At 45.1% G+C, this 72089-nt stretch overlaps 1 protein-coding gene, 1 long non-coding RNA gene and 2 pseudogenes across 2 annotated transcripts; 3 read left to right on the top strand and 1 right to left on the bottom strand.

The window, feature by feature from the left end:
- The first annotated feature begins 24920 nt into the window (after window positions 1-24920).
- Window positions 24921-25823, top strand: LOC109744695 (uncharacterized; annotated as a pseudogene).
- Window positions 25824-31483: 5660 nt separating this feature from the next.
- On the top strand, window positions 31484-32290 carry LOC109744703 (uncharacterized; annotated as a pseudogene).
- A 1823-nt stretch (window positions 32291-34113) lies between these two features.
- LOC109744696 (primase homolog protein) lies at window positions 34114-38772 on the bottom strand. The gene is given in 17 exon segments (XM_040394802.3): window positions 34114-34531; window positions 34951-35011; window positions 35122-35207; window positions 35302-35349; window positions 35504-35617; window positions 35727-35792; window positions 35882-35962; window positions 36039-36122; window positions 36274-36420; window positions 36502-36559; window positions 36671-36726; window positions 37127-37354; window positions 37436-37493; window positions 37605-37660; window positions 38062-38189; window positions 38335-38508; window positions 38511-38772. Coding segments are annotated over 17 exon segments (1590 nt in total). The 5' UTR covers window positions 38587-38772; the 3' UTR covers window positions 34114-34462.
- A 26716-nt stretch (window positions 38773-65488) lies between these two features.
- Window positions 65489-66578, top strand: LOC120969628 (uncharacterized). Its single transcript, XR_005763957.2, has 3 exons — window positions 65489-65631; window positions 65728-65804; window positions 66127-66578. It is a non-coding gene; the product is annotated as an uncharacterized lncRNA (long non-coding RNA).
- Window positions 66579-72089: the final 5511 nt, after the last annotated feature.

Raw genomic sequence — 72089 nt, forward strand, 5'->3', positions numbered from 1 at the left:
ATTTCCAGTCCCATGGATGTTCGGTCCATACGATTTGTCACGACCTTTGGACTGTCCTGCTTGTGGGAGTAGGCCGGGCCCCTGCATGCCACGCGTAGTTGGACGATCAATCTTCTGTTTAGTACTTCAACATAGTGATTTCCTGGTAAGGATTCACTCGTGTCACATCAAGTAAATCTTATTGATTTACTGTCTAAACCTTATTGATTTAATGTCATGTTTTCTTTCTTTTCCTGCAATTTTACGATGCAGGTTTTGCCATGTGACATTCATCACAGAATAAACCGTTTGGTTTTCTCTACGATGGCTATTTTTGCAGGTTTCACTTCTTATGTCATGTCAGTAACGAAGGCACTGTCCATCACTTATATTACTTGAAAAAATTGGATCAGTCTGTTGTCTGAGTACAAGCTGAATCCCTATGATGAACTGCAGTTTGGTTTAACAAAAACGCCACAATTAGTCCTTCTCGCGTTTAAAAGAAATGAAGAAAAAAACTAGATCACGGTCACGGATCCTAGTCAAGTTAGAAAGCTGATCATAGCAGACCAGACACGATCGCCGCTGTCTCGCACAGATCAAGCACCGGCAGTTGATCTAGCACTGACAGCAGCAGCAGCTCAGTCTGATCCAGCTGAGGATTGGGCACCTACCGCGTCAGCGGATCAGTCTGATCTACTGGAGGATCGGGCATCAACACCGGCACCTGCTCTGACACTGGCACCAGCTCTACAAGGAGCACCATCTCCGGCAGCAGCAGCGGCTTCGGCACCTGCACCAACACTTGCATCTGCTCCGGCCCGTGCAGTTGCACCGGCAACAGACTGAGCTGCAGCTCGCACTTCATATACCAAAGTCCTTACAAAAACCGACATGTCCACCTTCTTGGTAAGCATTGGCCGCCCAAGTGCTTCGTTCTTTTTTCTTTCCATGTCGTTTCACATGATTCACTGTGTTGATCTAACTGTTTGGGTATGTCTTCTTGTTTGCAAACAGAGAATTCCTAGAGCAACGAGGGAGTCGTTCAACAATCCGGGCGACCGCGGCCAAGTTTCTCTTACCATGCGCAGCCTTGGTGTGAATGAACCTGCTCAATATACCGTAAGTACAAAGGATGGTCGCATGATGATTGATGCTAAAGGATGGTCAAGGTTCAAATCTAAATCATATCTTGCGGTAGGGGATGATGTCAAAATCAAACTTTCTCGGCAAGGAGAGCTGGTTCAAATCAACTTTGAAATTCTTCAGTAGCAGCACGCAACTGCCGAACTGATCTATCCTCCGAGAGATTTTGATGTAATAATCTGGCATGGTGAAACAAGTGTCCTGTGTGTATAAGTAGTACGACAGTATTATTTATCACATGGTATATCATTGATAGAATTGCAACTCTGATTGCTGGTTAGGAACTGTCGTTCGATTTCATTCCAACAGCTGCTGTGCTTTATTCAATTTTGTGTATTCGCCTTGCGACAGCATCTAAAACCAGCGTCGTACCGATCGCTTGCAATATGAAAAGCGCTGAGGTAGAACACATGGGCCCCCAAACATGCAGGGTCGGCCTGCGGCCCAAAGTCCAGAACCGTGAGCCTATCTAAGTATTATATTCTCAGCTGAACCCCCATAAAAAAAGCTGAACCCCCATAATGCCCGTGCGTTGCAGAGGGAGTATATTTCTCGGCAAGGTGAGCCTGTGATATAAAAGATTTGTATATTTCTTTACAAAGGGAGTATCTCTCTGTCAAAAAATATATTTATCTGTAACTAGTTACTCCTATCTTTCTACTTCCTTTCGCTGATATGTGGGGCAACCGGCAACGGGGTCCACGTGCCATATGCACAAATTAGAGTGCACAACTTCACGGTAGACACACCCCGGTCGTAGCGCCGCAGTAATGCCCAATGAGCCGTCAAATCACAACCCCCCTTTCCAGCTTTAGCAGTAAGCTGGACGGACGAAGCGACAATATTTCACTGGGCCTGATTCCCCTTCTCCCTCGTCTGCTTGTTCAGAGAAAACCCCCTCTCGGCGATTGCATAGGGTTTTCTCATGGAGAACCAGGTACTAATTCTTCATCCATCCCCGATAAATCCAAGTCCCTTGGTCGCAGGTAATCCTAGGATGGCAGCCGCCGCTGTTGATGCATTTTTCTTCCTACTGAATCTAGTGTGTTTCATTTGCAGTGCCCAAAGTGCGAGTACCCTACAGGTTTCTGCGCCCTCGGCGAGACGCCACACTTGTTCCTTCTCATCCTAACACAGCATTTTGAAACGCGCAGAGTATGTTCCTAGAATCCTCTTTACTATCCGGGAAGGTGGGGGTTTTTTGAACATGTTGTGTTCTCATATTATTTTTCCTGCAGTGTATTATTTGCTCTGCCAGAACACATGTACTCAAGATGCTCGGCCTTGCCATAACTGAATACACTAGTTTAATGGTCACAGTGAAGACAAGCCATGGATATAAGTTCCGAGTTGGGTTCATGAACCAAGAAGATCGCTGCTTTTTTATGGCCGAACTTGGATAAACTTTCTCAAGTGTTACGCACTGAAAGTTGGCGCACGAATGTTGATGGAAATAGCAGAACCTGGTCTCATCTTCACTGCGATCTTCCACCCGACGTCGTTCCAATTGTTCATCCATGTTAGTTTTGTATCTGGTTCTTGCTTGTTGCCTCGATTACTTCTTAATCCACCTATTCTGTCTAACTAGTCACAATTTAACTTTAGAAGTAGCAACGAATCTCTCACGAAGATGCTACTTCTAACTAATATTTTATTATAATTGGTGGCACATGTAGGTTGTTTCAGAGTTAAGCAGTCTGCTCGTTTTTTACTCTGTAATAACTCGGCTGTTACTAATGGCACTGAAGTTGACTGGATCGACATCCACAAGTTCCTACACTTTATTGATCGTCTTGAGGTCCTTGTGGGGCGTTTCAATGGTGGAAGGCCACGTGGGATATGTGTGCCACTGCTGCACTCGTTGAACAGGTCCAACTGTGTCGAGAAACTTATGGTATGAGCTGTTTTCTCTTATATATGTTGTTCATAAACTATTGCTTATACACAGTTTTACAGCTGTGATCTTCTAGAAACAGGAACTGCCGAGTTCTATTGTTCCTATACAGATGCCTGACCATGGTCGGGTCAGACTTGCGCTTGGTCACAACATGATGTTTATGTCGACCTACTCAATTCCCCTTGGAGGTGAAAAGATACTTATTCATGGGTGGTCTCAAATAATGAAGGCCCGTCCATCTTGGAGAATAGGACAGAAGATTATGTTCATGCTTTTCCATGGCTCTAAAGCGAATATCCTGTTTATTGACCACGTTGCGAGATGAAGCCGCTTTCAGAAGGTTGTGGATGCGCGGGGTGGCGCCTGGGCCTTGTCCTAGGGCTTGGCGGCCTCACCCTTGGTTAACTGTAGGCAAAGTAGCACTGTTCAAGGCGTGCTTTGTACGGTTGAACCTGTATAAGTACTCATACTGCTTTCAGCTCTGGTTGTTAAGTGCCCCTGCTGGTTTCAGTTAAGGTTGTTAAGTACTCCTGCTGCTTTTACAGTCTGTCGTGTTTCTTCAGTCCTGTCTTCCTCCAGCCGCCAAAACCAAACCAGCGCCAGTGGGGCCGCCTGCTTCCGCCTCCCATGGCTGGTTGTGCCTCAGCGCACGCATCGCCGCCCCACCGTCTCCTAAATCGTTAACGCCGACGTCCTCCGCGCGCTTTGGTGCGCTCGCCGCGGCGCCGCCCTCTCGCATTGTCAACATGGTCAACAAACAACAGGAATCGGCAGAAGTACGTGGAGAGGATGACAGTAGGGGCCCACCACGTCAGTGTATGGAAAAATAAAATGCTTCCTCCTAGTGTTTTCCTGACATCTGGGACCCACGACATTGTGAGCGTATATAGTCAATAGACAAGAGAACAGCACAAGATCGGCTGACACCTGGGACGTAGCTACTCGAGCAGTATTTTTTTGTTTAGTATTGTTGAGATGGAGCAGGGTTTGAACTGGGCTGTGGCCCGTCTAGCCCAGGCTTATATTTTATGTTCACCATGTGACCAGCCCAGCTATTTTTTCTTTCTGAAAATGAGCCAAGTTTATTTTTTCTGAAGAATACCCAATCCAGGCCTACTTATTTTTCTATGCCCTGATGGGCTGCAACTCTTTCAAGACGCCTGCAAATCTTGAAAGTAATATGAAATGGGTTGTAATATTAAAAACAGATGACAAATTGGCAATTACTTTATAATTTCTGATTTTTTCACATTTTCATATTCCTATTTCACTGGGCATTAACCTAATTTAAATATATCTTCAAAGTACTTTAAATCTGGCTCGACATTTCGGTATTAAAAATAGTTTGGAACCCACAGAAATATGCGAAATTGGCCCTGGCCAACCAAAAAAACGACTGCAATAAATTGCATAAGAAGTTGCCATGAGCTATATATAAATTATTAAAAAAAGAGGGAGTGGTCTGACTTGTGGGCCTGTTTAGTTGACGCGTATGCAAGATTTTTTTAGTTATTATATACGTCAACAAACGATTCTATCAGACGTAACCATTGGATGTCAATCCAACGGCCGTCGTGTTTCTTCAATCTCTGATCTTCTTGCTCCAGCCGCCAAAGCAGCGCCGGCGGGACCGCCTACTCCCGCCTCCTGTGGCCGGCTGTGCTGCCGCGCAGGCCTCAGCGCCCCCTACTACTCCCACCGCTGGCCAGGGCATCCCTCTACTCACCCACACCCCCTGTTATTCTGCGGCGACAGCAGCCTCACACCGCAGCCGAACCGGTGAACCCTCGTACTCCTCTCCGCGCGGGCTTCCACTGCCGCGTCTTCCCCAGCTCCGCGTCGTCCCCTTCCTAGGCCTCTTCGTCGTCCACCACTGTGGTGCTCTCGGTGCGGCGTGGTCAATGTGGTCAACGACCGACTTCCATCGGAAGAGTACTGTACGTGGAGAGGCTGACAGCTAGGTCCACGGCAGCCGCAAGGAAGTGCCTCCTTATTACGTGAAAAATAATTATTCCTCCACCTGACAGCACGGACCCACTGGACGGGCCACCAGTATTTTGCGAAAAAAAATCGTTTCCCCCTGACTGCTGGGACCCACCGGACGGGCCACCGTATTTCGTGAAAAAACGTTCCCCCCGCTGTCAGCTCGGACCCACCGGAAGTGCGTCCTTATTACGCACAAAAAATGAATACTCCCCCGGCTAGCTGGGACCCACCTTGGTGGGAGGCTGACTTGTGGGCCTACTAAGTTGACGGGGACGAAAGGCTTTGTCAACTTAGTCAATATGAATGATTCTAGCTCCACTGACCGTACAATGTCCATCCAACGGCCGTAGTGCTTCTTCAACCTCTGGTCTTCTTGCTCCAGCCGCCCAAAGCAGCGCCGGTCGTGCCGCATGCTCCTGCCTCCCGTGGCCGGCTGTGCTGCCGCAGAGGCCTAACCGCCCCTACTATTCCCACCGCTGGCCAGGCCCTGGGGCAACGGCAGCCTCACACCGCAGCCGAACCAGTGAACCCTCGTACTCCTCTCCGCGCGGGCTTCCACTGTCGCGTCTTCCCCGGCTCCGCGTCGTCCCCTTCCTAGGCCTCGCCGTCGTCCACCGCCGTGGTGCTCTCCGCGCGGCGTGGTCAACGTTTTCAAGGAACAACTTCCATCGGAAGAGTACTGTACGTGGAGAGGCTGACAGCTGGGTCCACGGCCACAGCCCAGTTTTTTCTGATTTGCCAAGTAAGTCGCTTTGTCAGGCCTGTTGGGCTGCAAATCTTTCAAGACGAGGAGAGCTTTCATTCGGCTGGCCGAAAAAATGGCCCATCAGTAATGAGAAATGGGATGTACATTTTTAAAACACATCAAACCGGCAATTAGTTTCAAATATCTTTTTTTTCATTTCAAGATTTTAAATTACATTAATTTTTATGCGTGGAGAACTTGTTGGATTTTATATTGATATACATTCATTTTTAAAATCAGTTTGAATGTGAGTCGAAATTTCGGGATTAAAAACAGTTCGGACCGCACCGAAATATGCAAAATTTCGTATAATTTTTTAACCGTGGCCACAATATGGGCTGTAATGCTAACAAAAAGAATATGGGCTCCAAAAAAACCTTAAGAATTAGCAAATGGGCTGTAAATTATTAGAAATAATGGCAGATGGGTTGTATGTTGTTTTCCACAGATTTGAGGCTTTCCTAAAAAAAGGTTGACGCACAAGCACTGACTGTTGGATGTCCATCCAACGGCCGTCGTGCTTCTTCAATCTCTGCTCTTCCTGCTCCAGCCGCTCAAACAAGCGCCGGCGGGACTGCCTGCTCCCTCCTCCCCGCGGCCGGCTGTGCTGCCGCGCAGGCCTCACCACCCCACCGTACTCCCATCGCTGGCCTAGCCATCCCTCTACTCACCCACACCTGCTGTTATTCTCCCGCGACGGCAGACGAACCAGTAAACCCTCGTAGAGTCGTACTCCCCTCCGCGTGGGAAACAACTGCCGAGTCTTCCCTGCCTCCGTGTCGTCCCCTTCCTAGGCCTCGCCGTCGTCCACCACCGTGGTGCTCTCGGCGCGGCGTGGTCAATGTGGTCAATGACCGACTTCCATCGGAAGAGTACTGTGCGTGGAGATGCTGACAGCTGGGTCCACGGCCGCAGCAAGGAAGTGCCTCCTTATTACGCGCAAAATAATTATTCCTCCACCTGAGAGCGGGGACCCACAGGATGGGCCACCGTATTTCGCGAAAAAAACGTTTCCCCCTGACAGCTGGGACCCACCAGCTACACCTTCGCACGCAAGGAAGTGCGTCCGGGCAAAAAAAACAAAACGATTCGCCCCCCTGACTGCTGGGACCCACCAGCTACATCTTCGCACGCAAGGAAGTGCCTGACAGTCGGGACCCACCTGGTCGAAGCGTACGTAGCGTTGTCATTCTAGTCGTGAACGTGTACGTACATATATACTGGTGGATGTAGAGGCGCGCACGTGTCGTAGTAGAGGCGCGCACGTAGCATGTACACGTACGTACAGCGGCCAGGGTGCAAGAAAGAAAATACGGCCACGTATGTGTACATACGGGCGGGGTCTCGAACGCCTACTCGCGCATACGTACGGCGAGGGCTCATTGACATGGCTGGGTCGGAACGGAGAAACAGCGTCGTCGTCGTGTTCATGGGGAGGCAACGGAATGCATCGTGTTCATGGGGAGGCAACGGAATGCGTCGTGTTCATCGGGAGGCAACGTAACGCGTGGGAGCCAACCGGCTGGGTCGGAACGGAATGCGTGGTCGTGTTCATCGGGAGGGCTTGGACGGAACAGGCGATGGAAACGAGGCCTGGCGTACCGCAGAACAGAGGAAACGACCTTGTGTTCGACCGGCCACGTCCGAAACGGGATCCTGTTCATCGGGAGGGGTCTGGCGTACCGCAAAACGGACGAAACGGACCTCCTACGGTCGAAACGGGGGTCCTGTTGATCGGGAGGGGTGTGGTGTACCGCAAAACGGACGAAACAGACCTCCTATGGTCGAAACGGGGGTCCTGTTGATCGGGAGGGGTGTGGCGTACCGCAAAATGGACGAAACGGACCTCCTATGGTCAAAACAGGGGTCCTGTTCATCAGGAGGGGTGTGGCGTACCGCAAAACGGGACTCCACGGGATACTGTTCATCTCCACCGTCGACCTCCTCCAGCCTCCACGAGCTACCGTCGACCTCCTCCAGCCTCCACGGGCTCCTGTTCATCCAGCCTCGACCGCGCGCTACTCCACCGGCTACTGTTCAACCACCCCTCCATGGGCACCCCTCCACCGTCTACTGTTCATCCAGCCCTCCACACCACGAGGTCCTGTTCAACCACCCCTCCACGGGCACCCCTCCACCGTCTACTGTTCATCCAGCCTTCCACACCACGGGGTCTTGTTCATCCAGAGGCAACGCCACCGCTCACTGTTCATCCACCCCCCCCCCCCCCCGAGCAACGCTCACTGTTCATCCCAGAGGCAGCATCGATCGGCTTCAGTTAGCAGCAGCAGCGAAGGAATTGCTCGATCGGGTTCAGTTAATAGCCATCGATTGATCGCTCAGGTTCAGTAACGCGTAGCCTGCAGTGCAATCGCTCGGGTTCAGTTAGAGCCCAACGCCTCGCTTGGGTTCAGTTAGAGCCAACGCCTCGCACACACGCGCGTACGTGTACGAGAGAAACGCGCATCGCTCGGCCCCCGACCTCCCACCGTAACCGGGAACTCCTGAAAATTTTCCTCGCCCTCGCTTCTACCATGGTTTTTTCCGTCATGGACGGCCCAAACAATGTCATGCAGCTGCGTCTCCGGCCCGCCCAGGACGAAAAGCCCATTTTCTGTCATGATTTTTTGTCATAGAAGTAGGAGCCCACCACATCTATGATGATACCGGGTTTTGTCACAATTATCGTCATAAAAGTGTCATATGTATGATAGAAAAAAATTTCGTTCGACCCAAAATGTCACGGATGTGTCTTTTTTTACTAGTGAGTGGTGGGGGAATACCCAATGACTTGGGATAACTTACAAAGTAGCACTTGTCGGATTTGGAATAGGTTTGTAACCTTTTACACAAGCCCCATATTCCAAATGTTAAGAAAAGATATAACATGGTTGGGCACACCATACCATGCCGTCATTTCAACAGACCTGATGGAGCTCTTTTCAGTGTAAAAGCCGCAGTCTCTAAAGCATTACTCTTTAAAAGTGATAATGGCAAATTTATTTATGTCATCTTTGATTTTACCATGTCATAAATGGTTTGATTACATCTTCACAGACATTCCACTCATAGTGGTGTTCCGGGAGTTGTAAGTTATGAAACTCTTTTCACAACTCATCAGACATTCGCTAAACTTGTAACTCAAATATTCCTTTCTGCAATAAAATTGCAGAAACATAATTTCCTTGTTACAATAACTTCTACTTCATTTTTGAAAACCTTTCGAATGATTTCAAAAGATCCAGACTTACGTTTCATCAAGCAAATATCCATATATCTACTTGAGTCATTTCTGAAGATATATAAATCCACTACTTGCAACAACATTTATTGAACTACACACATCAAAATGTATGATCCCCAATAAGTTTGTTGCTCGTTCCTTATGGCCTGTGAACGGTATTTCATTCACTTCACTTTTCGGAGAAAAGTTGCAAGTGTGAGATGATTCAAAATCAAACGACTTCAAAATCCATCATAATGGAATTTTTCCATGCGGGTTTCTCCAATGTGACCAAATGCAGTGCCACAGATGTGTGGTATTCTCATAGTCTTGCGACATTTAGCATCAGTGTTATGGATGTATCATTTTACCATCAATACTCATAACATACATCCCATCTTGGATGGAAGCATGGCCCTTCATGTTATTCATAATACTGAACAACAATTGTTCTTTTATGAACAACCCTTTTGCAATAAACATTGTGCAATGGGCTAGAGTGTAAGAAACTCTAAAATGAATTATGAAAGTAAACATAGAGGTAATATATTAATATCATTATTCACAACATACATCTCATTCATAATGAAAGTATGGCCCTTATGTTTATTCATAATACTGAACATCAAAAGTTCTCTTATGAACAACCTTCTTGCAAGATACCTTATGCAAAGGGCTAGAGAAACTCTAAAATGAATTATGAAAGAAAATACATAGGTAATACACTGATGGAAGGTATAGTAACTTTTACTATGTTCCCAGCATGTATTAAAACCTCATTCCTGGCTAGTCTTTTTAGGCCATAGTAGCTCTTACATTGATTCGCAACAGAATGCAATCGAGCAGGTATCTTTGCGATTAACTCACAATACCCAAGAATTAGTGATTACCATGTTTAACCATAATTCCCAAGAACATATCTTTGACCAGCCTTCTATACATCAAAAACTTGTATGACATTCATACATGAGCTGGATATTCCAGTCATCTTTCTTTCTGCCTTTATACTTCTAACAGTTTAACTTTTAGTATTTCTCCTACTCGCAAAAGAAGCACCCAACTTAAGAGTGGCGTTAGCCCTGGACTTCCTAGGCATGTAAGTCATACTAACACCCTTTGGACACTTCCTTTCTCTTTAAGTTGTGTTTTATTCACCTTTCATCATATGACAGGCGTTCTTCTGGATCCCTCTCTTATCAGTCTAATGCATAGTAAACACTTTACTAATCATTTTCAAACAAACATTGCTTTGGATATTTCATATCTTTCAGCCTTTTTTTGTATCTGAAAATTAATTTTCAGTTCCATGAATATCACATAAATATCCCAAAACTTTTGAAGTTCGGGTTTCATGGAAGCAAACATATTGCACTTGACCGTAACGGAATTCTAGCTTTTGGATCGAAGGACGAGAGTCACATCATCCATAGCATTTGTGGGAGGATACCGAAAGCATGCGATAGGACAAAGTCCTTCTCGGCACTCTTGAGGACAATCCTCACATTACGTTACCAATCGTAAAGTTTTAACCAAATATTTAACAACTATTCAATTTTATCAAGGAAGGTGGAAACACGAGCCATTATTCTACAACTATTTTGCAAGAAACACTTAGACAGTGTTCATAATTAATTGCACTGAGAATTAAACATGTTAATTCAACAGTGCGCTCTCACTCAAATCAATATCTCTCAAAATTTATTATGAGTGACACAAGACCCGCATATCCATTCAACGCCATTGAACGAGATGAACACTGATGGCGCGAAATTCAATCGGTAGGCAAACTTGCCGATCACATCTCTATGTGACTCTTGTTCATCTTTCGATGGGCGTGTTCCGAGCTCAGGGAGATCCTTCCAGAACGTCAAGACAACCAAGTGATCTTGCTGCGAGGTCTCAACTCACCCGCCTCACACTTCCCTAATCGTTCGTACCCAGGGAGATCCTGCGATACCCCGAAAAGTTAGGTGTCGTGACGGTGCTACACTTGGGAGAACACTAACTACTTGATATTATTTTTCTTTGAGAGATCACCCTAATAAATGCGACTACCGCGCAATCAAGAAGGGTGCATCAAGAGGGATAAACATCTCAGGCAATTCATAATAGCATGATATGGTATAGCCTCTTCTGACGGAGAAGTCAAGTATTTCTTCGTCTTCGACATTCGCGTCAGTGTTCACCTTCGGGAAGATTGCCACCACCTTGTCGATGCACCAGATAATATCGCTATCTCCATAGCGGATAAAATAAATGCATTACTTAAGGTTGACACGCAGGTCATTAAAGTGCAATCATATGGCTCTAGCCATCATGCCGAATCATGACACGCAGGTCGTGTTAATTACATCATATAGTCATCTCATACATAATCAAATTGAATATGAGCATTGCTATACCACATCACATGCACATGCAAACTCTCCTACAAAACCAAGTTAGACGTTTCTAATCGGTTCATGCAAAAACATGTTTTTCGTGGCTTCTAAGGTTTCGACTTAAACTGCAGCTACCAACGTTTTATCATCAAGTATGATTATTCAAGTTGCTAGATTAACATCTCGGGGTGTATGAAACACGAGATAATTAAATCTCGAGCCCCATACTAAACTTCGTCATACGCATGACCCCCGTGCAGATCATATCTGCAATGCCCTTTCATCTGTGAATTTCATCTTTCTTTTGACTACGGCAGAACCCAAAGAACTGATAGCACTTCCATGATCAATTAGGATCACGGATTGCCAGAACTTTGTCAAATTCCACCATGCTATCTCGATATTGAGCAAACGCAAATTCTAGGGAAGCAACAAGAACGTCGGGTAACAGATTTCATCTGTCACCTGCATAAATAATTTTCAGCAATAGATCTCATCTACTCCAAAATTATATTATGCAATACCCATATATCTCCATGCATTCTAGATCGTAACATGCATCTACACATAGCACGACTCTTGATGCCACTGTTGGGTAACGCATCAGAAAACAAAAAAAATTCGACCTACGCACCAGCCCAGGACCACTATGGAGACTGCATACATGGTTTGATCTTTTTCGTTACCGACTCGTAGCGCAGCGGAAGTAGAGTCGATGACGAACGGCGGTGCAGATCCCCGCAGCTAGGATTTACAACCTCCCAACCGCGAGGATGTATACCCCCATCCGCCCCACGGACAGCCCTCCGGGAGGCGGTCGGACAGTCCCTCGGACTATGTCGCGGACAGCCCTTCGGGAGGACCCTCAAAACTAGGACGGTCACTCAGACAGCCCTTCGAGAGGTCTCACAGAACTCGTACCATCACTTGGACAGCCCTTTGGGAGGCACTCTCAAAACAGCCCCTCGGGCAAAAGGATCGAAACTACGACCTCTCTACAGGGTTGCACACATACGGTGTCATCTATCCGGCAGGGCTTCGCCGTCAAGAACTAGTTCCCACCGGAACCCAGACAGCCTTTCGGCTCTACGAAACTATTCGCTGGGAGGGAGAGAGAAGCCAGATCATGCATGGCACTTGTATGTGAGAAAGAGTGTGTCTTTAGGCAGCCCCCTCCACCCCTATTTATAGGCCAAGCCCAAGGGTGGCTTCTCCAAGAAGCCAAGGGGATAATACCAAAAGGCCCTCAAGGTGGCTTCTCCAAGAAGCCAAGCAAAAAGTACTTTCACTATTCATGACGACATTTTTCAGCGTCTGTTCGAACTGAAAATATTTAAGTCGTCTCAGAACATTTCCAGTACCCACTAAAATAATTTTCAACGCGTTCCGAAACAATTTCGGTTTAGTGATTTTCATCTGCGAAAAGCAAACAAGAATGCGTTTTCACTATTCCTGAAGACAATTTTTCGCGTCCATTAAATCCAAAAATATTTCTATGGGTCTTAGAATAATTCCAGTACCTACTAAAATGATTTTGGATTCATTCTGAAACAATTTCAGATTAGTGAATTTCATCTGCAAAAAACAACCAAAACGGTACCGGCAGCTCCGAAACATTTTCGGTTTTTATCCCCAAAAATTCCCAGAAGTTTCCAGAATAATTCTGGCACCCTCCAAGAATTATCAGGCGTGTCCCGAAACCAATTTGACTTAATGGTATATCCTGAAACAACTTTTCGGTGTTACGAAACTATTTCGCTATTCTCTCTCCGGAACTCTTCTATTGTCTCTGAAACTTTTTCGGCAAATTTCTCTCAGACTCCCTGTCTAGTATTCAGCAGATAGATGACCCTTAAGCGTGTGACCCTATAGGTTTGGTGAAGCATAGACATGACCGGAACACTTTCCGATCAATGATCAACATCGGAGCCGTGGGCACCCATATTGACCCCTATACCCACATGAATGAATATTCGAGTGAACCTCCAGTTCCCGTGTGCTATTCCCGTTGCTTCACGATATGTTACAAAGACCCGAGGTGAGATTTACTTCCATCCCCGTGGATGAACAACTTGTCCACTATGCTAGTTACCTCGTTACTGGTTTTGTTCTCTTTTCTCGTTTCCGTGTTCCGGCATCCCTGTGATCAAATCACACTGTGTCTGTCCAGACGATGATGGATACCGTAACACCGAGAGGGCCCGAGAATATCTCTCCATCGTCGAAGGAGCAAATCCCAATCTTGAGCTATCAAGTTACTTGACATACTTTTCCATGAACCCGTAAGCCGCCGTAATAGCCACCCATTTACGGATGACGTTTAACAAACCCCAAAGTTCATGAAGCAAGCATGAAGAAACTCGATACTCTCATGGTCTAAGGAATCATGCAAACGTTAACCATTTCTGTGTTATGTACCATTAACTTGTGACGAATGAATCTCATAGCATAACATCAATCCGGGTCGATTCAACACAAATGTTCTCTTAACATTGTGCCCTCAAAGTTGCTGGCATTGACATGCCCATGATCAGGAAAATAGAACCATCATGCAACACTTGAGCTAGTATTAGAGGCCAGACTAAGAATACTTCTTATCGTTTATTATTCCACACGTGCATATGAGTCTTCCTCCGAGCCTCGTGTTATTGCAGACTCGAGAACCATAGCAGTTATAGCATGGAACATAAACATAATTATGAACTTGGAGATAAATAATATCATTTATTATTGCCTCTTGGGCATATCTCCTATAGGAGTTCCGCCGCCGCAAGCCTCTGTAGCCACCAAAAACCAATCGGGACCCTGTTCCGGCACCCTGACGGAGGGGGCGATCCATCACCAGTGGCCATCTTCATCATCCCGGCGCTCTCCATGACGAGGAGGGAGGTTCACCCTCGGGGCTGAGGGTATACCTGTAGCTATGTGTTTGATCTCTCTCTCTCTCTCATGTTCTTGATTTGGCACGATCTTGATGTACCGCGAGCTTTGCTATTATAGTTGGATCTTATGATGTTTCTCCCCCTCTACCTTCTTGTAATGGATTGAGTTTTCCCTTTGAAGTTATCTTATCGGATTGAGTCTTTAAGGATTTGAGAACACTTGATGTATGTCTTGCGTGGGATACCCGTGGTGACAATGGGGTATTCTATTGATCCACTTGATGTATGTTTTGGTGATCAACTTGCGGGTTCCGTGACCTTGGAAATCTATGCATAGGGGTTGGCACACCTCTTCGTCTTTACTCTCCGGTAGAAACTTTGGGGCGCTCTTTGAATTTCTTTGTGTTGGTTTGAATAGATGAATCTGAGATTGTGTGATGCATATCGTATAATCATACCCGCGGATACTTGTGGTGACATTGGAGTATCTAGGTGAAATTAGGGTTTTGGTTGATTTGTGTCTTAAGGTGTTATTTTACTAGGAACTCTAGGGGTGTTTGTGACACTTATAGTAATAGCCCAATGGATTGATCGGAAAGAATAACTTTGAGGTGGTTTCGTACCCTACAATAATCTCTTCGTTTGTTCTCCGCTATTAGTGACTTTGGAGTGACTCTTTGTTGCATGTTGAGGGATTGTTATATGATCTAATTATGTTATTATTGTTGAGAGCACTTGCACTAGTGAAAGTATGAACCCTAGGCCTTGTTTCAACGAATTGCAATACCGTTTTCGCTCACTTTTATCATTAGTTACCTTGCTGTTTTTATAATGTCAGATTATAAAAACCTATATCTACCATCCATATTGCACTTGTATCACCATCTTTTCGCTGAACTAGTGCACCTATACAATTTACCATTGTATTGGGTGTGTCGGGGACACAAGAGACTCTTTGTTATTTTGTTGCAGGGTTGTTTGAGAGAGACCATCTTCATCCTACGCCTCCCACAGATTGATAAACCTTAGGTCATCCACTTGAGGGAAATTTTCTACTGTCCTACAAAACTCTGCACTTGGAGGACCAACAACGTCTACAAGAAGAAGGTTGTGTAGTAGACATCACACACAAAGAACAACTTCTTGCAACCCGACGTGTTAAAGGGGTTGTCAATCCCTTTCGGGGTACAGCGCCTCAAGATAGGCAAAACGGACGTGAGGAATTTGTAGTAATTTGATAGATCGAACGCCAAATAAAATAAATAAGAATAAATTGCATCAAGATATTTTTGTATTTTTTGGTTTAATAGATCTGAAAATAAACGCAAGGAAAAAGTAGATCGCAAGGCAAATATATGAGAAAGAAGACCCGGGGCCGTAGGTTTCACTAGTGGCTTCTCTCGAGAAAAATAGCAAACGGTGGGTGAACAAATTACTGTTGGGCAATTGATAGAACCTCAAATAATTATGACGATATCCAGGCAATGATCATTACATAGGCATCACGTCCAAGATTAGTAGACCGACTCCTGCCTGCATCTACTACTATTACTCCACACATCTACCGCTATCCAGCATGCATCTAGTGTATTAAGTTCATGAAAAATGGAGTAATGCAATAAGAACGATGACATGATGTAGACAAGATCCGTTTATCTATTTGGCAGTAGATATAGATCTCGTCTTTTTATCCTTAGTAGCAACGATACATACGTGTCGGTTCCCTTTCTGTCACTGGGATCAAGCACCGTAAGATCGAACCCACTACCGGGCACCTCTTCCCATTGCAAGATAAATAGATCAAGTTGGCCAACCAAAACCCAAATATCGGAGAAGAAATATGAGGCTGTAAGAGATCATGCATATAAGAGATCAAAGAAACTCAAATAACTTTCATGGATATAAAAAGATATGACTGGTCATAAACTAAAAGTTCATCGGATCCCAACAAACACACCGCAAAAAGAGTTACATCATATAGATCTCCAAGAGACCATTGTATTGAGAATTCAGCGAGAGAGAGGAAGCCATCTAGCTACTAACTATGGACCCGAAGGTCTACAAAGAACTACTCACGCATCATCGGAGAAGCACCAATGGAAGTGGTGAACCCCTCCGTGATGGTGTCTAGATTGGATCTGGTGGTTCTAGACTTTGCGGCAGCTGGATGAATATTACATCGACTCCCCTAGGGTTTCTTGAATATTGGGGTATTTATAGAGCAAAGAGGTGGTCCGGGGGGCACCCGAGGTGGGCACAACCCACCAGGGCACGCCTGGGCCTCCTGGCGCGCCCTGGTGGGTTGTCCCCTCCTCGGGACTCCCCCCAGGTGAACCAGGGCCCAACTTCTTCCTTTTGGTCCATAAAAAATCATCGTAAATTTCGTGGCATTTGGACTCCGTCTGATATTGATTTCCTGCGATGTAAAAAAACATGCAGAAAACAGCAACTGGCACTTGGCACTATGTCAATAGGTTAGTACCAAAAAATTATATAAAATGACTATAAAATGATTATAAAACATCCAAGATTGATAATAAAACAACATGGAACAATCAAAACTTATAGATACGTTGGAGACGTATCAGCACCCCCAAGCTTAACTCCTGCTCGTCCTCGAGTAGGTAAGTGATAAAAACAGGATTTTTGATGCGGAGTGCTATCTATCATGTCATATCATATTCTTTTCTTCATAGCATGGACATTTGGACTTTTATGTGATTCAAAGCAATAGTCTAGTTTTGACATAATAATTTAGATACTCAAGCATATCAACAAGCAACCATGTCTTTCAAAATATCAACGCTAAAATAAGTTATCCCTGCTCAAACATTGATCCATTCATGAAACACACTCGAATATTAGCTACACCCAATACTTAAGCACGATCATATTGCCTCCTAGTTGGTGCTTTTTATAAGAGAAGATGGAGACTCAATTTTCAAAATAAAAATTGCATAAAGTAAAAGAAAGGCCCTTCGCAGAGGGAAGTAGGCATTTGTAGAGGTGCCAGAGCTCAAAGCGAAAAAATTGAAGATAAAAACATTTTGGGAGGTGTATCCATCCCACCAATGAAAACGACTTAGAGTTCCGAACACTTTCCATGCTAGATATGCCATAGGCGGTTCCCAAACAGAAAATAAAGTTTATTCCTTTTTCAACCATACTTTCACTTTCCATGGCTAGCCGTATCCACGGTTGCCCTCCATACCAACACTTTCCAAGGAATTTATTATTTGAGAACATAAAGTAAATTCAATTTTTTTGCATTTCGGGACTGGGCATCCCTAAGACCTTTGCCTTACTCTCGTGCAATGACAAGTGAATAAACACTCATCTTGAGAATAACACATCTAGCATGGAAAATATTAAGCACCCGTTATCATTCCGCGAGCGAAACAAACACACAAAAGAGAAGTTTATTTTGAAAATTGGAGATGGCACATGCAAATTTGCTTAGAACGGCAAGAGAATACCGCATATAGGTAGATATAGTGGACTCATGTGGTAAAAACTAGTTTAAAGGATTTTGGATGCACAAGTAGTGCAAAATGAAGGCTAGCAAAAGATTGGGAAGCGACCAACCAAGAAATGAATAATCTCATAAGCAAGCATTAAGCATAACTAACACCGAATAATGCACCACAAGTAGGATATAATTTTCATTGCATGATTATTGACTTTCGTACTTGCATAGGGAATCACAAACCTTAACACAAATATTCCTACTAGAGCACAATTACTCATCAACATAATTCACATATCACATCATCATATCCTAAAACTATTACTAAGAATCAAGTTTATTTTTTCCAATGATCTTCATGACATATTTTCTTTCTTTATCCTTCTTGGATATCTATCACTTTGGGACTAATTTTCATGTGTTGCTTTTCATCAGCTCAAACGAATATAAGTGAAAATCATGAGCATAACAAATTCTCTTTCTCTCAAAATAATTTAAGTGAAGCAAGAGAGAATTTCTTCAAAATTTTACTAACTCTCAAATAAATCTAAGTGAAGCAAGAGAGCATTTCTTCAAAAATACTAAGCACACGTGCTCAAACAGAAATAAGTGAAGCACTAGAGCAAGTCCTGGCTCATAAAAGATTTAAGTGAAGCATAGAGAGCAATTCTAAAAAGTCATGACATAATTTTGGCTCTCTCAAATAGGTGTGTCCAGAAAGGATTGATGACTTAAAACACAAAATAAAACAAGAAAAGACACATATCATACAAGATGCTCCAAGCAAAACACATATCATTTGACAAGTAAAAATATAGCCTCGAGTAAAATACCAATAGTTGTTAGAAGAAAGAGGGGATGCCACTCGGGGCATCCCCAAGCTTAGTTGGTTGCTCATTCTTGGATAATAGCTTGGTATGCTGGGGCATCCCCAAGCTTAGGCTCTTCTATCCTTCTTTCATCCATTGTAAGATAACCCAAAACTTGAAAACTTCAATCACACAAAACTCAACAAAACCTTCGTGAGATCTGTTAGTGTAAGAAAAATAAACTACTACTATAAGTGCTGTGTCAAACCAATTCATATTTTGTTTTTGTATTATATCTACTGTATTCAAACTTTTCTATGGCAAAAACTCATCAAAGAAAACCATAGAGCCATCAAAATAAGCACACAACACAAAGAAAACAGAATCTGTCAAAACAGAATAGTCTGTTGCAATCTGACTTTTGCGAATACTTCTAGAACTGCAAAAATTCTACAAAATTAGGACGACCAGGGTAATTTGTATATTAATCTTCTGCAAAAATAATCAGGGCAAAATCTCTTTTCTGTGATTTATGAAAATTATTTTCGTGAGCGCAAAGTTTCTGTCTTTTTCAGCAAGATCAAACAACTATCACCCAAGAAGATCCTAAAGACTTTACTTGGCACAAACACTAATTAAAACACAAAAAACACAATCATAACAGTAGCATATTTGTGTAAACACACAAGAACAGAAAGCAAAAAGCAAAAATAAATTTTATTCATTGGGTTGCCTCCCAACAAGCGCTATAGTTTTACGCCCTTAGCTAGGCATAAAGCAAGGATCTAAGTTTTGTCATCTTTCTTCTTCTTAATTTTCTTAGAGATATTTCATCATGCGGTTTCGTAAACACAACATAGAACATATTGTTTATGGAAACTTTAGCGTTCCTTAGTTGGTTTTCATCATAACCCCTTTGATTTCCCGCAACAATCCAAGAGTAGTGTTGATTAACATCATTAAAAACTTGTTGGATTATGCCTAGAATGGGGACTTCCTTTTTAAGATTCTCATCAAAGATTTTATCATCCCCAAGCAAATGCCTTAGTGAATAGCCACTATTGTAAAGAATTTCATCTATCACTGGTTTTTCACGATTCATACCATAAAAGTCAAAAATTTCCCTAGCTTCCCGAATTATGTAGTCAAACTCGTTCATAAGAACGAGAGTGGCCAACTTGTTGGCTCTAGAATTCTTTATTTCGGGAAGCTCAAAAAACAATCTTTGCAAAGTAGGATGGGTACGAATAAATTTACTTTCAAGTTTCAGAACTAGTGCTGAAATAGCATCCGCATAAGATCTAGTAGTTTTAAGTATAGGAGCTTCATCAAGACTCAAATTTCCCACACAATTAAAAATTCTTGGATACGTTCTTTTCCCACAACGTTCCCTTGCCCCAAGATAAAAGTTTTAGCATCCAGATTGCCCGTACGTCCTATCTTAGGAGTTAGGCCATCATCTGTTGGTGCCATACCGAAATCACTCATGATTGCAAGCAAAGGATAAAGCTGACAAGAAAACGGCGAACGAAAAAAGAGAGGCGAATAAAACGACAATTTTTTGTGAAGTGGGGGAGAGAAAAACGAGATGCAAATGGCAAATAATGTAAATTGCGAGGAGATGAGATTTGTGATTAGGAACCTGGTTATGTTGAAGATCCTCCCCGGCAACGGCGCCAGAAATTCCTTTTGATGTCGCTTGAAGTTCCCCAAAAAGGAAGGGATGATGCAGCACAGCGGCGGTAGGTATTTCCCCCAGATATGAAACTAAGGTTATCGAACCAGTAGGAGAACCAAGCAACACAATGTAAACAGCACCTGCACACAAAGAACAACTTCTCGCAAGCCGACGTGTTAAAGGGGCTGCCAATCCCTTTCGGGGTACGGCGCCTCCAGATAGGCAAAACTGACGTGAGGAATTTGTATTAATTTGATAGATCGAACGCCAAATAAAATAAATAAGAATAAATTGCAGCAAGGTATTTTTGTATTTTTTGGTTTAATAGATTTGAAAATAAACGCAAGGAAAAAGTAGATCGCAAGGCAAATATATGAGAAAGAAGACCCGGGGGCAGTAGGTTTCACTAGTGGCTTCTCTCAAGAAAAATAGCAAACGGTGGGTGAACACATTACTATTGGGCAATTGATAGAACCTCAAATAATTATGACAATATCCAAGCAATGATCATTACATAGGCATCACGTCCAAGATTAGTAGACTGACTCCTGCATGCATCTACTACTATTACTCCCCACAATGACCGCTATCCAGCATGCATCTAGTGTATTAAGTTCATGAAAAAACGGAGTAATGCAACAAGAACGATGACATGATGTAGACAAGATCTGTTTATCTATATGGCGGTAGATATAGATCTCATCTTTTTATCCTTGGTAGCAACGATACATACGTGTCGGTTCCCTTTCTGTCACTGGGATCAAGCACCGTAAGATCGAACCCACTACCGGGCACCTCTTCCCATTGCAAGATAAATAGATCAAGTTGGCCAAACAAACCCAAATATCGGAGAAGAAATACGAGGCTATAAGAGATCATGCATATAAGAGATCGAAGAAACTCAAATAACTTTCATGGATATAAAAAGATATGACTGATCATAAACTCAAAGTTCATCGGATCCCAACAAACACACCGCAAAAAGAGTTACATCATATGGATCTCTAGGAGAACATTGTATTGAGAATTCAGCGAGAGAGAGTAAGCCATCTAGCTACTAACTACGGACCTGAAGGTCTACAAAGAACTACTCATGCATCATCGGAGAGGCACCAATGGAAGTGGTGAACCCCTCCGTGATGGTGTCTAGATTGGATCTCGTGGTTCTGGACTCTGCGGCGGCTGGATGAATATTTCGTCGACTCCCCTAGGGTTCCTGGAATATTGGGGTATTTATAGAGCAAAGAGGCGGTTCGGGGGGCACCCGAGGTGGGCACAACCCACCAGGGCGCGCCTGGGCCTCCTAGCGCGCCCTGGTGGGTTGTCCCCTCCTCGGGACTCCCCCCAGGTGCAACCAGGGCCCAACTTCTTCCTTTTGATCCATAAAAAATCATCATAAAGTTTTGTGGCATTTGTACTCCGTCTAATATTGATTTCTTGCGATGTAAAAAACATGCAGAAAACAGCAACTGGCACTTGGCACTATGTCAATAGGTTAGTACCAAGAAATGATATAAAATGACTATAAAATGACTATAAAACATCCAAGATTGATTATAAAACAGCATGGAACAATCAAAAATTATAGATACGTTGGAGACGTATCAACCCACTACAAAGCGTCTCTTCCCATTCCAAGATAAATAGATCAAGTTGGCCAAACAAAACCCAAATATCGGAGAAGAAATACGAGGCTATAAGCAATCATGCATATAAGAGATCAAAGAAGATTCAAATAACTTTCATGGATAAAAAGATAGATCTGATCATAAACTCAAAGTTCATCTGATCCCAACAAACACACCGCAAAAAGAGTTACATCATATGGATCTCCAAGAGACCATTGTATTGAGAATCAAACGAGAGAGAGGAATCCGTCTAGCTACAAACTACGGAGCCGAAGGTCTACAAAGAACTACTCACGCATCATCGGAGAGGCACCAATGGAAGTGGTGAACCCCTCCGTGATGGTGTCTAGATTGGATCTGGTGGTTCTGGACTCTGCGGCGGCTGGAATTGGTTTTCGTCGACTCCCCTGAGGTTTCTGGAATATTGGGGTATTTATAGAGTAAAGAGGCGGTCCATGGGGCACCCGAGGTGGGCACAACCCACCAGGGCGCGCCTGGGCCTCCAGGCACGCCCTGGTGGGTTGTGATCCCCTCGGAGCAGCCCCCAGGTGCTTCTTCGGCCCACTGGATGTTTTCTGGTCCAAAAAAATACACAAAAAGTTTCGCTGCGTTTGGACTCCGTTTGGTTTTGATTTCTTGCGATGTATAAAACATGCAAAAAACAGCAACTGGCACTTGGCACTATGTCAATAGGTTAGTATCAAAAAAGACTATAAAATGATTATAAAACATCAAAGAATGATAATATAACAGCATGGAACAATCAAAAATTATAGATACGTTGGAGACGTATCAGACATCCGTGGGATCGGTGGTGGGCCGGGCTTGTCGGGAGGACGCGCCCGGGCGTGCCCGGGCCGCCTCATATCCGCCCTACATTTGGGACGGATATGATGGGTGTCGGCCAGCCCGGGCATTTGAGGCCCGTTTGAGAGCTCCGTTTCGTCGGTATTTTGTGACCGGACGGCCTGCCCGGGCGTATGAGACGGATATAGGGCGCCCGACTGTAGATGCTCTTAGAATTTTATAGTAAACTACATCTTAATTTTGATCTATATAAATCAATAATTTCGCAAAAAAAGTGTTTTAATCATCAAGTGCTAACCAAATAAAAGGGTTGTTTTGACAAACTTTTGGATGGTACAATGGCTACAAACAAAACAACAACGACTTGCAAAAAAATTGGTCATGCCCTTGCTCTTTTTGTTTTCATAATCAAGTTCGGATTACTTACCACGAGAGTCACATGGTATGCCTCTGCTTTGGTCATACCGAATTTTTGGTGGGGCTAGTTGGGCGTAAAACAAAACAGCCCCTATGACATAAAGAGTGGAGACGATGAATTATATGAAAAGAATGCATCCTCTTTTCTTTTTTTCTTTTTTTTGTGGGTGAAAAAAAAAGAATGTATCCTCACAACAACATTAATTACAGCTTGCTTGGAATCACTTGTTTTCGTATGTTGATTCTGTTGATGGACTAGCGTGTTGAGATTTCGAAATTCAAAACTAGAGCGAGAAGGGTCGTCTTTTTGTGGTAGAGAGAGAGACAAGCGGAGCGGGAGCGGTAGCCATGGTGCGGGAGTTTTTTTTCGACAAAGGGTGGATTTTATTAACTCAAAATGAAGCATCAAGTGAATACAAACATAATGAGCACACACCCGGCCTCTGCATAACTAGGATGCACACAGCCATCAACAACATGCACACACACAAAAAAACTCACCGACAAATAGCAAAGTCATAAGACCAAAGCTATGCCTAAGCGAGGAAAAAGAAGAAACCCCAAAACGACCAAATCTTCCATCGGCAAACTATAACAAAGACCATATCCACACCAACTATCTCATGACACCACAAGGACAACGAGTTTCTTCAACATCAACGCCTTCTGGAAGGGAGCGGTGCTCGAGCACCGCCGTTACCGGATCGATCCAACCACCAAAGGCCGGAGTCTAGGTTTTCACCCTAAAGAACCAATCTGAGCATATCCGAGCAACGTCTTCAACAAGATAACGACGCAAAAACATCGCCATTGCCAGGTATAGCCAACTCAGGTCAAACCTAGGTTTTCACCCCGGAGCTCGAGACCGGGTACTTGAGAAGTACCATCATCGGAGTCAATTGCATGTTGTCGCCACCACTTTTCCACAATCCTAACAACTGCATGCGCTGGGTGAGAAACTCCGCCGCCGCCACTGCACAACCATATCCTTTGCGTCAAGCCGTCAATTATAGACTGCATCTCACCTCTGAAGGCAACCACTGGATCTGAAGAGGGTAACCCTCACAAAGAACTCTAAATGGTCATCGCAATCAACAAGAAGGTCACTGCAGTTGGCCGAAGTGGTTACCATGACCAACACGGATGCCAAAGCTCCTCACCGTAGACTGCAACCTTACTGGAGAGATCCCTTCGAAGACCTGTCGGCACAGGGCTGACATGACCAGATCTAGAGCACGAAGGGCTGATCTGTTCGCTGGTCAAGACCCAGAGCACCGCAGCCCGCGGGCCGTAGCACCCACGGCCCCAGCCTATCTCCACTGAAGCGGTCAACACCAAGCGCCATCCCTGCAGCAGCCGACCATGATCAGGGGACTAGCCCGTCGGATCTGCGACCTGAAAGGGCAAAATAAGCGCCCATGCATGACGCCCCGGACCGCTGTAGCCTTTTTGGCCTTCCCCGGTGCTGCACTGCCATGCCATAGCTCGCAGCCGAGTAAAGGAGCACACCATTGCCAACCTTTACTGGATTAGAGAGCGGACACCGATGGTTGCAGCCCGCCGCCCTTCACGGACCGAGACGCGCCGGCCAAATCCGCCGCTAGGAGGAGCCTACATCACGGATCAGGACGAACCGCATCAGGGATCTGACGCGTGCGGCACAGATCAGCAATGGTGCCTGACAGGCCAATGGAGAGATGGGGAGGGAAGGGCAATGGGGTAAGGGACGGGAACGCCCGCCGCCGCCGTCAGCCCTAACGGCCTCCTCCGGCGGCGGCGGATGGGTTGGAGCGGCGGTGGAGGTGCTTTCTGCTGGCGGCGGGGTGGCCTCCGGAGTCGCTCGACCGAGCAACCCGGGAGGCAGTTTCCTACGAATATGGCGCGGGAGTTGAGCAAGAAGAACCTGGAGCTGGTCCTCATGCAGGCCATGATGGCCGCCAAGAACGTGCGCGCGCAGCGCGGCCGCCTCCTGGAGCTCCACCGCCGCCTGGAGCGCCACCAGGCCGAGGCCGCCCCCGCCGACGCCAACGCCGAGGCCAAGCTCGGGCAGATCGCCTCGGACGTCTTCACGGTCTACTACCTCGGCCTGGATCCCGGTTCCAAGATGCTCTGGGTCTGCCTCGACACCGCCGTCAAGAACCGCGCCGTCTCCACCGTCAACATCGCCTTGCGCGCATGCCCGACGAGCAGCTCTACGACGCGCTCCTCGCGCAGAAGCTCCCCGCCCGCCCCACCACCCAGCCCCAGGCCATCGCCCGCGTCGAGTCCGCCATCCTGGCCGTCAAGATGCTCGAGGAGCAGAGCACCACCTCCCGCGCTGCGTCGAATGCCTCGTCGGCGGCCAAGCCCCCATCCCCGGCAAGCGCCGCGACCCGGTCGCCGCCGCCACCGAGAGCCTCGCCAAGGCCGATCTGTCCGACGACACCGCCAAGCCGCGTCACGTAGCCAGCGCCGCCGACGTGGACAAGGCGCTCGACTACCTGTGCCGCGCAAACAGGATCACGGCCCTCGCCATCAAGCACATCGACTTCGCCGTCGCCGTCCTCTCCCGCTTCCTCGACCCCAAGGAGCTCGCCCGCCTCGCCGAGTTGACCGACCGTGCCGCCTACCTAGGAGTTGAGGTCCGCTACCTTCCTCCTCTTGTCTTCTTTCTCCCTAGGTTCATCTCACTACGAGCATCAATCTGACAGTCCGATTCATCTCACTGCAGATTAGCCAGCCCACTGGCACTACTTCACCTGATCCATCGAGGCTGTCGAGATGGGACTGGTCCCTTTGAAGCCATGCTCCTCCTATCACTCATTCATCTATCATCTTCAATCATTATGCAGACTTGTGGTTTCAGTTCAGTTTGGTCAGATTAATTTGCTGCTATCTGTGTTTAACTAATTCCTGGACGGCCGTGGCAATCTATATTTGCTTGATCTATTAGGGGTAATAAACATAGTAGTAGTGTAATGTTGAACTGCAACTTATCTGTGGGACGATCAAATCGAATTGCAGGAGCTATCTTAATTAATTTTCAATATCGTAGCTGCTTCTCGTTCATGGATAATCGAATCGAATTGCACGACAAAATTGCGATTTCGGACGTGCTTTAATCATGGCAAAGTTGTGATCCCACTTTCTTGTTCCGGTCTTAGACTCCTAGCAAGATCTCTTAATGGAGTGCATCCCCCGTTTGTGATGATCCACATATAGTCACCAACATCTTTGTAATCATCCTACATGTTGGTTATCTGGGACTGGAAGCATTGATCAAACACAATTTTGCTTGATTTCCCTGTTAATTCAGACTGTCTGCCTTGTGTTCTTTTTATCCTTCATAATGAGGTTCAGGTAAAAACCCCGGCCTATTCTGCCTTGTGTTATAATGGGTGGTATCCGGATGTCCCTAGCTACTTATTGTATTTTGAATCACTCTGTTAGTCTCTTTGTTCATCGATGCTCTCTAGTTCATGCAACCTTTTGATATCAGTTCAGTTCGGCCAGTTTATTCTGCTGCAAATATCTGTGTTTAAATTGGGAAGAACCATGGCTATCTTAATTAGCTTCCTTAGGTGTAATGTTGATATGCATCTTATTTGTGGGACAACACAATCGAGGTGCAGTTTCAACTTTCAAGGCATGTGAAAATTGGGGTTTCAGGGCATTTGTTCAATCATTTTTCTGGGATGGCATTTCCTTTGATAATAGGATAGTAATCTGAATTAATGATTTGTATTGTGCATCCTCATTTGTTAATATTTTCTTTGAAATGTTCATTCGTTAATCTTGTTCTGCATGGCGTAGGAGTTATATATATATCTGGTATGGTTGTGAATTGTGATAATCGGTCCTACATATGCTGGTTGTTTGGGAGGATGCATCAGGCACATTATGCTGCCCCTTTTCCAGCATGTTTAGTAATCTTCTCCTCGTGTTGTTTTGTATGTAATCTTCTCCTAATGTACACTTACGGTCTGTGTACATGCGCAAGAAATTTACATTTATATTAGCTGCATCTTGTTCGTGAACAATCAAATCAAATTGAACTTGACAAAGTTGGGATTTCAAACGTGCTACTGTGTGTTTTAATCATGTTTTCTGATGCCACTTTTTTGTTCATATCATAGGATAGCAATCTATACCAGTGAAGTGCATCCCCAGTTTGCGAATCAGTTTCTTCTGCATGGCGAAACAGTATTCTAGTGTGTTTGTGATGGTTATCTTCCTACATGCTTGTTATCTGGGACTGGAACATCAATCAGGCACAGTTTGCTTGCTGCCCCTTGTTCATTCTCAGGCCGGTGTCCTCATGCATATCCCTTCTTCTGAAACACTCTACCGAAGATAGAAACTGCAGCCTACCTCGGAGTTGAGGTCCAAAGTCCTAACCTCTCTTTTGTGTTAATTCTACCGGCATGAACATCAATCTGACTGTCCGATTATTCATCATGTTCATCTCACTGCAGATTAGCCAGCCCACTACTTTGTTTGACACCAGTTTTACTTCACCTGATCCATCAACAGATTAGATAGCTTACTACTTCACCTGATAGATCGAGGCGATGCTCCTCCTGTCATTCGTTTACTTCATGCAACCTTATGATTTCAGTTCAGTTGGTTCAGTCAGATTACTCTGCTGCTATGCTACTGCTACTACCTGTCAATTAATTTGTGCACGGCCGGTGGCAACTTATCTTAGCTTCATCAGTTAGGGGTAATCAATGTAGTGTTGAACTGCATCTTATCTGTGGGATGATCAATTTATATGGTACTAGTGTGGTGTCGTAGCTACATCTTATTCGTGGACGATCGAATCGAGTTGCATGACAAAATTGGGATTTTGGACGTGCTACTACTATGTGTTTTAATAATCATATTCTGTGATGCCATTTTTTTGTTGGGATCCTAGCTTGCATCCACAGTTTGTGAATCATGTTTTCTTCTGCGTGGAGTGAGCTTGCTGTCCCTACTGGTTCATGCAGCATGTTTGGTCAACTTGTGCCTCATGTTATTATGTGCGGTGCCCTCATGTCCCTACTGATTCTTTTGAAAATAATTTGGGAGGGAAACCATCGTACGTATGTGATCTGGAACATACATACTCACAGTCCTGTAGGATTGATGTGAGGAGCGAAAAATATTTGCATTCATTTTCACATCATCGATAGAAACAAGAGCATTTCTGTTCCTTGTGGAATGTGGCACTGTACTATGCTACAAACTAGTGCAGTTTTGTGTTTTACTTATTTTGTTTCTGTGGGCCACCACCAGTTGGCTCTTCCCTAAAATGGGCACTTGTTTCAGTTATCTGTCCAATAATTTCAAAAGTAAAAAAAAATTGCATTAATGAAATTGTCTTTTATCACCAAAGAAATTGTCTTGAAAAAATGAATTCCTTTTCTGCTAGTGCTTATCTATTTGAGGCTGTCGACAAGCGACTCAAGGGGATGGAATCCCTTGCATTGTTGATCCAAGCTGGGTTCTCTTATCAGTCAATTTACTTCATCAATGATGATGCCGACTTATGATTTCAGTTCAAATCCGTCAGATTAATCTGCTGCTATGGTACCATCTGTGTTTGCTTAATCAATTCATGGACGGTCGTGGTTATTTCGACTAGCTTCATCAATCAATTAGCGGTAATGGAGCACCTAGTGCATTGTTGATCTGCATCTTATATTTTGTACTTAAAGTTTCATGCGAATCCAGCCGCCCCCGCCAGTTGTCGTGGCTAAAAGTTTGGGTTGAATATCCTCTCTCCTTAACTTTTTGAAATGCAAAGGAACACAACCAAGTACTTCAGAGGGAAAGAACCAATCTACCAGGAGAAAATCCGAGCAAAACAATTAGCAAGGTCTGCATCCACATGGATAGTTAGAAGGTCACTTTTATGAAAATTAATCTTCATCCCAGATAGTTTCTCATACCAAGACAAAATTCATTTTAAGTTCCTAGCATCATCCACAGAAGCATCCAGGAAAAAAATGTGTCATCTCCATATTGCAGACTAACTACACCTCATGTGATAACATGAGGATCAAAGCCAGAAATTAAGTTGTGTTGAACAACTTTAGAAAGCATCTTAGAGAAGACATCAGCAACCAAGTTAAAAAGCAAAGGGGGCGGAAGCCTCGATCGTTAGATTTTAAACATTTGCCCCCAACAAAGGAATGGCCATTTGTATCATTGATTCTCACACAAAGAGAACTCTGAAATAAAGTGATGTAGATCCAACCAAAAAAAATTCTTGTCCGAGTTTTTTGGAAATCGATCAAAAACCGGTGATTCCGCAACCATCGAGACAAGAAGTTACCTTTTTTTTAATTTGAACTGTTGAAAATATCATATACGGTTCCTAGACAACATGCTTTAGTGTAGTGGCAACCGACGCTATACCTCTTCGTCGGGTCACGAGATCAAGCTCTCACAATCATGCATTATATTTTTTTAGTGTGAGAATCGGTGGCTGGTCGCGGCTAAAGCCGAAAAAGATGGGTAGCCAAGAGATTCAATCCCACGACTTGTCCGAGTGTGTGGCGAACTAACCACTGCGATAGAAACTAGTTCGTGTGAAAGATAGGTTAAACAAAGTCTTGAAAAAAAGCTGGCACCACCGGAAAACTTTTTTTCGCCCAAAATATTCCGTCCACCACCAGAAAAACACCGGGTCAAAAAAAAACCCTTGGATCCAACCAACCCACTTACTACCTAAACCTCTAGAGGTGAGCATTTCCACAAGGAACTCCCATCTCACTCTACCATAGGCCTTCATATATAATCAAGTTTTAGAATCAGGCCACTAGCCCTAGTCCTATGGATCTCATGTATAACTTCAAGAGCCATAGGAACACTCTCCAAAATCTTTATGAAATCATTTTGGTTAGGAGAGATAACCCTATCACATATAGGAGAAACTATAGTGATCATAGCTTTAGTAAAATCTTAACAACACGATTACCCAGACTAATAGGACGAAACTTCTCCATATCCTTGGCATTATGCTCTTTAGGAATCAAAGTAGTATCAACAGAATTAAGACGACAAACATCTAACGATCGAGGCTCAAAGTCTCTTACAAGCCACATGGAAGTCAATTTTAATCAACTTCCATAGGTGGGAGAAGAGGAAAGAGAAACTATGAGAGCCAGGGACACCATGAGCATAAGAGCTCATGATGGCCACCCTGATTTCTTCCTCAGAAAAAGGTTTTCCCAATAGACCATTCTCTTCATCCGAGAAAAGAATGGTTTCTTCCTAGAAATCAGACCCAGATGAATATCAGGTTTAGTCTCAAAAGCAAAAAGATTCTTATAACATCTCAGAGGTAGATGGAATAGGACCGTTATCCCCAACAATAGTGGGTAGATTGTTTTTACGATGTCTATGATTAGCCAAAGATGAAAATAAGCATTATTGTGGTCTCCCTCTAGGATTATTCTATCTCTCTACCACAAGACAGTTTCTTCCATTCTCCAAATATCTAGTAGTTCACTTTTAATCACTTTCATCCTGTAAACACCTTCATCGAAAAGAAGTTACTCCCTCCGTCCCTTAGTGTCAAAAACGCTCTTATATTATGAGACGAAGGGAGTATTTCTCAGAGAAACATCTAGGATATCAACATTAATACTTTTAGCCATTTTTTTCAAAGCAATCTCATTTCAAAATTTCAATTTTCGATAGCAGAAGAAGCATGAGAATAGGTTTCCTTTCTCTTTAAGCAAAGGGGTTCAATTGGCACCTAGTTGTAATTACTGTGTAATAAGGAAAAATTTACAAGCATTATTAGTTAGCTCTTTCCTTTCCTCTCTCGCAAGGCGACTAGGGAAAGCCTCATCCCCTCGATCTTCACCGGCGAGCCTGTGGATTCGCCTTCCCTCCGCGTATTGCTTCGGCGGCCGGTGGCGGCGCTTCTTCTTCGAGTCAGTCTTCAGGGCTCCGATCCTCCTCAAGTTCGTCCGTTGGGGCGGATTAGACGGTGCTTCGGCGTAGATTCCTGCCAGCTCATCGGGGCTGCGAGGTTAGGTTTCTCGTCGTGCGTACGCAACAACGATATTCGGTGCCAGGTTCTTCAGATCGATTCAAGGATTCAACGACGACGATTGCGGCTCCATGGCGCTGGTCCTTAGGGGCACGTGCACGAAGACTTCCATACTGTCATCAAGAAGGTCAGGTCGGCTCCTGTATGAGAGCGGCGACAACGGGCGCGTCGGCGACTTGTTCTGATGGCGGCAATGGTCGTTCGGTGGTCCATGGACCTCGATGTAACTTTCATTATCTTTAAGGTGTTTTGTATTTCCGGTGAATCTTTATAAAAGGGAAAAAATACAAACATCCCCACCTTCTTTTTCAAGTGCTGCCCATCCATCGGCATTTTCAAAACTCCAACATTTCTCTCCTGTCCTCCTTCCTGCCACAACTCCGAGAGAGAGGGAGAGAGAGTGTGTCTCCACAAGCAAGCTGGGGCCATGGCGGGAGAGGTGAGCAAGAAGGAGGTAGGGACCGTGCTCATGCAGGCCATGATGGCCGCCAAGAACTTGCGCTCGCAGCCTGACCGCCTCCTGCACCTCCAGCGCTGCCTGCAGCGCCTGCAGGCCGGCCCTGCCGCTCCCGACGAGGACAAGCTCGGGGGCCTCGCCTCGGACCTCTTCAAGGTCTACTACATCGGCATGGAGGCCGGCGCGCGCATGCTGAGCACCTGCCTCGAGCTAGCCGTCCAGAACGGCGGCCGCTACTCCATGAACCCCGCCTTCGCCCGCATGCCCGACGAGCAGCTCCACGACGCGCTGCTCGCGCACCGCCTCCCGGCCCGAGGCCCTGGCCCGCGTCGAGGCCGCGCTCTTCGCCGTCAAGCTGCCCGAGGAGTACCACATCCCGCGCTGCATCGAGCACCTCGTCGGCTCCCGCCCCCCGCACCCCGGCGGAAAGCACGACGACACCTCCTCGCCGGACGGCAAGCCCAAGACAGCCATCGACCTGGACAAGGCGCTCGACTTCCTGGACCGCGGGTGCACCATCCTGAGCCTCGCCGTCAAGCACGTCGACCTCGCCGTCGCCGTGCTCTCCCGCTTCCTCGACCGGAAGGAGCTCGCCAGCCTCGCCGAGTTCACCGACAGGATCGCCTACATCTCCGAGGTCTGTCCAAAGTCCAAACCTTCTTCTTCTGTCCTTCCTTCCATCAATCTGACTGTCCAAATCATCTTGCTGCAGGACGGGCCATATCCATCAACAGATAAGGCAGCTCGCTACTTCACCTGATCGATCGAGGCTGTCCACAAGCGATTGAAGGGGGTGGAATCCCTTGAAATTTTGATCTTAGCCGTGCTCATGCTATCAGTCTTTTTTACCTATGATGATCTCTAGCTACTTTATTATTCAGGCTTATGGTTTCAGTTCAGTTTGGTCAGATTAATCTGCTGCTATGCTATGCTGCTATCTGTGCTCAATCAATTTCTGGATGACTGTGGCTATCTTTCTAGATCACTTCATCAGTTAGGTGTAATGTAATAGTGTAATTTCGGTCTCCATCTTATCTGTGGGACAATCGAATCGAATGCCAAATTTGGGGTGGCAAATTGGCAATTGATATGAACACGCACATTCCCCAGTTTGTATTTTGTTCTAGCTGTGATGGTCGATTTGTGGTCAGCAAGCAGCTCATGGACCGCATGCATTGTTGATCGTCAAAGGGGAATTCAACTAGTTCGTTATGCAGACTTATGATTTAAATCCATTTTAGTCAGATTAGTAATTTTCTAGCTGCTGCTAGCATCTGCATTTACTTAATCTCTAAACGGCTCCGACTATCTAGTTTAATGTTTGATCTGCATCTTATTAGTGAGACAACCGGATTGAATCAAATTGCTGCACGCAATGGATGTCAAATTTGCGATTTTGGGCATGCTATGTTTTATCATGTTCTGTCATGTCAATTGCTCCAATTCTAGGATTGGTAACAATGTTGCATAATGATCTGTGCATGATGCCTGGTTTGTGAATATTGGCCCTAAGGCGTAACAGCGATTCACTTCTGGTCGATTTTTATTCTTCTGAAATTATGAACTGATGATCGATAACAATCCTACATGCTGGTTGGTTATATGGGATAATGCATGAGGCACGGTGCGTTAGTTGTCCCTTCTCCAGCATGTTTGGTAATTTTCGGCCTCATTTTAGTTATTTTGTATATGTAATCTTGTCCCTACTTGCTCGATACAGATTTATAAAAAATCTTGGCGATAAAAAGACAAGGTCTCTAGTGATTCCTGCATGAGTTGTTGTTTGTTTCAAATATTTAGTTTAAGATCCAAAGTTTGCAAATATATGTCTTTTGTTTACATTCTCTAATGTGTTTTTAGATGAATTAAACCGCATGTCTTTACATGTATACTAGCTCCTTTTACTTAAGCAGGCATGTAAAGAGCGGATTACGTATGAAATTCCTAAAGCATTCTACATAAGCAGGTACATATATATGTTGGCATCCCGTTTTTTCATTTGGTCTTGCAAGAGACTATCTTGTTCACTTGTAATGGATCTGAGCTACTAAGGGCATCTCAAACGGCACCCCACAAATTTCCTCCCGCATCCTTCGATGAACAGGGGTACTAGTCCGCGGACACAGATGCGAGAGGCAGCCATCCAACACTAGCCGTATACATTTTCACAACAACTCAAACTAACCGGACAAAATTCGATCAAATTGGACAAATTTTGTTGAAACTAGAATAATTTATACATAAAACCGAACGATATCAAGTCCGGTGAACTGAAAACCTTAAAAAAAACCTAAACTAGCCTATACCTTACGATGACCTCGTAGGTCATGCCAGGCTAGCCGGCGGCTCCTCCGTCGTCGTCGTCGCCCGACCCGGCGTCAGAGTTGTCATCGTCAGGCTTGTGGCAGCGGAAGGTGAGACGTCGCGGCAGGGCTTCCCGGCGGCCACTTGACGCTCGCGGATGATGTGGCCTGGGTCGACCCCACTATCAATCATCTGGTCGAAAAGCAGTAGGATGTCATATCACGGTCCTCCATGGTGCAAAAGCAACTGTTCCTTTCCCTTGCATTCCGTATCCTGCTATCACTGAAAGTGTAGGATATCATATCACGGTCCTACATGGTATCAAAGACATGTTGGCTGCAGAGAGCTTGCCTGACTCGGATTACATGTCAATAAGAGAGTTCCACAACAAGCGATACCCTTTAAACCCATGCTTAACAATGTGGGTGTGAAGCTCAGCTCCCACCCATGTTGAAGATTTACATCACAGGCGCAGAGGGCAAGAGAGGTGATAACAGTGACATAATTAGGCTGTACGCCACTAGATACCATTTCACTAAGATACCTTGTAGAGCCCATCCATACATTTCCAGCCAGTAGGAATTCCAAGCTCATCCCCACGAATTCTTAGATAATAACTATCAAGAGTCTAAATCCCAAACAGTTCTGCACCTTGTATAACCTCTTTCAATGCTTGTGGTCCTAAGGACACAAGTACCTGTAGTCAAAAAAGGAGTTATAAGGATCAATTACAGTTCCAAGACAAAGTTGCTTAGTTTCACAAAAACAGAGCTAAAGACAATAGGAACTGAACTCAAATGTGGCTATACATTTCAGATGGTTCTTCAGAATGTACATTTATTGCACACACAAAACCTTACGGGCTTTAACTGAGAAGAACACAACTAGATTACTTTCAGAAAGCATATTAATACTTTAATACTACAATCTCGGATGAGGATGTTAGACTCTTGATTGATACAAGTTAGCATAAGTTTATCTTGAGAGTCACGTTAGGTGCAGGACATTTATATTCCTCTTAGGCCCTGATCGTGCTTGTAACATCAGAAAATCTTTCGGCATGAAATACAAACAGAAGAATGGTAGCAATATTATTTAGTAGTCATAGTAACAAACCTCGTTAGCATCTTTGTAAAATTCTGTCTCACTCTTCTTTGGCCATTTGACCCTCCAACACCTGATTACATCAAATTAAATGTAGCAAACGAGTTAAATGAGTACCTGCACAGTCATCGGTAATTAAAGTAATTGCGGAGGCTTGTGATTGCAACACAATGGAACACAAACCTTTCTTTACCAAGACGTCTAGCAAGTTCCTCAGTAAGAGCCTGCCCTGGAGGATCAGCATCCGTTGCCAGTATTATCCTAGATGCCTAATACCATATAGCGAAAGATATTCAGTACACCAAAACTTCTATCTTAGCAATAGAGTTTGCAAATAACTTCTGAAACGAGGAAAATGCGCACCGGGTCAAGATACTCTTTGCAGTTCCACAGATATAAATACTTCTTATCCTAGCTTTACAGGGAACGTAAGAAGATGTTAGCTCACAGTTAAGGTTTCCAGTACAGATCAGCTCACATCAAAGGACCTATACTAAAAAATAACAGTGGCAAACATAAACTCTAGTGACAGAAACTAGCAGCAGTATCAAAAAATAGTTCTAACATGATCTTTGTCCGGGAGTTTCTTTGATACTTTAGCTGGTGCACCATGTGGCACACTCACACAATTACGATAGCCAGCCTCCTCCATGGAAAGTTTATCAACTTCACCCTCAACCTGCAATGTCAGAAAGGACAACAAGCTAATAAATAATTTGTGAACTCAAACTCAAATTGATAGGCAGAAAAAGAACAGAAAAATGTCGCATGGCTAATGTAGAACATACAATGATAATATCGCGTGCTTGCTTTATATCGTCCAGACCATACAAAATTTTCTCGGTGTTCACCTCCTGGTAGGTAAGAAGAAAAAATGAGTATGACCAATATTCATAAAAATATAAATTAAGCATGCATCCTGAAAAGGAAGAGCACAACAAACCTGTGAAAATCTCTTAGAGACTTCCATGTATTTGCAGCCAACAAGGACTTCATCACGTCTATAGGTGAAAGCAATTACAATCTGCAAACGAAATGCCACATGTACGTATCACAATGCATGTTTCTGAATAGTAAAATGCATCAACGTACAGTTATACCTTGTCATTCCTTTTACGTTGTGATACATTGTTCCTTCGAAGTGTTTTTGCCGATATCATTCTTTCCGAGAAGTATGTCACGAGCTGCAAGAGATAACCATCTTACAGAACACCCATGTGCAAAAGTTTTTGCCAGCATACATCAAAGAATGCAAAAGAGAACTATCAAAATGGTTTCAGTATCTTTTGAAGAATATACCAATCAAAAAAGTCTACTTGATAATACTTCCATTACCTCATCACAAAGAGGCTCGAGACTCAGGTCCTCTTCACGAAGTTTTCTGACAACCTTGACTGGCTGATTTGCTTTGACTTCCTGGTCACTTCCATTTTCATTGCCTGCATCCTTATTTGCTTGGTATGCCTTCGAAACTCCATCAGGCTGCAGACGCAAGAAAGAACAATAGTGGTATCAAGATGTTATATTACTTTCAGTTTTCTTTTAAGTTGTTGGTAAACTCACCTGGGTATAGCCTTTCCATCCACAACTCGCTCTAAAACAAGTCCAGTTTCCACATGTACTGAAGAAACAGCATAGAACAGAGATGAGATGACAGATAGCCTACAGTACATATACCTTAAGAAACAACTCCAACTAACAAGCTCAAAGTGTGCTGTACATAAAAACTCACCCATTTTCCCGGATGAAGACGCTGAGGCTTCGTTCCTTATTTGGACCCCCTTTGCACTAGTTAACAGAAGGGAAATCATACTTAATCATTTGCTGTTTAATAGATCAAAATATAAAGTAAAATGGATCACCAAAATAGCATATATCTATCTATATTATACACAGATGGGTATGTTTGTAAGCTGGTCATCAAATGGATCATAATTTACATCTGCTTCATTCTTCAAGAACGCTCAGTATGTGAAAGGCTCGTTAAAACATACTACCAACGCACACGATATGTGAAACAGAAATGAGCAAATTAAATTGATCAAAACAAATTATGTCTGTTAAGTCTTGATATACTCATTCCAGAAAAGAAAAAAACTTTTAGCTTACTTTCTTATCCAGCTAAATACATCATGGAAAGAAAAGCAAATGGAAACAACAATTCTTGGTACTATCAGAAAAGGCATACCTTTGGGCAAATCATCCGTTGAAAAGCGCCAATCCTCACTTGGCTCATATCTATTCCTTCCTTTTTCATCTTCTCAACCACCTCATCACAAAGAGGCTCGAGACACAGGTCCTCTTCACAAGGTTTTCTGACAACCTTGACTGGCTGGTTTGCTTTGACTTTCTCGTCACTTTCATTTTCATTTCCTGCGTCTTTATTTGCTTGGTACGCCTTCAAAACTCCATCAGGCTGCAGACGCAAGACAGAACAATAATTGTATCAAGATGTTATATTACTTTCATTTTTCTTTTAAGTTGTTGGTAAACTCACCTGGGTAGAGCCTTTCCATCCACAACTCGCTCTAAAACAAGTCCAGTTTCCATGTGTACTGAAGAAACAGCATAGAACAGAGATGAGATGACAGATAGCCTACAGTACATATACCTTAAGAAACAGCTCCAACTAACAAGTTCAAAGTGTGCTGTACATAAAAACTCACCCATTTTCCCGGATGAAGACGCTGAGGCTTCGATCCTTAGTTGGACCCCCTTCACACTAGTTAACAGAAGGGAAATCATACTTAACCATTTGCTGTTTGATAGAATATAAAGTACAACAGATCACCAAAATAGCATATATCTATCTATATTATATACAGATGGGTATGTTTGTAAGCTGGTCATTAAATGGATCATAATTTACATCTGCTTCATTCTTCGAGAACGCTCATTCTGTGAAAGGCTCGTTAATACATTGTACTTCCAACGTGCACGATATGTGAAACAGAAATGAGCTAATTAAACTGATCAATACAAATTATGGCTGTTAAGTCTTGATATACTCATCCCCAGAAAAAAAAAACTTGTAGCTTACTTTCTTATCCAGCTAAATACATCATGAAAAGAAAAGCAAATGGAAACAACAATTCTTGGTATCTGAAAACTGAAAAGGCATACCTTTGGGCAAATCTTGCGTTGAAAAGCGCCAATCCTCCTTCGGCTCATATCTATTCCCTCCTTTTTCATCTTCTCAACCACCTGCCCTATCCGTTCTTTACAAGCCCTTATGTACTCCATCGAAAGAACTGTCATCCCAGAATGGCAACACATCAGTAAAAACAACAGCGAGCCTCCCTGTCTCACGCAGCTGTGCAATACCGAAAGAAAAAGAAACTCCTGCACCGCAGAGCAGAACCAGAGAGTCTCTCAGAGTGGCACCTGTCGCATTACCATTCCTGGAGCGCGGGGCGGCGGGGGCGGCGGGCACGGCCTCGGCGGGGGCGGTCCCAAAGCAGCAGGCGAGCTCGGCCCGCCGGGGGAGGCGGGTCCGGGAGGAGAAGGAGTGGAGCAGGCGGATGCGCGGCCCCCCCAGGGCGGCGAAGGCGGCGGCGAAGCGGCGGCGAGGAGGCCCGAGCCCCCGGCGCCCGCGGAGGTGGAGGCCGCCATGAGGAGCAGCGACTGGAGGGACGGCCGCGGTGGCATGACGAGGCGGAGTGGGGGCTAGGGTTTCGGGGCGCGGGGCATGGGCCGGGGGAAGCGAGGGTTTAGGGTTTTACACGCCGGCCGCCGGCCGCCGGATCGCGAGTTCCTCTGCTCAGGCTTGCAAGTGGGTCCCACCGTCCAGGGGCGTGGGCAAGCCTCGGGGCGAACGGTCGGATGTGAGTGCTCCTTTCTCCTCCTTTTGATTCGATGATGAAATCGAAATCAAAAGTAGCAGTACTCCGCTATTTCATACTCCTTTCGTTCTGGTTTATCGATTCCCTCACATTTTGGATCAAAGTTTGATCATATATTTAACTAGCAAAATATAATAGTTTATGTATAACAATAATGGTATTATTAGAAACTTCTTTAAATACGAATCTAACAAACATCTGTATCTCTATCTCTATATCTCTACTTGCTTAAAAAGAAAGGGCTTGGTAAATCTCAGTCGATTTAGTAAAGTCTCAGTCGACATCCCGATCGTTGGATCGTTTGTTGCTGTAAGATTCACGTAATTGATTGTCTCCTTTCATTTTGGCTTGTTAAGGTGCGACCCACCCGTTTTCCTGTTGTTTTTCGTGCCGGGGAAGGGCTGCATGCGCTGGGATGGCCACCTTTTCGTTGTTTGTTTTTTGTACGGTTGGAAACATATTGGGGCAGCCCACTCTTCTACACACGACTACACGAATACTTTTTTTTTCTATTTTAGTGTATCTATTTATCATTTTTATTTTATTCAACATTTTACATGTATTTTTACTTTTATTTTTTAAAATAAATATGTAACATCCCAAAAATTGTAGAAGAGACACTTTTGGCACGCATGAAAGATCTTTACTCTCACTTGCTGATGTCTTTTTTTCTACATGGATCTTTTATTTGTTTATTTGTATGTTTCCTATTTCTGTTTATCATTTTTCTTACTTTGTTTCATTCATGTATTACCCCAAAAAACATTTTCCAAATGTTTATATGCCCTTTTTTCTATGTCAGATTGATAAAAAGGAGTTGCTTTTTATTTTTATTTTTCACTAAAAAATCGCTGGTTTCTTACGCACAAGTGCAATTATCAAAACCCACAAGTAACTACAAGGGGTGCAACACCGTACGCAACTGCATGCATCTAAAATCACATGCAACTGTAATGGGTACAACACGTCCACAACTATGAGGAGCTGCGTGTGGCGATGAGATCGGAACATGCATGATATGGGTAATTTTATGATTTTAATTTTAATTTTAGTTTTCTATTCTCATTTTCCATCCACATGGAAGTCGAGGTCCAATGGAATATTCATTTTTGGTTGTTTGTTCCTACAATTTTGCCAGTGAGGTGTATTTTTCATTCCCCTTTTATATTATTCTTTCCAAAAAAATTTTGTAAACGACATGATTCTTGCTATCCTTTTTGTTTTAATTTTTGTATTAAACAAATTTTTATTTTCTAAAATTTGAAAATATCTTCTTTTGGTTGCACAATTGGATCCGACTAGTAGTTGCATGTCTATCACTGGGCATGCAACTGCAAACATCACCCTCAAGTACAACTGCATATTTTGAATGCAACTGCAACTCAACTATGTGATGTTTGATCAGGAGAAGGGGTAGTTGCATGTCTGACACTAGGCACGCAATTACAAGTGCATGTCCTCAATGCGAGTGCAGCTAATTTTGTGGTGTTTTGTCGAGGGATGAGTAGTTGCATGTCTATCACTATCATCATCAGACGACAAAGCAAAGTAAGTTATTAAAGGGTATTGGCACAATTATTGTTGCGCATTCCATGTTTTACCTTAGGTATCACCGTGACTTCCACCGCATGAAGGGTTGACACTACGAGAGGCTCGACATAGGTGAAAGCATGACCTCTTTGAGATGCAAAATAGGTGTAAAAGCATAGGCCCGTCATCATAGCCAGTGGCAGAGATAGACAACATCTACTGCGGGGCGAAACGTAAAATACAATTGTTTGGGGGGGGGGCAAAAGCTTAAAAAGTTCTCATCTATCCCTCACAATATTTTTTCTTCTTCACAACTTGGTTCAATGTTGGGGGGCCATAGCCCCCCCAGGAGCCTACATAGCTCTGCCACTGATCACAGCAGAAAGTTCCACCGATGATACAAGTAAAGTATCACCTTCATTCAAAGATCAATGTAAAACCATTAAACCCAGAAGGATTGGTTTATTAATAACAAGCTGAACAAGATATTACCGAACACGGTATCGTGGAATAGGGCGAGCAAATCCTGAACAATAATCTAACAAATCTTGATGCGTTTGTGTTGGCGAAAACGCATTAGGAGGATGTAAACTGCAACGAACACTCATTATGTGTGATTGGTCTTCGATTCAGGGGCAAACATATTAAGGTTTGTTGTCTTACCAGTTATGGAAGACACTCCAGTGATGCTTCCCTCCGGAGAATACACGTAGGATGCGCCAGAAAGTTCCCCACTGCATCCACCTTTCTCGCGAGAGGCACATGACGCCATTGCCTGCAAAAATAGCCCCCAAGATCTAGTAGGTCTTGAACAAGAACCCCCAGCCCTTCACCACGCTCGTTGGATATGGTATATGCCCCTGATCGCGTAGTTCTTCCGTGTCGTTGGAGATCACCGTCGGGTGGGGCTGTGGGTTAATGGTTAGATCGTACGGATCGCAAAGGTTCAGAAAGCATATCTCCTACTGCAAGATGGTGTAGGTGTTGCCGACCACATACCTTTGGGGGGCTGATGGCCTCTTCCTCAATATCGCTTCCGGTCGTTTTGGTATGCTCCATGCCGACTTCATTCTTCCTGTTGTTGGCATGTTCTTCCTTGTCATTGCGGATGAATGCTCCTTGCGCCCCCGGCCGGGGCTGTCATGGAAATATGTACTACCTCTGTCCTGGTTTATTAGTCCCACCTGCATATATTGATCCCACACGGACAAACCAGGCGACCTAGCCAACATGTTGTTTGGGAAAGGAAAAGGAAGATAATCTTTTATCTCTACTACTATTAAAAAAGCAAACTTAGTTCCCCCCTATGGCCACATCACAAAGTGTACACGGAATAACCAGACACCTCGGATCAAATCAACTTAATCAGATCCAAGTGTCCATATTACATCAATGGTCTGTCAATCCAATCAAGGATTCAAATCAAATGTTCTGCCCGTAGACTGCCTCCAGACGTACTCCCTTCGTTTCTTTTTAGTTTGCATATAAGGTTTGGTCAAAGTCAAACTTTGTAAAATTTGAGTAGCTTTGTAGAAAAAGATATCAACATCCACACAATAAAATCAATAATATTAGATGCATGACGAAATTAATTTTCATAACATATAACTTTAGTATTGGAGATGCTAATATGGGCAGGGGGAGGTGATGAACGTTTGATTGACTCCTAATTTAAAGCGGCAATCTAGGAAGGAAATTATGGCCGATGTTAGTCAGCGGCCCTATGGCTGAATAACTCCTACTCATTAAAGTTCAACGCAAAAAAAAAACGACTCCTAATTAAAGTGAGATTGGGACCCTTGATTTCATGGCACACTCATTCTATGACGCTGCATGTCATTCCTAAGGTCACTTCCAATGCATTGGTGCTTAGATAAGGTGCTAAGCATATTAAAAAAATAGCAACTAAGGTCCATAATGCATAGGTGCTTCACTTGTTGGTGCTAAGCTCCCCTTATTTAATGCTTTAGTAGCTAAACTATTTCATGCATTGGTGGATTTTTTCATTTAATTGCTTTTGCCTAGATTCACGTGCTTAGCATTGGTTCTTCCTGGGCTCACTGATACGTCTCCAACGTATCTATAATATTTGATTGTTCCATGCTATTATATTATCTGTTTTGGATGTTTAATGGGCTTTATTATACATTTTTATATTATTTTTAGGACTAACCTACTAACCGGAGGCCCAGTTCAAATTGCTGTTTTTTGCCTATTTCAGTGTTTCGCGGAAAAGGAATATCAAACAGAATCCAAACGGAATGAAACCTTCGGGAGAGTTATTTTTGGAACAAACGCAATCCAGGGGACTTGGAGTGGACGTCAAGAAAGAAGCAAGGAGGCCACGAGGCAGGGAGGTGCGCCTGCCCCCTGGGCGCGCCCCCACCCTCGTGGGCCCCTCGCACTCCACCGACCTACTTCTTCCTCCTTTATAAACCCATGTACCCCGAAAACATCCGAGAGCACCACGAAACCCTATTTCCACCGCCGCAACCTTCTGTACCCGTGAGATCCCATCTTGGGGCCTTTTCCGACGCTCCGCCGGAGGGGGAATCGATCACGGAGGGCTTCTACATCAACACCATAGCCTCTCTGATGATGTGTGAGTAGTTTACCTCAGACCTTCGGGTCCATAGTTATTAGCTAAATGGCTTCTTCTCTCTCTTTGGATCTCAATACAAAGTTCTCCTCGATCTTCTTGGAGATCTATTTGATGTAACTCTTTTTGCGGTGTGTTTGTCGAGATCCGATGAATTGTGGGTTTATGATCAAGATTATCTATGAACAATATTTGAATCTCCTCTGAATTCTTTTATCTATGATTTGTTATCTTTGCAAGTCTCTTCGAATTATCAGTTTGGTTTGGCCTACTAGATTGATCTTTCTTGCAATGGGAGAAGTGCTTAGCTTTGGGTTCAATCTTGCGGTGTTCGATCCTAGTGACAGAAGGGGAACCGATACGTATTGTATTGTTGCCATCGAGGATAAAAAGATGGGGTTTATATCATATTGCTTGAGTTTATCCCTCTACATCATGTCATCTTGCCTAATGCGTTACTCTGTTCTTATGAACTTAATACTCTAGATGCATACTGAATAGCGGTCGATGTGTGGAGTAATAGTAGTAGATGCAGAATCGTTTCGGTCTACTTGTTGCGGACGTGATACCTATATACATGATCATGCCTAGATATTCTCATAACTATGCACTTTTCTATCAATTACTCGACAGTAATTTGTTCACCCACCGTAATACTTATGCTATCTTGAGAGAAGCCACTAGTGAAACCTATGGCCCCCGGGTCTATTTTCCATCATATAAGTTTCTGATCTATTTTATTTTGCAATCTTTACTTTTCAATCTATACAACAAAAATACCAAAAATATTTATCTTATTATCTCTTTCAGATCTCACTTTTGCAAGTGGCCGTGAAGGAATTGACAACCCCTTTATCGCGTTGGTTGCAAGGTTTTTATTTGTTTGTGTAGGTACGAGGGACTTGCGTGTGGCCTCCTACTGGATTGATACCTTGGTTCTCAAAAACTGAGGAAAATACTTACGCTACTTTGTTGCATCACCCTTTCCTCTTCAAGGAAAAACCAACGCTGTGCTCAAGAGGTAGCACTCACCAAACTCACCTCTCTCCTCTTTATTACCTTGCCACATCAGATTTTTTGCCTACATGACAGCCTTAGACAAGCCACAGTGGGAGTAACTTCAGCAGTAACATCGAGTCCAACTCAGCAAATTTGCTTATGTGGCAACGAGTTAATGAAGAGAGAGGTAGTTTGAGTAACTTAGCTAGTTACTGTAACATCACATGTCTCAATGCAATATGAGTCTATGACCTAATAAATGAAACTTTGCATGACACGACATGTATGTTACTACCCACTATGAAGGTAGTAACATAGTCTAGGGATAAGTGTATGTTACTAGTGTATGTTACTCTCCATTGTGGCTAGTCATAGCACATGTACAAGGTGGAGCATTGGGGAGGGCCTAAGGCTGATCGTAATGGGAGTATCAGGCTGGTCATAGTGGCTAGTATCATACACTAGTATCATGCATATGATACTAGTGTATGATACTACATCTATAGTGCATAGTATCATAGATTAGTATCATATGTGGTCTTATTTATTGCCATGCAAGACATATAGTAGCGTAACATTAATAACATTAATTATGATACGGTATCTACCTATGTTACTATAACGCTCTCTCTCTTCTTTCATTGTTTGCCACATAAGCATGTTTGCGAGTCCCAAGTGCATGATACCACTTATGTTACCCCCACTATGGCCAGCCTCATAGCTAGTATCATGCATGCCAACTAGGCAATTTTGATGAGGTGCCATAGAATTAAATGAAGAAAGCGAGGGTTGAGTATCATATCATGATACCGTCTCATAATAAATGCTATGCTCCTATGTGTCATGCATGGCAATAAATAAAGTACTACATGATATACTAATATATGATAATACTATGAATTAAGGAGGTAGTATTATACACTAGTATCATGCATGCATGATACTAGTATAGTATACTTCTCATTACAACCAGCCTAATAGGATAAAAAATGCTACGTGCAAACGATGATTGACGATCTTTAAAAGAAGCCGGGCATGCAAATCAGCGAGAGGAGAAAGATACACATTGATCATTGAGGATGTTACTTTATTTTATTTTATTTTCAAGCTTGACAATTTATGTTATTAATCTAATTTTTAACAGACAATCAGGCACGCTAATTGGACAGTTTTGAAGTGAGGGAATTGACGAAATTTTGAAAGTGGCACAATTTTCCCTCCATTCTTCATTTTAAATATTTTTTGTTCATTTACTGAAACTCTGGTACACTTGGGAGCCAACATGGGTATCCAGATCCCGCTGTTGGTTATTGGCCGGAGAACGTCTCGGTCATGTCCGCATGGTTCCCGAACCCGTAGGGTCTACACACTTAAGGTTTGATGACGCTGGGGTTATAGGGAATAGATACGTGGTTACCAAATGTTGTTCGGAGTCCCGGATGAGATCCTGGACGTCACAAGGAGTTCCGGAATGGTCCGGAGGTAAAGATTTATATATGGGAAGTCCTGTTTTGGTCACCGGAAAAGTTTCGGGTGCTATCGGTAACGTACCGGGACCACCGGCCCCAGAGGGCTGCGTGGGCCAAGTGTGGGAAGGGACCAGCCCCTAGGTGGGCTGGTGCGCCTCCCACAAGGGGCCCAGGGCGCAGGAAGGGGGGGAAGGGGGAAACCCTAGGCTCAGATGGGCCTAAGGCCCACCTAGTGGTGCGCCCCCCTCTCTCCCCCCTTGGCCGCCCCCCAAGTCCCATCTAGGGCTGGCCACACCCCTTGGGGGGGGAACCCTAGATGGGGGCGCAGCCCCTCCCCCTCCCCTATAAATAGTGGGGGTTTTGGGGCTGCTATACACATGAGACCTCCTCTCTCTTTGGCGCAGCCCTACCCCTCTTCCTCCTCGTCTCTCGCAGTGCTTGGCGAAGCCCTGCTAGAGTACCACGCTCCTCCATCACCACCATGCCGTTGTGCTGCTGCTTGACAGAGTCTTCCCCAACCTCTCCCTCTCTCCTTGCTGGATCAAGGCGTGGGAGACGTCACCGGGCTGCACGTGTGTTGAACGCGGAGGCGCCGTGGTTCGGCGCTTAGATCGGAATCAACCGCGATCTGAATCGCTACGAGTACGACTCCTTCATCCGCGTTCTTGCAACGCTTCCGCATCGCGATCTACAATGGTATGTAGATGCACTCCCCTTCCCCTCGTTGCTAGATTACTCCATAGATTGATCTTGGTGATGCGTAGAAAATTTTGAATTTCTGCTACGTTCACCAACAGTGGCATCATGAGCTAGGTCTATGCGTAGTTTCTATGCACGAGTAGAACACAAAGTAGTTGTGGGCGTCCATTTTGTCAATTTACTTGCCGTTACTAGTCTTATCTTGATTCGGCGGCATCGTGGGATGAAGCGGCCCGGACCGACCTTACACGTACACTTACGTGAGACAGGTTCCACCGACTGACATGCACTAGTTGCATAAGGTGGCTAGCGGGTGTCTGTCTCTCCCACTTTAGTCGGATCGGATTCGATGAAAAGGGTCCTTATGAAGGGTAAATAGAAATTGGCATATCACGTTGTGGTTTTTTGCGTAGGTAAGAAACGTTCTTGCTAGAAACCCATAGCAGCCACGTAAAACATGCAACAACAATTAGAGGACGTCTAACTTGTTTTTGCAGGGTATGCTATGTGATGTGATATGGCCAAAAGGATGTGATGAATGATATATGTGATGCATGAGATTGATCATGTTCTTGTAATAGGAATCACGACTTGCATGTCGATGAGTATGACAACCGGTAGGAGCCATAGGAGTTGTCTTAATTTATTGTATGACCTGCGTGTCAATGAAAAACGCCATGTAATTACTTTACTTTATTGCTAACCGTTAGCCATAGTAGTAGAAGTAATAGTTGGCGAGACAACTTCATGAAGACACGATGATGGAGATCATGATGATGGAGATCATGGTGTCATGTCGGTGACGAAGGTGATCATGCCGCGCCTCGAAGATGGAGATCAAAAGGCGCAAGATGATATTGGCCATATCATGTCACTTTATGATTTGCATGTGATGTTTGTCATGTTTACATCTTATTTGCTTAGAACGACGGTAGCATAAATAAGATGATCCCTCACTAAAATTTCAAGAGACGTGTTCCCCCTAACTGTGCACCGTTGCGAAGGTTCGTTGTTTCGAAGCACCACGTGATGATCGGATGTGATAGATTCTAACGTTCGAATACAACGGGTGTTGACGAGCCTAGCATGTACAGACATGGCCTCAGAACACATGCGTAACACTTAGGTTGACTTGACGAGCCTAGCATGTACAGACATGGCCTCGGAACACAAGAGACCGAAAGGTCGAACATGAGTCGTATAGTAGATACGATCAACATGGAGATGTTCACCGATGATGACTAGTCCGTCTCACGTGATGATCGGACACGGCCTAGTTTGACTCGGATCATGTATCACTTAGATGACTAGAGGGATGTCTATCTGAGTGGGAGTTCATTAATCAGATGAACTTAATTATCATGAACATAGTCAAAAGGTCTTTGCAAATTATGTCATAGCTTACGATTTAGTTCTACTGTTTAAGATATGTTCCTAGAGAAAATTTAGTTGAAAGTTGATAGTAGCAATTATGCGGACTGGGTCCGTGAACTGAGGATTGTCCTCATTGCTGCACAGAAGGCTTATGTCCTTAATGCACCGCTCGGTGTGCTGAACCTCGAGCGTCGTCTGTAGATGTTACGAAACATCTGACATACACGTTTTGATGACTACATAATAGTTCAGTGTGTGATGCTAACGGTTTAAAATTGTGGCGACAAGATGGTTTTGAAACGTCGCAGAACATATGAGATGTTCCAAAGACTGAAATTGGGACTTCAGACTAATGCCCACGTCAAGAGGTATGAGACCTCTGACAAGTTTCTTAAGCCTGCAAACTAAGGGAGAAAAGCTCAATCGTTGAGCATGTGCTCAGATTGTTTGAGTACTACAATCACTTGAATTGAGTGGGAGTTAAACTTCCAGATGAAATAGTGATGGTTCTCCATAGTCACTGCCACCAAGCTATTAGAGCTTCGTGATGAACTATAACATATCAGGGATAGACATGATGATCCTTGAGCAACTCGCGATGTTTGACACCGCGAAAGGAGAAATCAAGAAGGAGCATCAATTGTTGATGGTTAGTAAAACCACTAGTTTCTAGAAGGGCAAGGGCAGAAGGGATACTTCATGAAACGGCAAATCAGTTGCTGCTCTAGTGAAGAAACCCAAGGTTGAACCCAAACCCGAGACTAAGTGCTTCTGTAATGAGGGGAACGGTCACTGAAGCAGAACTACCCTAGATACTTGGTAGATGAGTAGGCAGGCAAGGTCGACAGAACTATATTGGATATACATTATATGAATGTGTACTTTACTAGTACTCCTAGCAGCACCAGGGTATTAGATACCGGTTCGGTTGCTAAGTGTTAGTAACTCGAAATAAAAGCTGCGGAATAAACGGAGACTAGCTAAAGGTGAGATGACGATATGTGTTGGAAGTGTTTCCAAGGTTGATGTGATCAAGCATCGCATGCTCCCTCTACCATCGAGATTTGGTGTTTGCGTTGAGCATGATTGGATTATGTTTATCGCAATACGGTTATTCTTTTAAGGAGAATAATGGTTAGTTTGTTTATTTGAATAATACCTTCAATGGTCTTGCACCTAAAATGAATCTCGATCGTAGTGATACACATGTTCGTGCCAAAAAGATATAAAATAGTAATGATAGTACCACATACTTGTGGCACTGCCATTTGAGTCATATTGGTATAGAACGCATGAAGAAGCTCCATGTAGATGGATCTTTGGACTCACTCGTTTTTGAAAAGATTGAGACATGCGAATCATGTCTATTGGTATATATGCATGAAGAAACTCCATGCAGATGGATCGTTTGGACTCACTTGATTTTGAATCACTTGAGACATGCAAATCATACCACATGGGCAAGATGACTGAAAGGCCTCGTTTTCAGTAAGATGGAACAAGAGAGCAACTTGTTGGAAGTAATACATTTGATGTGTGCAGTCCAATGAGTGCTGAGGCACGCAGTGGATATCAATATGTTCTTACTTCACAGATGATTTGAGTAGATGCTGAGAATATTTACTTGATGAAACACAAGTCTGAATTATTGAAAGGTTCAAGTAATTTCAGAGTGAGGTTGAAGATCGTCGTGACAAGAGGATAAAATGTCTATGATATGATCATAGAGATATCTGAGTTACGAGTTTGGCACACAATTAAGACATTGTGGAAAGTGTTTCACAATTAATACCGCCTGGAACACCACAGTGTAATGGTGTGTCCGAACATCATAACTGCACCCTATTAAATATGGTGCATACCATGATGTCTCTTATCGAATTACCACTATCGTTTATGGGTTAGGCATTAGAGATAACCGCATTCACTTTAAAAAGGGCACCACGCAATTCCAATGAGACGACACCATTTAGAGAAACCTAAGTTGTCGTTTCTTGAAAGTTTGGGGCTGCGATGCTTATGTGAAAAAGTTTCAGGCTGATAAGCTCGAACCCAAAGCGGATAAATGCATCTTCATAGAATACCCAAAACAGTTGGGTATACCTCCTATTTCAGATCTAGAAGCAAAAGTAATTGCTTCTAGAAACGAGTCCTTTCTCGAGGAAAAGTTTCTCTCGAAAGAATTGAGTGGGAGGATGGTGGAGACTTGATAAGGTTATTGAACCGTCACTTCAACTGGTGTGTAGCAGGGCACATGAAGTTATTCCTGTGGCACCTACACCAATTGAAGTGGAAGCTTATGATAGTGATCATGAAACTTTGGATCAAGTCACTACCAAACCTCGTAGGATGACGAGGATGCATGCTACTTCAGAGTGGTACGTAATCCTGTCTTAGATATCATGTTGTTAGACAATACTGAACCTACGAGCTATGGAGAAGCGATGGTGGGCCCATATTCCGACAAATGGTTAGAAGCCATGAAATCCGAGATAGGATCCATGTATCAGAACAAAGCATGGACTTTGGTGAACTTGCCCGATGATCGGCAAGCCATTGAGATAAATGGATCTTTAAGAAGAAGACGGACATGGACGGTAATGTTACCGTCTATAAAGCTCGACTTGTGGCAAAGTGTATTTTCACAAGTTCAAGGAGTTGACTACGATGGGATTTTCTCATCTGTAGCGATGCTTAAGTCCGTCGGAATCATGTTAGCATTAGCTGCATTTATGAAATCTGGCAGATGGATGTCAAAAACAAGTTTCCTTACCAGTTTTCTAAGAAAAGGTTGTATGTGATACAATCAGAAAGGTTTTGTCGATCCTAAGGATGCTAAAAGGTATGCTAGCTCCAGCGATCCTTCCATGGACTAGAGCAAGCATCTCGGAGTTGGAATGTACGCTTTGATGGAGTGATCAAAGTTTTTGGGTTTATACAAAGTTTGTTAGAAACTTGTATTTACAATAAAGTGAGTGGGAGCGCTACAACATTTCTGATAAGTATATGTGAATGACATATTGTTGATCCGAAATGATGTAAAATTTCTGGAAAGCGTAAAGGGTTGTTTGAAAGGAGTTTTTCAAAGGAAGACCTGGATAAAGCTGCTTACATATTGGGCATCAAGATCTATAGAGATAGATCAAGACGCCTGATGATACTTTCAAAGAACACACACCTTGACATGATTTTGAAAGAGTTCAAAATAGATCAGCAAAGAAGGAGTTCTTGGCTGTGTTACAAGGTGTGAGTATTGAGTAAGACTCAAGACCTGACCACAGTAGAAGAGAGAGAAAGGACGAAGGTCGTCCCCTATGATTTAGACGTAGGCTCTACAGTATGCTATGCTGTGTACCGCACATGAAGTGTGCCTTGCCATGAGTTGGTCAAGGGGTACAATAGTGATCCGGGAATGGATCACATGACAGCGGTCGAACTTATCCTTAGTATCTAGTGGACTAAGGAATTTTCTCGATTATGGAGGTGAAAAGGAGTTCGTCGTAAAGGGTTACGTTGATGCGAACTTTGACACTAATCCGGATGACTCTGAGTAGTAAACCGGATTCGTATAGTAGAGCAGTTATTTGAAATGGCTCCAAGTAGCGGGTGGTAGCATCCACAAGATGACATAGATATTCGTAAAGCACACACGGATCTGAAAGGTTCAGACCCGTTGACTAATAACCTCTCTCACAATCATAACATGATCAAACCAGAACTCATTGAGTGTTAATCACATAGTGATGTGAACTAGATTGTTGACTCTAGTAAACTCTTTGGATGTTGGTCACATGGTGATGTGACCTGTGAGTGTTAATCACATGGTGATGTGAACTAGATTATTGACTCTAGTGCAAGTGGGAGACTGTTGGAAATATGCCCTAGAGGCAATAATAAATTGGTTATTATTATATTTCCTTGTTCATGATAATCGTTTATTATCCATGCTAGAATTGTATTGATAGGAAACTCAGATACATGTGTGGATAGATAGACAACACCATGTCCCTAGTAAGCCTCTAGTTGACTAGCTCGTTGATCAATAGATGGTTACGGTTTCCTGACCATGGACATTGGATGTCGTTGATAATGGGATCACATCATTAGGAGAATGATGTGATGGACAAGACCCAATCCTAAGCCTAGCACAAGATCGTGTAGTTCGTTTGCTAAGAGCTTTTCTAATGTCAAGTATCATTTCCTTAGACCATGAGATTGTGCAACTCCCGGATACCGTAGGAATGCTTTGGGTGTACCAAACGTCACAACGTAACTGGGTGGCTATAAAGGTGCACTACAGGTATCTCCGAAAGTGTCTGTTGGGTTGGCACGAATCGAGACTGGGATTTGTCACTCCGTGTAAACGGAGAGGTATCTCTGGGCCCACTCGGTAGGACATCATCATTATGTGCACAATGTGACCAAGGAGTTGATCACGGGATGATGTGTTATGGAATGAGTAAAGAGACTTGCCGGTAACGAGATTGAACAAGGTATCGGGATACCGACGATCGAATCTCGGGCAAGTAACATACCGATTGACAAAGGGAATTGAATATGGGATTGATTGAATCCCCGACATCGTGGTTCATCCGATGAGATCATCATGGAACATGTGGGAGCCAACATGGGTATCCAGATCCCGCTGTTGGTTATTGGCCGTAGAACGTCTCGGTCATGTCCGCATTGTTCCCGAACCCGTAGGGTCTACACACTTAAGGTTCGATGACGCTGGGGTTATAGGGAATAGATATACGTGGTTACCGAATGTTGTTCGGAGTCCCGGATGAGATCCCGGACGTCACGAGGAGTTCCGGAATGGTCCGGAGGTAAAGATTTATATATGGGAAGTCCTGTTTTGGTCACCGGAAAAGTTTCGGGTGCTATCGGTAACGTACCGGGACCACCGGCCCCAGAGGGCTGCGTGGGCCAAGTGTGGGAAGGGACCAGCCCCTAGGTGGGCTGGTGCGCCTCCCACAATGGGCCCAGGGCGCAGGAAGGGGGGGGAAGGGGGAAACCCTAGGCTCAGATGGGCCTAAGGCCCACCTAGTGGTGCGCCCCCCTCTCTCCCCCCCTTGGCCGCCCCCCAAGTCCCATCTAGGGCTGGCCGCACCCCTTGGGGGGGACCCCAGATGGGGGCGCAGCCCCTCCCCCTACCCTATAAATAGTGGGGGTTTTGGGGCTGCTATACACATGAGACCTCCTCTCTCTTTCGCGCAGCCCTACCCCTCTTCCTCCTCGTCTCTCGCAGTGCTTGGCGAAGCCCTGCTGGAGTACCACGCTCCTCCATCACCACCATGCCGTTGTGCTGCTGCTAGACGGAGTCTTCCCCAACCTCTCCCTCTCTCCTTGCTGGATCAAGGCGTGGGAGACGTCACCGGGCTGCACGTGTGTTGAACGCGGAGGCGCCGTGGTTCGGCGCTTAGATCGGAATCAACCGCGGTCTGAATCGCTACGAGTACGACTCCTTCATCCGCGTTCTTGCAACGCTTCCGCATCGCGATCTACAATGGTATGTAGATGCACTCCCCTTCCCCTCGTTGCTAGATTACTCCATAGATTGATCTTGGTGATGCGTAGAAAATTTTGAATTTCTGCTACGTTCACCAACAGTGGTGACCACAATCTCCTTCGTGGATCTCACGCAAAATTTCACGGCCTTCCTCAGGAGACACACAGCGTTGAAACGCCCCTGTCACACTGCAATGATGTAACTCTCCATTGATAATAGTCATGGACTTGGACCGCCGGATTATCTGCCTGGCCAGAGTTTCGTCCTCTGGTAACTCGCCCCGGTTCATATACGCCAGATATGGAACCGTCCAATCCGGGATAACATGAAGAGCCGCCACCAACTAAGCCTCCGGATCAGGAATAGCGAAATCCTCTTCACCAGGGAGCTTGACGGACAGATTATGCAAAACATCCAGGAAGACATTAGGTGGAACCGGTTTACGTTGGGAACCCAGGCGGCTTAAAGCGTCCGCCGCTTCATTCTTCCGTCGGTCCACATGATCCACCTGATAACCTTTAAAGTGACCTGCAACAATATCCACCTCACGACGATACGCTGCCATTAGTGGGTCCTTGGAATCCCAAGTGCCGGACACTTGTTGAGCCACCAGATCCAAGTCACCGAAGCACTTAACTCGGCTTAGGTTCCTCTCCTTAGCCATCCGAAGACCATGGAGTAAAGCCTCATATTCAGCTGCATTGTTAGTGCAAGGGAACATTAAACGGAGAACATAACAAAACTTATCACCTCATGGGGAAATTAATACGACTCCAGCCCCCGAGCCCTCCAATTGCCTGGACCCATCAAAATGAATAGTCCAATAAGTATGATCCGGCTTCTCCTCTGGCGCTTGTAATTCTGTCCAATCATTGATGAAATCCACAAGTGCCTGAGATTTGATCGTCGTCCGGGGTATGTATTTCAACCCATGAGGCGCGAGCTCTATAGCCCACTTAGCAATCCGGCCAGTTGCTTCCCTGTTCTGGATTATATCTCCCAACGGAGCAGAGCTGACCACCGTGATGGGATGACCTTGGAAATACTGCTTAAGCTTCCGGCTTGCCATAAAAATCCCATACACCAACTTTTGCCAATGCGGGTACCTCTGCTTGGACTCAATAAGTACCTCACTGATATAGTAGACCGGCCGTTGAACTGGATATTCCTTTCCAGCCTCCTTGCGCTCCACCACAATAGCCACACTAACAGCCCGGGCGTTAGCTGCCACATATAGCAACAATGGCGCTTTGTCAACCGGAGCAGCGAGAACCGGCGGATTAGCTAGCTGCCGCTTTAAGTCCTCAAATGCTTCATTAGCGGCGTCACTCCAGACGAAGTTATCCGTTTTCTTCAGCATCCGATACAAAGGAATGGCCTTCTCGCCAAGGCAACTGATAAACCGGCTCAACGCGGCAATCCGTCCTGCCAGGCGTTGAACATCATTGATACACTTCAGTTTGGCCAAGGAGGTGATGGCCTTGATCTTTTCCGGATTAGCTTCAATACCCCGGTTAGACACCAAAAAACCCAAGAGCTTGCCTGCAGGTACACCAAAGACGCACTTGGCCAGATTAAGCATCATTTTGTAAACCCGCGGGTTATCGAAGGTTTCCTTCAAGTCATCAATCAATGTCTCCTTCTTCCTTGATTTCACCACAATATCATCCACATAGGCGTGAACATTGCGGCCGATCTGTTTATGAAGACAATTTTGCACACACCGTTGATAAGTCGCCTGGGCACTCTTGAGCCCAAAGGGCATGGACACATAGCAGAAGGCTCCAAAGGGAGTTATGAAGGTTGTCTTCTCCTGGTCCTTAACTGCCATTTTGATCTGATGATAACCAGAATATGCATCCAAAAAGCTCAAACGCTCGCAACCCGCCGTATCATCAATAATTTGATCAATACGAGGGAGGGCAAAAGGATCTGCTGGACAAGCTTTGTTAAGGTCTGTGTAGTCCACACACATACGCCAAGTGCCGTTCTTTTTAAGGACCAGCACCGGATTAGCCAACCACTCAGGATGGAATACTTCAACGATAAATCCAGCCGCCAAGAGCTTGGCTACTTCTTCTTCAATAGCTTTGCGTCTTTCTTCATTGAACCGGCGGAGAAACTGCTTGACCGGTTTATACTTGGGATCAACATTGAGAGTGTGCTCAGCGAGTTCTCTCGGTACACCTGGCATGTCAGAAGGCTTCCATGCAAAGATGTCCCGATTCTCACGGATGAACTCGATGAGCACGCTTTCCTATTTCGGATCCAAGTTAGCGCTGATGCTAAACTGCTTGGACGAATCGCCAGGCACGAAGTCAACAAGCTTAGTCTCATCAGCCGATTTAAACTTCAGGGCCAGATCATGCTCTGTAGTTGGTTTCTTCAACGAAGTCATATCTGCCGGATCAACATTGTCCTTGTAAAACTTCAACTCTTCTGTCGCACAAACCGACTCAGCATAAGCCGCATCACCTTCTTCACACTCTAGAGCAATCTTGCGGCTCCCATGCACGGTTATAGTTCCCTTGTGACCCGGCATCTTGAGCTGCAGATAGACATAACAAGGCCGTGCCATAAACTTAACATAAGCTGGCCGTCCAAATAGGGCATGATACGGGCTTCTGATTTTCACCACTTCAAAGGTCAAGGTTTCTGATCTCGAGTCATGCTCATCTCCAAAAGCCACCTCTAGAGCTATCTTACCAACAGGATATGCCGACTTACCAGGCACCACACCATGGAACACCGTATTGGACGGTTTAAGATTTTTATCTGTTAACCCCATGCGACGGAAAGTTTCATAATAAAGGATATTGATACTACTCCCTCCATCCATGAGTACCTTAGTGAACTTATAACCTCCCACCTGAGGTGCCACCACCAGAGCTAGATGACCCGGATTGTCAACCCAGGGTGGATGATCTTCTCTACTCCACACAATCGGCTGCTCGGACCAGCGCAAATAACGGGGCACCGCCGGTTCAACGGCATTCACCGCCCTTTTATGAAGCTTCTGATCGCGCTTGTCCAAGCTAGTGGTGAAGACATGATACTGTCCGCTATTCAACTGCTTCGGGTTGCTCTGGTAACCCGACTGCTGCTGCTGCTCCTGATTGCCCTGATGAAATAGCCACCTTGGTTACCCTGATTACTTTGATTGTTATGTCCACCCTGATTGCCGTGGAAGCCTGAACCGGAATTTCCTCCACCATAACCCGGCCCATGAGACCCGGGGCCCGAACCGCCTCTTGGTCCATGATCATACCGGAAAGAACCAGAATTTTTGAACTCTTGCATGATGTAACAATCTTTCCAGAGGTGCGTGGACGGGATCTCCTTCGTCCCATGCTTCGGGCAGGGCTGGTTCAACAGATAAGACAAACGGTCCAGATTAGGACTTGGCCCTCCACTGCGCTGGGGCGGTTTACCCTTACGCCGCTGGCCCTTGTCATGTGTATTAGTATTAGCCACAAAGTCTAAACCGTGGTCCACCCTACGCTTGCCGTTGTTTCCATGACCCGCCGGGTTGTGGTGCTGCCCCTTGGCGTTGCCGCTCTTTTTTCCCTTCCCTGTCTTATCATCGTCAGACTCGGGATCCTTGGTACTATCAGAGTCGGCATACTTCACCAGTGCAGCCATGAGGGTTCCCATGTCATTACAATGACGTTTGAGCCGTCCCAACTTCAACTTCAAGGGTTCAAACCGGCAATTGCCCTCCAATGTTAAAATTGCGGTGTCAGCGTTGATGCGGTCCGATGAATGCAAAATCTCCGAGACCCGGCGCACCCAATGGGTTGTTGACTCTCCTTCCTCCTGGACACAGGCAGCTAAGTCCACAATTGACATGGGCTGCTTGCATGTATCCTTGAAATTCTGAATAAACTAGGCTCTCAACTCGGCCCATGGCCTGATAGAATTAGCCGGTAAGCTCTTTATCCAAGTGCGGACCATCCCTTCTAGCATCATGGTGAAGTATTTCGCACACGCCGCATCATCCACATCCAGCATCTCCATGGCCATCTCATAGCTTTCGACCCATGTTTCAGGGGATAAATCGGCGGTGTAATTCGGCACCTTGCGCGGGCCCTTGAAATCCTTGGGCAGGCGCACATTGCGCAACGTCGGGACGAGACACGGCACTCCCAAAGAACTAGAGGTAACCCCTGGTTCCACCGATGTGGTTGGACGAACCGGAGTAAGTTGACGGGCTTCATGCTGCGCCGCTAACTCGGCCTCTCTGCGTGCCCGAGCCCGGTCCACCACCTCCTGAACATCACCAGCACCACCCGCCGGGTTATTGCCACGGGGCGGATCACGGTTCCGCGCATTGCTTGACACTGCCGGTTCATCCATACGCCTGCTGTAACTCCGGCTTGGACGGGGAGTGGAATGAATCCGATCGCGACTATATGAATAAGCCTCCTGTTGAACCAAGGCTGTCTGAAGAAGCTCCTTAACCCGACGCGTCTCGACCGCCGCCGGAGAATCGCCTTCGATCGGGATGGCCGCCAGCCGTGAAGCGGCAGCGACAATGTTGTCCATCAGGTTAGAGTAATGACCCGGTGGCATGGGGACATGCGGTGTTACAATGTTGTTCTGGCGAGGCGGATCCATCAAACGTGGCTGAACCGGCGCCTCTGCTCCAGGTGCCTCCGCCCGGTTTACCACCGGCGGATTACTGGTCCCTGCTCCTGGGGTGTTAAAGAGATTTCTAGCGTCATAAACCGGCGGCAGGCGAGATCTGTACCTCCTCTTCAGGACTTCGTCCGACGCACTCTGATCCAGCATAATCCGGTAAGCTTGTGCATCCAAAGTGGCCCGCTCCACGGCCATCCTGGTATCCTCAGCTGCTAAGTCGGCTTTGGCCCGGGTGATCTGATCTTTCACTTTCACGATTTCCGCATTGTGTGCATCCTGATCCGCCGGGTTAACCTCCGCCATCAGCGTTGCCAACGCGTCAAACAAATCTGATAGAATCTGAGCTGGCGGTCGCACAGGGCCTCCTGCCCCGGCCGCGGTTGCCGCTGTCGATCCGGAAATCATCGCCGCTGCTCGAAGAGTGGAGCGCCGGTTGTGTTTCGGCCATGAAGATCGCAACCCGGTTTGGCAGATCAAAGGGGTCCGGAATACTGTCGCCATCGGAACAGCCCCCAATCGGACCATCTTGTAACTGATATAACGACTCGGTCTCTCCGGTCGATGACTCGTCGCCGGAATAAACGACGGTCTCACCACCAGATTCCGATCTATCCTCGGATTCCCCTCCACGGATAACTCCCACGAAGGCACGCTTCATGACAGGCTTCACCTGGGCAGATCTCGCACGCTGAGCCGTTTCGACGAGGTCGGTGCAGATGTCCGGCTCAGGGCCCGGTTCGCCGATCTTGCCAATGAAAACGTGTATGCCGCCAAAGGGGACCCGGTACCCGTACTCTATTGAGCCGGCCTCGGGCCCCCAGCCTGCATCGTCGATGTAGAGCTTGCCGCGACGACTCTTGGTCATCCGGCCCATAGCGTAACCCTTGAGTCCTTCGAAGTTGCCCTCCAAGAACTTGAAACCATCGTGCGATAGCCCCACGGTGGGCGCCAACTGTCGTGGTTTTGTCACGGCAGATGTCCTAGAGAAAGGACTTAGTCGTGGAGCCATCGCTACGGGTTAACTTAAAGGGGTTAAAGCGGACAAGGGACGCAAGAGAGTTTTATACTAGTTCGGCCCCTTACGATGAAGGTAAAAGCCTACGTCTAGTTGTGATGGAATTACTGGGGTTTCGATGACCAGGGAGCGAATACGCTATACCTGAGTCTCGAGTTGTTGTCTGTTGTCCTTGAACCGCCGCCGGGTCGTCCCCTTATATACATGAGTTGACGCCCGTCAGTTTAAAGAATCCCGAGGCCGGCTCATAATCGTGTCCGGCTCGGTCTCTACTACTTCTATCTTACAACACAAGTCTACATATCAACGCCGGTTTATGTCTACGGGTCTTAAACCGGCTTTGGGCCCTGGGCCTCCATAAAGCGTCACCATCTGTCTTCATGGACTTCAGATACAGAGGAACTACTTATGGGGTTAACCCGGCCTCTCCTGGCCGGTTTACGCCCAGTAGTAATATCCCCAACAGGAACCGAACCAGGCTGTAGAGGAAGCAAAATCACATAGGTCAGATTAGCTCATCTTATTCCATTGATTTGCACCCCCCCCCCTCCCCCAAAGACCTCCCTATTCCCCATCCTGTATAAGCACCCGGTTGTTTTCTTTCCGTTTCTTGCATCTCTAGGCTGCACCTGCAAAAAGTGTAAAACCACCTACTGTGGTTATTTTGAGAACAAAAACAAAATGTGTTAGAAACTCTTTGGAGGTAAATTGTGTTACAAACTTCATCTATAGCTTAGAAGTACAGGAAACTCTTTACTTCTTTACTTAATAAAATATTTAATTAATGATAATTATCACATTTGCCATATGAAGTAAATTGAAAATCATGCAAAAATGTATTGTGGCGAATAAGGCAACTTCAATCTGCCATGGGATAATGTTATTAGTGTGATTTGAAAACCTGTGATGATTATTTTGAACTGAAGGAAAAAAGTGTGACATGGAACATGAATACGATGTCACGATGAAAAAGCATGCAACCTTCTATCTCCCGTACAACTTGGCAAAAATCACATGTAAATTACATGCTAAGCATTTAAATTTTAATCTTACTTCACTATATTTGAACATATTTTATAGGGTTTTGGTTAGGCCAATGAACTCTGGGCACCGTGCGGCGAGATGCAATTTTATTCTCTATTTTTGCTGCGAGATGCAAATGGCCTGTTCAGGGCAGCAACAACGAACTTTTCTAAAAAAAGAGGCCGGCGTCCGGTTTTAAATTAATGAAGCCCATCATGCTCCAAGCTTCATGAACCATGGAAGAATATCATACGGAAATCAATATTCCATGAAAATTTTGTGAAAATCATATTTTAAAGTTTCGAAAAAATCTGAAAAAAAATTACAGGATGTTAAGAGGGTGATGTTTTATTGTCACGCAAAATTTCAAGTTGAAACACATTACAAGATGTGAGCTATGAAAAAAAAATAGCCCTGAATAGTGACATTACTGTTCGGCACTATTCAACGCTGATTTTCTTTTTTTCATAGTCACATCTCGTAACGTGTTTCAACTTGAAATTTTGTGTGGTGATAAACCATCATCCTCTTAACATCCCGTATTTTTTTCAGATTTTTTTAAAAGTTCAAAACATCTTATTTTCATGATTTTCACCGGTTTCCACCGAATGTTAGTTTCGGTATAATATTCTCTCCATGAACTATGGGGATGGCGCCGGGCCCGGGGGCTCACGGCTCTTATTATTCGAAATCAAGGAAAGTACTGGATGGCTGATCTTGGAGTTCGACCGTCAAGCTATTGTCAATTCTTGGAGGATCGTGCCTATACTAGTCGTACATGGTTTGTTTGTTGCTCGTAGACATTTGCAGCGCTCACTTGGCAGTCCTCAGTCCTACTATAGGGCCAATGGCGAGGTGATGTGCACAGCTGCACATGGTAGCAGTAAAAACCGAGCTATGTGTGCATCATTGCTATCCTTTCTGGAAGGATAGGGACAAGTGAAAGCATGATGGCATGGTGCATCACAAAAAGCAGCGGGTCTGAATTCCACAGTCTCACGCACACTTCTAGACGCGAGGGCCAAATTGGCAACTCTAAACAGACTTTGAACTTCGATCTGATAATAAGCAGCGGATCAGGATTCCACACTACCTCACACACACTTCTGGACGCGAGGGCCAAATTGGCAACTTTAAGAGCAACTCTAAGAACCCATTTTATCTGCGTGTGTCCGTTTGAATCGCCGTGGACAGAAAAGTCGACCCAACGCACCGCTTCAAACGGACGCGTGTCCGATTTTCGTCCTCTGGGTGATCCATTCCTAGACCAAATTTGGGCCTTATTTGCCTCGGCGTGTACACGATGCGGACGCGTGACTTCCGGCTACTCCTTCCCTAGCCCGCAGTCGGTGACACATAGGCAATTCTCTTTCACCCCCATCGACAGCAAACCCTCGCCCTCCCAACCTCGTCGTCGCCGCCGCCCAGTTTCGGTGCCCCTGCCAGCAGTCCGCGCCCACACACCTCCCCCGCACACTGCCACATCGCCACCACCACCGCCTCAACACAGCTTCCCCTCCCCCCCCCCCCCCCCCCCCGCCCCGACGTTGCCGCGAGCACAAAGTCGCCCCCCGCGCCCCCGATGTAAAACCCCCAGTGTCAAGCTACAGTAATCTCCCCCTAATGGTGCCATTTCATCACATTACTGCTGCTAATCCTCACTTGATCCCAATCACAATTCAAATTCAAATCCAAATTTAAAGTCGAATAATTAGATTTCCCAAACATGAAAACTAAAATGTTCAAAGTGTTGCAAATAATCCATAACTAATTACGATGGTGAACCAATATTTTTTTAAAGTGTTTAAATGCCTTATAATAATTAAAAAGTGGCTTAAATGATAAATTAAATGCTTTTTAAATTATAAAAATACTAATATATTTTTATCTAGGTGCCAAACTTTTGTGGCAGTAGCCTAAGTCAAAATATTAATTTAGGTGCAAGTGTTATATTTTGCAAAACTAAATTTGTTTTAAAAAGAAATAGAAAACAAAATCAAATAAAAGAAAATTTTAAAAGGAAAACAGAAATGGAAAAAGAATAGAAAAAGGGGGCCACACGACACTGTGCGCGCGGCCCAGCCGCGGTAACAATGCCCCGGCCCAGCCCACTCGCGCCTCGTCGTCCTCCCCTGTTCACCCCGCGCAGTGGTAGTCCGAGGCGCGTCCGTGGCTGCGGATGGCCACGTGCCGGCCATCCGGCGGCTCCCCGACGACCTCAAGACGCCGGCCACCCTCCCTGGCAACCTAACCCTAGACGCCCCCGAGTTCTCCCCTCTCGCCCAGATCACCTTTCCCCGCGCACCTCCGACGGCACTGCCGCCGTCGCCCTCGCGGCCACCGTCCTCCCCATGCCCCGCCCCGCCCGACGTGCCCGTTAGCTTTCACCGCCATCCCCTACACCACCTGCCACCCCGAGTTGGAGCTCGGAGCCCCTGCAGTAGCCGGGACGACCTCATGTTCCTCCTCGGCCACCTCGGATTGCCGCCGCCCGTTAGTCGTCATCGAGCCTTCCCCGCGCCCGCTTAGCATGTCTGCAGGCCTCCTGTGAGCATCTTTCCCCTTCCCCTCACTCCACGCGCTCGATTGCGAGCTCTAGCAACCGATCCGCCGTCGACCGAAATGCTCCGCCGCACGCGCTCATCTCCGACAAGGCTCCGGTGGTCCATTGGTCCCGTGTGTGCCTCCATTCGCTTACTGACCTCGAGTAGGTGCCGAACACCGGTCATTTTGCCCTCTGCAACGCTGTTCCCGAGCTCGACCGAACTCCGGCATCCGCCGCGATTGAAAAGAGGAATTCTTAAAAGTATTTTGGAACATCGTTTTTTTTGTCCAGACCTCCATAAATGTGTTTTTCATCATGAAACTTTGCATGTTGGCAAAACATTCGACAACCTTTATCACAAAATAAAATAGATTTTTTTGAAATCGTTTTATATTTTCATAATTTTCTGTTCATATGAACCTGGGAGCAGAACAACAACACTTGCGGTCTTCTTTCGCTTTTCATTTTATATATAAGCATTGGGATTGCATTCCATGTTTTAATTCCAAGTTATCTAACTTACATCCACCTTGGATACGGAAGCATGAACTTAAAACAAAACAAGCTCAGAGACGTTAAGACTAGTCCGGGGCCATATAGGCAAATAAGTTTTCCGAGAGATCAATGAAGCACTTATTTTCTAAGAAATGTAAATTTAGTATAAGTATGTATTTTTCCCACAAAAAAGTACTAATATGTACTACTCCCTTCGTTCTTAAATATTTATCTTTTTAGATACTAGCACATATGCCCGTGTGTTACAACGGGAGATGTACTTGACGTGTTCATCAAAAAGTTTAATATCACGCTACGACAACATTCAGGCGATCCAACCCGGCGGCAGCAAAGAGGCGGAGGCCAAGGTTTAGCACAAATATATACCAGCCTCACATTAAGAATCATATATACGATACTTTGTGTTATGATTTGTGTATGACAAGTCCAATCATATTATCCATAATAATCAAAATGTAGCAGAACCGTTAGATTATTTAAGGGTCGTACTCGCTCCATCTTGCATGCTTCGTTGGGCGTTAATTCCTTCACTCCTCGCAATTTTCTTCTTCTTAATAGTTATTATATTATAGCACACTCATGCGTTGTAACGCAAGATAAACTGGCATATACTCAAATTTATGCGCTCGCGAGGATGAGGCTTCCCTGACGTACTGCATGGTGCAGTTGGCCCACTGACTGGTGGGCCCGGCAGCAGTTTGGCTCACATGTCAATGACCTAACTGCATCCTACAGTACATCAGGAGAGCTGAGTCCGCTCGCGAGACTCTTGAAATGTCGTCTCCTTGAATTATCCTTGAATTTATGCGTCCTCATTTAATTATGCGCCATCAATCCGTCTCGTTGAAACAAAAGCTATGTCGTCCCCTATTGCAATGCATTATAGTAACAAATGTGCCCGTGCCTTGCAATGAGGGAAACAAAAGCTTGAATGTCCGTATCATCCATGTTATCAATTCTAAGCTTTGGTACCATCACAAATGGTGGCCAACTTATCCATCTATTTAACACCGGTCTCTGTTATACTTGATCCATGCATTGTCCGAACTAAATCACCAATTACCGTGAGTAGTTAAACGGCTCAACTTATAAATAGTGAAGGAAGTCAAGGCCCTCCTGGTGAATGGATGATGAACCTTGTTAAGATTCGTCATAGTAAAAAATTTGCTAGCCACGTTAAGGCACAGTAGGTAGACAACGCATGGCCTATTGGTTGTGAATTTTCGAATTCTTCTTTGAATGTTACGAAAGTTATACAACAATGTGACCAGTTGATAAAATTCTAGTTTCCACATGAAACCCGAAAACTTTGCGAGCGCGAATGTGATCTCCATGCTAGGTATGTGATTGACACAACGAGCGAGATGGGGTGCCTGGTATCAGATAAGTCATCCGTAGCCATCCATTATTCTGACCTCTATCTCAATGGTGTCAGCCCGAATGGGCGGAGCCCGACCGTAGTTGAAACAGGTGTCCTGCACCACGGTCTCTTTGACATCCAACGTGATAGAGTTGGATAGTAGACACCCGCAATTTTTTGTCAAAAGAGTTGAGTCCATATGTATTATATGTGTCTTTTTTTTGGGAAATTATATGTATTTTATCAATAATGTGCAAATAAACCAACAAAATTTTATTTGCTCGAGAAGTGGTCCGAGAATTAACATAATCAGAATATTCTTTAGTCAGTATGATATGAGAAAATCAAGTACCGTCGAGTGAAAAATCACACAATCTCTACTACTATTAAACAAGCAAACATATTCATCGCTAAGTACACCCAGCCTAACGTACACATAACAAACGAAGCGGTTACAGCCTCACGATCAGAACCATTTAATTTGATCTAATCATTAAATTATACCAACCCTCAACGAGAATTGCGTTTAGCAATTTGCGTAAGCGGACGAAAACTCTGCCGAACCAACGTTCCGCGCTCCACACCAATACATCGCTTCGCTAATCCAAGGAAAAAAACACAACCTGATTTGCAAACAGATACTACCTGATTGCATGCTAGCGATGCGGGGCGGCGGCGACAGCTCGATGCAGGGAGGCGTGGGCTCCGGCGGGACTGGCGTGGATCTGGCGGATGGCAGCCGGATCGGATCGACGACGTGCGGCTCCGGCGAGTCGGAAGGGCGGCGCCGGCGGCTGAGCTCCTCCATGGACTGCTGCAGTTCCAGGGAGATAGAGCTTCGAAGGCCCAACTTTTCGATTCGGAGCCCCTTCTTCTGGCCTCTTGAGCACCGATCCCGTCATCGTTCCTCTTCTTAGACCCCCCTTGACGTCCTGCTGCTGCGGTCTCCACGCCGTCCCAGTCTTGGCCCGGCCACCGGGTCTCCTCCCTCCGACCCTCTCTCTAAGGTATGCACGAGCAGCTAGGTTGTGTGATTGCTTCTTCACAACATCAATTCTCCTCCTTGCTAATTCAATCGTTCAATCCCACAAGGGTGGTGATGGGACCTTCGCAATTTCTGGGCCAGATCCGCCCTGGGTGTAGTGTCCATGGCACGATCATACATGCTGTTGTGTTCCTGGATTCCATCTTGAGAATGATTTGTGTATGATTTGCTATCTTCATCTTGCGTCGTTACAAATTTCGGTTGCTTTTACAAAGAATGATGCGTCATAGCTTGGTGCCTTTTATGAATTTCAGTATTTGTTTAGATCGTACTGTATAAAGTATTGATTTCTTCGCGACTAGCAACTCCATTAATTAGTGTGTTAAAAATCTTCTCATCATTTGATAGGTAGATTCTGACTGCTGCTCTTCGTAGGTTTTGAAAGGGAGAAGAGAGGTTGAACCATGGGGAAGGGGGAAGAGGAAGGCAGCCGCTAAGCCACCCACTAGGAAGCGGATGGACAAGCTCGATATGGTCTTTTCCTGCCCATTCTGCAATGATAGGAGCAGCGTTGAATGCCGGATGTTAGTACCATCTTCATGTATTTTTCCTGTCAGTTGGTTGGTACTGAATGGCTATCTATCAATTCAACATTGTGTCTGGCCTTCTTTTGTCTTCAGTGATATGGAAACCTGATTGGTGAGGCTAATTGTGAAATCTGACAGGAAAGCTTCAGCAGCCAGCACCACTGCAAATGGTATGTCCAAATCATACATAAAACTGCAGATTGTACCTCCTATAACATAGACGTAGATGCCATAGATGCCATACTGATTGGCTCTCAACTAGAAAATTATGCACCGGGCATCTCATTTGGTTTTGTTCCTTCTCAACCTAATGATTGCAACTCCGGGACAGGGTATAGCTTATGTATACATTTTGTACAGCCATGCCCATTTCATATACTCTTGGGGGTTTAATCACTCTAATCAACTATTATAATAGAGCATAGCTGAGGTAGTAAATCATGCAGGGTTATATGCAGACTCAGTTTCCATTAAATGATGTCTGTACGATAGGCGGCTTCGGCGAGTCGGATGGACAACGGCGGCGGCTGAGCTTCTCCATGGCCTGCTGCAGTTCCTAGGAGAGAGAGCTTCGAAGGTGAGGAGATATAGAAGAACAGAAGGGAGAGGAGGAAGGGCAGGGGCGTGGCGGCCTTGACGGTGAACCTCGGGTTGCGACGGTCTCCGGCGAGAGGCGGCGTGGGGTGGCGGCGCGAGCCTACGGAGCGGCGGCGGCTTGGAGCTGCGGGAGCTCGGGCGTTTGGATGCGTTTGGATCGCAGGCCTAAGGTTATGCATATTGGGTATGTTTTGATCGCTATCAAACCTGTCCATACAAAATATTGCCATGATTTATCCTGCTGTTGGCTAGATCTGAAGTACTCCCTCCGTTCACAAATATAAGATGTTCTAACTTTTTTGTGAATCGGATGTATGTACGCATATGGGATATTTATTATAGAAGAAACAAAAGCATATTGGATCCCTGTAGGTAGAACTATAAGAAGAGGACTGGTCCTCTAATCATTATAGGCCTTCAACGCCAATTTAGGAATTAGGACACACATGTTATGTTTTGTTACCAGCTCATGGAGTTAATTTCGAAAGTCTACAATCTGCATGGTATACAGTAATCATCAGCTTAGTCGCTCATGTGTGCCATCGTTGAGCTTGTGATGTCATGGTAAGAGATTTAGTACCATCTATATTTTCTATAGTTATTTTAATCTTTCATTGAGATGGACGAGGGTGATAAACAATTTTTGAGATTATGGTTCCCATTTTTGCATATTGCTTGGCTCTCGACTTAGTGCTTATCAATCAAAAGTTGAATGCTTGGTGATGTGACCTTCCATTTAGATTTCAATTATGTGCAACAGTAAAAGATGCTACACTTGTAATATAGAGCGAATGTAGAGAAAACATTTATACAGATCTATTAGTTATGACTTGTTATAAATATGCCCCACCACCTATGTAATTCAAAACTTTTATACCTACCAGTCCTCTTTTATGCGGGTTTCCACTTTAAGAAATGATTTTAAAATCCGACTCAATATAAATGAGGAAATATGCAAACAAAAGCATATAGGATATTTGTTATATTATGTATTCCTAGGTTAGATTCATTATCTACAACATGTTTCCGATGTAGCGGCAGTTTCATTGTTTCTGATTATAGGCCTCAGATGTAGATATATAGGTAATCATTCTTCACCTGTAACGACTGAAGTGTGAATTCCACATTGTCTTTCCTTTTTTATAAATTGGTTTCTGAACGTAATTATTGCCTTCCATTTGTCCAAAATTGGAAGTATATACAGAAGATCAGAAATCATGGCATGGTTCCTTGCCTGCTTATGTGTACTGTAATTATTTTTGACAATCTGATGTGTTCACGCATCATTACAAGATTCTTTAAAACTACCTTTGTAGAATATTTCAAACCCTGGTCTAGGAGTATTCAGCCAACCATGCTTTCAAACCAATAGAGAATGTGAGAGAAAATATGTTGCTCGATACTGGTGAGGATAGTGCACTATTTTGCTCGATATTGAAGCATCAGATCCTTCTTGTTCTATGCAACAACTAAGACTATTTTTCGCCACTACAGCCATGAAACTTCAACCAATACATATGTGCTCGAGTTGCTTTGCAACACATAATGACCATTCAATGTTTGCAGCAGGTGGTCGCTTTCATGGTTGGAGTGAGCAGCTTGGCCAAGTACCATGCGCAACAATCCCACGGAATCTACCACCCTTCATGGCTGCCAGAGCTGGTGTAGTGTGGCGAAGATGTCGTCAATTGTGGCGACACAAATGGTGAGCGACCAATAAAAAGAAGTAAGATTGCCGTTGATGTTCTTGTGCAGGAGTGCTCCGATTATTGATCAAGGGAGCATTGGTCTGATTTAAGAGGAGATTAGTAGCTTATTTTGTTCACATATGTTTAAGAGGGGACCGAGAAAATTTCTTGCTAAGCTTATAACATTGTTGCACGGGCAAACTTCTGCCATGAAGAAATATAACTAGAAACACGTTGTTTTTGATTGGGAATGGATGTATCTTCAAAAAGAGCTTTAGCCAAGACGTGCGTTGCACGTGCAAGCTTACTAGTACTGATTAATTCACTAAATTAATGACGTCATCATGTTCCAGGAATCCGATTAATTAGTGGACTCAATTAATTCTGATCTAATTGGCCACAAGAGCGGCGTGCGGCCGTTGTCCATCAGCCGATTTAATCGCATGATTTTCTCACGCTAATCCCTCCATGAATGGCCGATTTAATCGCATCATTTTTCCCAATAATTCCTCCAAAATTGGCGTGGCTTCAGCCAATTTAATCCCATAATTTTCCTCCATGATTTAATCAGCACGGCTTCAACCAATTTAATCCCATAATTTTCTCCCACTAATCCCTCCATGATTTATTAATCGCATGGTTCTTTCCCACTAATTCCTCCACGAATGGCGTGTCTTCAGCCAATTTAATCCCATAATTTTCTCCCACTAATCCCTCCATGATTTATTAATCGCATGGTTCTTTCCCACTAATTCCTCCACGAATGGCGTGTCTTCAGCCAATTTAATCCCATAATTTTCTCCCACTAATCCCTCCATGATTTTGATCAGCATGGCGCCAAGTTCTTTCCCACTATTTCCTCCGTGAATGCCCGGATCTCTCTCCGTGTCTTTCAATTAATTTCGGCCCACTCATTACCCTCTCCTTATTAATCTCAAGGCGCTTATTGATTTCAACTTGTACTCATATATAAATTGGTGAAATTATATGCAAAGACGCGAGGTGGTACTATACAATACATACGAAATATCTTTTATTTATACAAGCCTTATTTAGATCAGTTGGATCTGCGTGAGAAAAACTGTTGGCAGATGGTGAGTTCGATCCCTGAAAGCATCAACTATTTTTTGCCGGATTCATTGGTGGGCCACAACGCATGCCGCTGTCGGACGGCCAGAGGCCCAAACGGGTCCATGTACGCGAGACAGAGAGAATAAAAGGCTGAACTGTTTTTTCCGACGTACAAAAATCCTGTAACGACGGACGGACGAAAATCTCATAATGAACGGACCAAAATTAGGGAGGAAGAAGCAATAGCCCTTTTATTAATATATATATATATATATATATATATAGGTAAAGATAAAGATAAAGATTTCAAATAGACTACCACATATGGATGTATATAGACATATTTTAGAGTGTAGATTCACTCATTTTGCTCTGTGTGTAGTCATTTGTTGAAATCTCTAGAAAGACAAATATTTAGGAACGGAGGAAGTATTTGGCAGAAGCATCGTCTATGGCAACCGAAGAAGAAGAAGAAGAAGAAGAAGAAAAGGAAGTGTGCGACATGGCTGGTTGCTGCGGTAGGTACGCGTACTGCAGCCATCCATCCAACAAGAACAAGGTGGGCGAGCTGCTGTGCTGAGTGCAGTACGCATATATCTTCGCACATTGTACTACTACTACTACACTACTTGTAACGGAACAGGTGAGCGTTTGTGTACTCCAGTTGCACTGCGGCAGCCTCTTGCTAGTACTACTCATGTACTACTAGTGTACTGCCAAGCGAGTGAAGAGTAGCAACTCACCTTTCTCTGCATATATATTGATCTTCCCTGTGATGTTGGTGGCATGGCATGGGCGTCGGCAGCAATCAGCATCAGGTGAGGTGGTGGACGAACAAGTGTGACAGAGAGGAGATTTTGTGATTTGAGAGGGCAGAGGAGACAGGGATGGAGCAGAGCAAGGGATGGGGCAAACAACAAACTTCAACTGCTTCCTTCCACTGATCACCTCCTGATTATATGACAAGAGCGAGAGAGTTGTGAGAGATGAGAGCTTTTGTTATTGTTGTTGTTGTTGCTCCCTCCCTGCACTGCCTCTTCCCTGCCTCCCCTCCCATCTAACTCTCTTTCTCCCTCTCTTATCATTTTCTGACCCTGTTATCGGCAGCTCCTGCTGTTTTGTTTGCTCTTCAGTTCTGCAGGCTCCTTTGTTTATAATCTTTACGTGCTTATTACTCTAATTTCGTTCAAACGGATACTTCAAACTTGTTCACTGCTCAGATACAGGGAGAAGGCAAGCTAAGGTTGTATTACAATGTTCCTCGTTGCACTCCAGCGCCCTCTTCCTCCAACACGCTTGTTGCCACATGCCTCTTCGGTTTCGACACTAAGATACACATCTTTGGAGGAGCGGCCATGATGCCATATGGAAACATTGGAAGGACTAATCGTCAGAGTTTTTCATCAAACCTCCCTCGACACTTGAAGATGTATACGTAGCTTTTAAGAGTGCATAAGTCGGTGACTACTAGCAGAACAAGCATCCATGCAGTGATTTTTCACTCGGTTTCTCTTGTACATAAACTCTGTTTTTGTCTCTGCTGTTCAACATTCAGCAATGCGAAATGAACGGCTGAATTCAGACGTACATGGAGGGTGTTTCATATCATCACCAAAAAACAAAATAAAAATCGTACCCATATCTGACATAATCTTGATGAAACAAGAGGAAACCCATGACACCGGCTGCTACCTTCATCAATCTTGACAGTAAAAAGGGAAATTCCTTAACACTATATAGAATATCAGGGATATTTTATTATCCCAGGCTCCCAGCACAGGTGATAAGTGGTAAGTACAAGACAGGCAAACAGACTGAAAGTGGAAGTTCGATTCCTTCCTTTGCCATGAATGCGGGTGGTATAGTTCTGAAGATTGTGACTATGTAGTTCATAACTCGGAGGAAGCTGTAGCCAATGTCAACGTGCAAGACAGGCAAAACCCTGACAAAACTTGATTCCTGCCGTTCCACAGCATGGAAACTACGTACAATCCTAGATGAAACACTGAATCTCCTCCTATATATTGCTAAAAAAATCTGCAATGTGATGGTTTCGAAGAGGCGGATTTGCGGCAGGCTCACCACCTGCCGCGAGGGCGAGGTAGCACGCCTCACGCAGCAGGTTGCGGCGGAGCCTCCTCTTGCTTGCTGCTGCCGTCGTCGGGCGAGCGGACTGAACAGCTAGCGCCTTGACGACGACGCCGAAGCCGCCCTTCCCGAGCACGCGCGTCAGCTCGTGGTGCTCCCGATGCGCCGTCTCCTGCGGGATCCGGCGGCGTGGTCGTCGATCATGGCGCCAATTGCGGCTTCAGCAGCGGCGACTCGCGAGCTGCTGGCGCGCGTCGGAGAGCAAGTTTTGGTGGCGCGCGCGCAACGGATGGAGCGCGTTTGCCGCTGTTCAATCGGATTGCGGCCGACTCGACTGGAGCAAAACGCGCTTCCGAATTCGATCGGGAGTGGCGCTTTGCTCTGCTCGCATCCGACTGGAGCACGGTCACCGCCTCGCCGGGAGATATAAGCTCCATGGGGTGCTCCCTCGTGGTAGGCGATCGCCATCTTCCTTGCCCCCCAATCTCTCCATCCAATCCTCCCTCTCCACTTCTCCATCCACTCCAAAACCGATCACAGGAGCTCGCGGCCGCCACCCATGGCCGGGCAGATGCTCCGCCGGTGGAACAGCTTCTACGGCGCCTTCGACCCCGTGGACGCCGCCATCGAGGCCGCCGACCCAGACCAGTTCTCACGCCACGTGTTCCGGCGCGCGAGGGGCGACCTGGTGGGACGGCTCTGCAGCGCCGCCGACGACGCCCAGGCGGAGCGCATCTGCGGGATTCTCGACGACATCATGGCGGAGTCTCTCGAGACGCTGAGGCTGGTTCCATCCACGCCGGGGGCGCCCATCTCCGCGGAACTCGCCGACTCCGTGCGCGCGCTGCGGGAGCACGACTCGGAGCGCGTCCGCCTCCTCGCGCGCGGCATCGTGAGCGGGTGGGAGGCCTCCGTCCAGGACGACGACGGCGCCAAGGTCACACCAGCCATGCCGGTGAAGAAGCTACCGCAGCCCAAGGCGAGCGTCGGCCAGCAGCAGCAGCGGCGGCG

This window comes from Aegilops tauschii, chromosome 7, assembly GCF_002575655.3.
Source record: "Aegilops tauschii subsp. strangulata cultivar AL8/78 chromosome 7, Aet v6.0, whole genome shotgun sequence".
In the NCBI taxonomy this organism is placed as follows: Eukaryota; Viridiplantae; Streptophyta; class Magnoliopsida; order Poales; family Poaceae; genus Aegilops; species Aegilops tauschii.